Source organism: Centruroides vittatus, unplaced genomic scaffold (genome assembly GCF_030686945.1).
Source record: "Centruroides vittatus isolate TY-2023 unplaced genomic scaffold, ASM3068694v2 contig_747, whole genome shotgun sequence".
Taxonomy (NCBI): domain Eukaryota; kingdom Metazoa; phylum Arthropoda; class Arachnida; order Scorpiones; family Buthidae; genus Centruroides; species Centruroides vittatus.
This window is the reverse complement of record NW_027122483.1, coordinates 581771-645043: the sequence shown is the minus strand read 5'-3', so window position 1 is coordinate 645043 and position 63273 is coordinate 581771. Positions and strand designations below refer to the sequence as shown.

The window sequence follows — 63273 nt, the reverse complement described above, 5'->3', positions numbered from 1 at the left end:
AGTTACCATACTTTTTTAATGCTCTCATGCAGACGGCACCGTAATTGCTAGTACTGCCATCTTGCGGTAAAGTCTGCAAACCGTGACGTCGGACTACGGTCATCTCCCGGAGCGTTAAACAAGCGATACGAGAGCGGAGAGAGCGACGCGACTTCCGATCATCGTGCGATCGCCATTTCGGTTAAGGTTACTTATGACAGCGAACATGGCGGCCCGAGTGACCTCTCGTATCGGAGCCACCACACGCCGCCATGTGCTAAACTAGTGATCGATTCACGGTAGTACTTGAACAAAGTAAAAAAAGGGGGGAAACGTTTACTAAAGGCAATTTTAACGGGCAAGCACGCGACTCCCAATCGCGATAGCGAGGCCGACTTAGCAAAGAGCGAGGCGACTCCCGATCATCGCGCGATCGCCGGAAAAAACTATGATAACTTTTTTATTTTTCGTCTCCGGTCCAAAAGTAGAGAGTATCGTTGAACTCATCTCGGTCCCCTGAGTTCAGATATATACCCAAACACACGAAATTCCATAGGGAGTAATCTATGGTATACTCGTTTTTTGTTTTAAATTTTATTTGTATTAAATTCATTTATATATTTTATTTAATATGTGTTCATTTTAAAGTATCATTAAATTGAAATTTTTATTTTATTACAGAAAGTTTTAAAATTATAACAGTTTTTTTGGAATTTCCTCTGTCCTTTTAAATGAGAGATTTAAACGTTACTGGTCAAACTAGTCATGACGTAGGGGAAGTCCTGTTCACGTGACTGGGTTGGCGTCGTGTTACGTTCACGTCGTTATAAAGATATTATATTCTTTCATAAATGTTTCAAACGATTTATTTCTTAACAAACAAATAAGTTATTATATGTTTGTATATCAAAAACGCTTTGATTTATTTTACTTTCGATAAAAATGTTGTTTTTAATATAAATACTTTAATTATTTTAACATGAAATTAGCTCTATAATTATGATAATTAGGTTTTATTCATATTTTGTAAGAATGTAAGCAAATTTCTTATTAAATATATCTTTTATTTGCGATTTTCCGAAATACGTTTAAATAATTTAAAATATTTGCGATAGATGGCGGGTTATTATTCTTATGCAAGATCGTTGCTGATAAACCCATGCAAAAAATCTTCACTTTTAGACAAATTTCTTTAACTGAAAACTTTAATACAATGTCCAAATTTTTCTCTCTCACCGATTCACGTCAAATTACTTTTTAGAAATAAAAAACAATTTATTAATCTTATATATAAAATTCTCGTGTCACAATGTTAGTTACCTTACTCCTCCGAAACGGCTTTACCGATTTTTACCAAATTTCATATGCATATTCAGTAGGTCTGAGAATCGGCTACTATCTATTTTTCATACCCCTACACCATTTCCCCCCTTTCAAAAATATATTTATATATGGATTAAGGCTTTTATGTACAACAGATGGCGCTACCTTCCGACGACCTAAGTTTGCTTTTCTGTGAGGCAGTATGCTTTTCTGTGAGGCAGTATGCTTTTCTGTGAGAATGGACTGAAGCAGATCATTTTCTATCTATCTATATAAATAAAATATAACGTTCGTTTGTTCCTACCGATTCCTTTGAAATTTTGACACAACGTTGCATTCGAATATGCACGTGTTTCTATATAATATACATGTCGAAATTCTCCATACTGGGGGAGATGGACGGGATTAAGGCTTACCGTGAAGATCTCGGCTTCTATTATACTATTTTACATGCGGTTTTTTGCGTTTTTAATCGCGTCAACAGAATATACACTAAAAAGGAATTTTTCGATATTCCCCAGCGGGAAAAGTGACGGGATTAAGGCTTACTGTGAAGAACTCGGCTTTTATTATACTATTTTAGATGCGTTTTTGATGGCGTTTTAATAGGGTACGTCAAGAGAATGTACACTAAGAAGGGATTTTTTGAAATTTCCCCCACGGGGGAAGTATCATATATTTATAATAGATACATTTTGAGCCACAACAACGTGTGGCCGGGTCAGCTAGTGTTTATGTAAAATAAGCTATTTCTGTGGTGTAAAAACATATTTTTATTGCCTTTTACACAATATTCATTGCCTTTTATCTTAATTAATCACTAATAAGTGTTGTCTACAAACATGTTGACACAATGTCTGGGACTGTGAGTCATTTTCTTCACTGCGTTTTTTTTCATACTTTGTAGATAAATCAACAAAATTGAATAACAATTCAGAAAATTACAGACAGTGATGAATAGTAACTATAACTTTAATTTGTACGAAAAAAACACAAAATATATCCGAAAAAAATTTACTTTATTAACAAAATATATAATAATAATAATTCTTAATTGTTTGTACCTTAGTTCATTACAAAGGGATTACATAGCGTGAGGTCAGTGCAACAAAATAAGTTAATATAATAAATTAATACAAGATATTACAAAATGAAACACAAAGTGATATACACAAAACTGAAGTTAGTACAATTTAACAAATTAATGTAATAACCTAGTACAAGATAATATAAAATAACTATACAATAATAATTGTTTTCAGAAAAACAGGATACACTGATTATATGTTTTCAAAATTTAAATCTTATCAAATACTTTTTCTACTTGCTTCAAAATTTTGTACTGTACCTGTAGAGCCCCACAGACCGGAACATTCACAGTACTTTCCTAATTGGTCTAAAACGATACTCGAAAGTGAAAAGTGCAAAAGTACATTTCTTCCTTTTTGAGATTTTGTGTAATCTTTGTCTAACAAGTAAATATTTTGTGACAACATGCAGAACGTTTTCTCAAAATATGTATTGTCTAACTTTGTTTTCACAGTTATTCTTAAAATAAATGAAGATGTTTGTTTGTTTGATCACTTGTTTGCTATATACTGCTAAGCCTTTCGACCGATCGCTACGAAACTCGGTAGTTACGTTAAAATGCTAATAAGTTAGATCATGTCGTACATCCCACCCCAAAATACTGATCGCGTTTCTATAAATCAATTAATTTTTATATACTGTTGACTTTCTGAGTTACACGTAGAACTATCTGTTAGCAAAAAAGTTAACAAAATAATTAACTAAATTTAATTCTTACAAAAACATATATATAGGCTCTATATAATTTTAAAAAATATATATTATATTCACTGAATAATCACTGAGAGAATGGTATAGCGCGAAATAGATGCGTCATTACGCCATTACTGACATAGGTAGCACATAGCACTTGCCTGCGTGGAGTGTAATAGTGTTTTGACCCTGTACATCATAATTTTTCCGTTAGCAATAGAGTCTTGCTGATTGTGTACTTTACATAAATGTATGCTTTTAAAAAGTTCAAAATACGAAAATCAAATTTTAATAACAAATACAGCATTTTTGTAATTATATATATTATCGCAAGTAAAAAAAAATTATACTCCCACAAAATAAAAATAAATTCAGTGGGATATTTATCATCGCCTTCCTTTTACAGTATTGTCAATATCTGCTTTTATGGTACTACTCATTAAAAAATCTCCAGAAGGCATTCCCTAGGCCAGGGATGTCCGACCCATGGGCCACTTAATATTTTTTTGCTGCCCACGGCCTACTGCACCCTACACATTTTAAAGATACATTTTCCTTTATTTTGGTAAAGTATGTCGTAAAAATTATTCTTATTTCTCTGGATACACTTTGATGTCGTAATGATGTAATTGTTTCTAGAAAACTGTTTTATCTAGAAAAGTGTTATACATGTGGGGTAGTACATACTGTTGTGAGCATGGGCAATTTACATTAGGCTTAACGTTATTTCTTGGTTTCTGCACTTTTAGGTCGGACTTGTCTGTTCTAAAATCGGAAATGCTGAGTAAAATATTAATTATTCGACGTCGACAGAGAATTTATTACTGTTGATAAGGAAAATATCAAAACGTTGATGGTGGATCAGCGCTATTCATAATGAGAGAAAAACACAATAGGATTTCCATGCTCTCTTCCGGGAATTACGTTTAAAAGATATCATAGAATTTTTAAAATTACTTTCCTATATATACAAATACTTTTGACCATTTATATAGCTTTCTTGGGTCAATGTTTTCGATACACGAGATTAGCAGTTCCTCCACCTTTCCGAAAGAATTTTATAAAGTTCACGTTGATTGGACTAGTGCAAGGATCGGAAAGTGCGGCTCACGAGCTGCATGCGGCTCTTTGCATAGACGTTTACAGCTCTTCGGGCATAAACTCCAATTTCACCTCATCTCAAGCAGCCTTATAACTTCAGTTTATGAGATAAAGCCGCCGAACAAACTTCGACTCGTACGGCATACTCTCTACCACTCTTTAGCCCGTCCGCACATGACACTCGCGTTAATCAATATGAATCGCATGCGAGTGGTAGCATTTGAAGCATATCTATATATATAACCCATTGAACGCGCGTCCGTCCGTCCGACGTCTGTCTATGTAACATTATGCCAAAAAGGCCACTAGAGGAGCCCCTGTCGTATGTCGTATTTCGCACGTTTATATTAACAATATAAATTATTATTTACATTAACGCTATAAATTATTATTATTCATTTGGTCAATATCCAATAAAAATATAAATAATTCGGTATATTTGTAATAGGAATTTATTATTGTCACGGAATGCCTGTGACGCTCACTAGGGGACGTCTTTTAACACAGTTAGTCGGTGGTCGGTCAAGCATTTAAGCCTCGATGCGGCTCTCTGGTACTTTTGTTATCCTGTTTCCATGCCAATTTGGCTCTTGTCACTTGACAAACTGCCGAACCTTTAACTAGTGTGAACGGTTTACAAAGAAAGATGATCGATATTAACACAGGTTTTTGTCGTCGTCGGCAGGGTAGACTGATTTTATTCAGTATCATATATTTTATACATCAGTTTATCAACAAGGGTTTCTGTCTTTCATTGGCATCATTTTTATCGATTTTTTACATTGGAACTGATTTTCAGTTTGCCAATATCATTTGCAGCACCCATTTATTTTAATAACATATATTTTAATACGAAATTTAGTTTATATTGATAATCATATTATTTCGGCACCGATCAAGACATTAATTTTCTTCGTGTGTTTGTTTAGAATGGCGTTAAACGCTATATTTACTTGTATTGTCGAAAGACAGGTAAACTAAATATTAGCGTTTAGAATAAGTTGTTTGTTAATTCATTTAAATCGAATTTCAGTTGTCGAATTTTAACTCAAGTTTAACGTTTCTCTTATGTCTATACTCTGTTTTTTCTTTTTGTTCTTGCAATAACCTTCTACATTCAAATAATTTAAAAATTAAGTTTTTAAATTATTTAATGCATTTTTAAATTTCACTGACGATTTGGAAAACCTGTTAGAGAAAACATGTAACACACACATTAGCTCCAATCAATCCAAGCAGAAAACACTTTTCTCACACACATAAACAACTAAAATTCGAGTTTCGCTCTAATCTGTGATTTAATAACATGCGCAAGTTTACAAGACGAAATATTCGATAATATAGTTCAACTTCATCTCGTATTTAATAGAGTTTCTGTTATAAAAAACGTTTTTAGAGTTTTATTGTGTCTGAGAGAAGAGAACAAGTCGAGGAAATTTTGTATGGAAATTGAAATTTTAATCACAGTAACAACAATGCTTGTCCTTAAAGTAATTTCTGGAAAGAACTGCAAATAAATTTGAAAATAAGGAAAACTGATAGACTTTTTCCTTGAAATCTGCTCAAGCGATTCTCGTTTTCTTTTAATGTAAAAATTTCATAAATTTCAATATACACACGCTATTGCGTAAATATTATTAATAACAGAAAGTACTTTATTTTTAGTTTGAAAATAAAATAAATAATAGTTATAACAAGTAATATAAAAAAAAAATTTTTAAAGTCAATTCCTACTTAGGTCAACAAAGAAAAATTTTATTTTAGTTGCTTGTTCTAACACTTGTTCTAACGTCCGTCTCCTGTCGTTGTTGGTCGGAAAAGTGATGAGTACTTCAAACTTCTCATTTTTCTTTTTTCCTCGCGCCCTCTATCGATCGATATCGGCATAATGCTGACGGGCGCCACAGTTTAAATTTAATTAATTAATGAATTAATATTTGAAAAAACGGTCAATCGGTCAAAAATTTGTAAACTCTTTCTCTTGTGGTCAGGCACTGTAATTTATATATAAAGTTAGCGCCTTGCTAAGCGTCTTAACTATGTACAGAATTGCACAAATTGCATATAAATAAAAAAGTATTCTTAATTGTTAAACTCGTAGTGGAGTGCATTCACTTTTTTCTCCATTTCGAGCCGAAGCGCCTAGAACGCTTCGGCTCACAAATTTATGTTTTTCAGAAATTACTTAAAAGATAATTTTCGTTATTTATGTGACTTAAGTTTTAATTTCCATACGAAATTTCCTTTAATGTGATTCCAATCGAATTTAGAAAGAATATAGAAAGTTAAGCAATTCCTTTTTAAAAATCAGAATTGCTAAAAATGTGCAATGCATTTATACTAATTTACGTCATGTTATATAAATATCATCAAATTGTTTTTACTTAAATAGGAAGTTAGGTCAATCAAATTTGATTACTGCACCTTTCACTGTATTAAGCATTATATTAGTCAACTTAAGGAAAATTAACTTTATTATCAGCTAAAACGTATAATAATTAAATATTTCAAAAATATCTTTCAAGTTCTGAAAGTGTGCCAAAAACGTTATCAGGTTTCTGATTTTTTAACATAAAAAGTAAAAAAACAAGTATTTGTTTAAAAACAGCTGTATAACCTCACGTGTTTTCCACACACAATATAAACGAAGTATTCCAATTTGTAGGGTTCTAATTCAATCTCGCAACGTTAATTTCTGTTTTGATATTCATTGTTCACTTTTCTTTTCGGCGTTAGGTCCGTTTATTTTTTAAAATCTCTTCTTCTGCATCTCATAACATCAACTGGGAAAGACAATTATCATACATGTCTATGATAAAAGTCTTACAAAACAGTGGTAAGTGTTATTAACATGCTATTTTTACCGGATATGCCACGCAGTTTGCCGCTGTCCACAGACGATATTTAAGATTTATCTGTTGATAAATGAAAATTCATTATATCGTAGACGTAATATTATTACAGGCAATTTCGCCTATGCACCCAATAACAGTTATGCATATTTATTACACGAATATGTCAATTAAATATTTAATCTATGTTAATTCGCAATAATAATAAAACCTTTTAGAAATATTCTGTAAGAAAAAAATATAAAATTTATTCTAACTTGGTGAATATTGATATTTTAAATAACAACGTTTTTCCTTATTCAAAATATATAAGAAATTGTTAACAAACAAAAAAAGGGCTCTTTACTTGGTAATCGACTTTAATACAACTAGATACATAAAACAATGTCATAGTTTTCTTTTTCAAATTAACAGTTTATTGTCAGTGGATATATATGGCTGTGTTATACAGCTGTATTAAATATAGCTCTATTACAGTACAGCAAACGACCAGGCTAAAAGTAAATTTAAAAAATTATTTGATTAATTTACAATAAATTATAGAAGTTTTAATATATATTTATTTTAGTAGAACTATATTAAATAAACTATTTTTCAAAACTTGCATTTGTTTTAAAATTATCCGCTTCTTTCTGTTAAAAATAAGAATAAAAAATTGATTTAAAATTAGTTTTTTACTCTTGCAAAACGAATTTCCTTCAATTGTTAAGATATTTATCAGACAGGCCTATTTATCATCATTTATGTAACAATGCGAAATTATATGAAATGGGAAAACAATAGGTATAAGCACTTCTAATTATTTAGAAGATCTATGCGTCGAGTGTTTTTGACCTAAAAGTGGCATCTGAAAAATAAATAAAATGGAGCTGCATATTAATGGATAGTATGACCAAGGACAAATCTAAGTATTTCGGGACTTATGGTTTGTTATTGAAGTCCAATAGAGCCTCATTTTTTTGTTAATACAAATAATACTGGAAATTATCATTATTATTATTATATTATTAATATTAACTATTATTTACTATACGATAAATGTTGATTGTTAATGAAAACGTATTAAAAATTTATGATAATACAATTTTTGTGAGCCCTTGACACTTGGGGGCCCAGGACTTAAGCTGTGTTGATCCCTAAGTAGATTTCTCCGTGAGTATGACACTTGTTATTAATTGCTAGCAATTTAGAAGTTATGCTGGTTTCCTCCTACGAGTGACAGTACTTTAATCTTAACCATGTTTACGAACAGAAACATGGTCTTAGTGGTCTTTTTCTTTACAAAATCTATAGAACAGATGATGTTGCTTCCCTCGAGCATTTGAGCAATTAACAGCTGAACAATAACTCCTACAGTCTTCCAAGATCTTGAATTTATTAATTTAATTACACGTATTAACAGCATAAACAAAGTTAAATTGAAGTAGTTTTCACTCGGCGGTCACACACTGGCATTAGTAGCAAGTACCTGAGTATACGTCAATGCTGCGCAGAACATGTTCGCCCATAAAACTTGCCAGTCTTTCTAGTTTCTCTAGGTAATCAGTCTATGCTTGTGTGACGTTGGCAGAACTGCGTGGATGCAGAAATAATTCAAAGGTATTCTAAGATTTAATATCATTATTTATTGTAAATGACGAATACATTCTTCGTTTCTTTGATTATATTATTTTTATTGGCTTTTGTCTTTAGCATTTTAGTTTAACATTATTATTGTGAGATCGTAATCGAGGTTATAGAGATAGGAAATTATTTTCATTACCGCTTACACGAACTTGTTTGTAAGAACAGTTCTCCGATTTGTCATACCCAATTTAGGCGATGGTTACCTGACGGTTCCAAGTGGTAGGAGGGACTAAAAGATAAAAGATCGAAGATCGATGATCGAAAATCAACGTTTTCCCTAACGTCAGGATTCCCGACACCAGTTATTCGGTTTTATTATACGCGGAATAACACGCGTAAATAGTAATTTAAATAGGGCTGCGGTATTTGCGTAAGAGAGTGCGATATAAATGGATTCTTCTAAGTCCAATTCAAATAAAACAAAAATTATATTTATTGGAACTTATCTGAAATGATTACAAAATATATACAAGGTAACCTAAAACAATGAATTTCAAATAATGTTGGAGAATAAAATACATGAGATTAACTAATAACTAACAATCTAAAAATAACCTATTTCGCGCTATATCTAACACTAATGCGCGGATGAGAGAGAGTTTACAATAATCTAACAATTATAATACCTCAAAGGTTTCTTCTTGTATGGTAAGTATGGCGAATTCAGATCAGTTGTATCTTTATTTATGTAGTCAGTTCGGATTATGGATTGATCTCCGTTGAACTGCCTAACTATACACAGGTATGGCTTTTCTTACGCTGAACTGCGCCTAATTTCAGTATGGCTTTTCCTATCTTCTGGACTGCGCACTTTTGGCGGGAAACCGTCCCTTTTTATAGAGACGAGCGGCCGACCGACGGCCTAGTCCCGTTCTATGATTCAGATCCAGTCATCTTTTAGCACAGGCATGTCAAACACGCGGCCCGCCAACACATGGGTTGCGGCCCACCGAGACTTTTTAAAATTTTTAAATATCAAGCTCTGACGCTTGAAGTTGGAAAGTTTGAACTTTTTTGAACTGTACGATTCCCGCCCTTTTTGTGTTTGTTCGTTCCGTATTTCGTCCAACCAATTCAAATTGGTCGACGCTACGAAAGACAGTTGGATAACGGTCGCGGCTTTGAATGTACGAACGATGATTGGCCGGCGAACATCGTACGAGAGCGGACGTCGTGGAAGACTGCTACGCGCTTATTGGTCCATCAGCGATTGCTACAATCCGTATAAAAGGAAAGGTTTTGGCGCGAAAGTCAAGTTTTTGCTGGAACTTCAAGGCGGACGTTTGTGTGCTCTACCGTAAGGTGTTTCGTCTACTATCGCCGTGACGAGTGACGGGAGGAGTGTTCCGAGTAACTGTATCCGAAGTATACGTCGCAAGGTGTCTTTTCGACGGATCTGTTCAGGAATAGTGACTTTTGGAACTTTGATTGTTTGTGTGAATCTACTTTGTAAACGTCGTAATTTTTGTGATTTGTAAATCTCGTAAACCTTGTAAGTTCATGTAACGTCAAATAGTTTTCATAAACGTTTTGTTTAATTTGAAAAGAGGTATTTCAAATTTGACTAACTTCAAGAACAATGAGTAAGAAAAGCTCAATTGAAGAGGAACATCGTAATTTTCAAGAAAAATGGGAATTGCAATATTTTTGTCAAAAACAAGAATAAAATATTATGCTTGATCTGTAAAAACTGTATTTCAGTTCCTAAGGAATATAATCTTAAAAGGCACTATGACAGAAATCATAAAAGAAACTATGACCGATACGTTGCAAAACTTCGTGAAGACAAATTGTCGGAATTGAAATCACTCCTTCAAAAACAACAAAGTGTATTTACTAAATCTGTTGAAGACAATACAGCTGCTGTAAAAGTTAGTTATATATTATCACATTCAATCGCGAGCAGATCGAAACCATTTACCGAAGGGGAATTTATTAGTGAATGCTTAGTTAAAGCGGCGGAAGTATTATGTCCAGCACAAAAAAAAAAAAAACATTTAAAATTTAAGTCGAAATACTGTAGCTAGCAGAGTTGATGAAATAGCCGATAATTTGAGAAATCGGCACAATTCAACAATATCAACATTTCAAGCCTACTCTATTGCAATTGATGAAAGTACAGATATTCGAAATATCGCTCAGCTGGCCGTTTTTATTCGCGGATGCGATGTTAATTTAAAAAAAGTGAAGAACTTTTGGAAATCATTCCTATGCGTAATACAACCACTGGAGCCGATATTTTTGATGCACTTATGGAAGTTTTGAAGAAGTATAAGTTACCGTTGGAAAAGCTGGTTTGTCTCGCAACTAATGGTGCACCTACCATGACCTGTATTACTAAAGGAGTTGTTGCAAGATTAAAAGAAACATGCAAACAGCATGGTAATAATAATTTTGAACATTTTCATTGTATTCACCAGCAAGTACTGCGCTCCAAAGTTTTAAGTATCGGACATGTTTTAAAAATAGTCACCAAAATTGTAAATTATATTCGAGCACGTGGACTTAATAATCGTCAATTTGCTTCATTTCTGGAAGATATTTAATGTGAATACACCGATCTATTATATTATACGTTAGTTCGTTGGCTTTCGAGTCATAAAGTGTTAAAACGATTCTTCACATTGCTGGACGAAATCATAATTTTCTTGCAAACAAAAAATTATGAATGCGCTGAATTAAAAGATGGACAATGGATAAAGGACCTGGCTTTCTCAGTTGACATTACGAGTCATCTTAATCGACTTAATCTTAAGCTTCGAGACAAAAATCATGTTGTTACAACGCTAATTGATAATATTAACGCTTTCAAACAAAAATTATCACTTTAGCGAAAACAAATAGATAAAGAAAACTTGTCTCACTTTGAAAGCTGTCAATATCTATTGCTTAAATCACCTAAATTAAAATTTACAGAATACGCTCACCAAATTAAATTGTTAGAAACGGTATTCGATCGAAGATTTTCTGATTTTAAAAGCTGTGAATTACAATTTCGTCTTTTTACTTCGCCTCTATCTACCGATATTGAAACTGTTGATGAAAACTTACAAATGGAATTAATTGAAATCCAATGTGATAATTTGCTGAAGCAAAAATATATGGATGTTGGAATTCCAGATTTTTATACATATTTATCTGTAGATCGGTTTCCTAAAATGTTATCGTTTGTTACCCGTAAACTGGCTATGTTCGGAAGCACTTACTTATGCCAGCAACTATTTTCTTTAATGAAAAATAATAAAAATTCAGAAAGGTCAAGGTTAACCGATCAACATTTATCATCAAGTTTAAAAATTGCATCGGCTGAATATATTCAACCAAATTTTGATGACTCGCTTTGTGAAAACCTCAAATATCTTCTAAAAAGTAATATTAAACTGTGATTTTGTTTATTTTTTATTATAACTTTTATTTTTGTTTTTTATAAAACATATAAAATATTTATAGTTTAAGTTTAAAAAATAACATGAAATATAAAATGTCTATGTACATATAATATACAATACATTGAGTCTAATAAATACATAATATAATCATTCTAAAAACCGTGTTTTATTAATTTTTTGAACATTGAAAACATGCAGCCCCTGACTTATACAAAATAGATCATGTGGTCCACAATATCATATGGGTTTGACATGCCTGTTTTAGGAAGAAGTTGATTTCTTTTCAGTCTTAAAAATAAAACTATTTGTTTCCGTTGATTTTTACAAAATATCTATTCTATAAAACAACCTTTTACAGTAGAGCATCGTTTAACCGACCCCCGATCAACCGTCACATCGGTTAATCGACCGCGTTCTAGTCGGCAAATTCGAATGTCTTCTAGTGATGTGGCGCTACAATATTTGGCTATGTCTTGGCTACTTTAATATTATTTCTGTTAATTTTTTTCGTGTTTTAGCGGGCAACACTGGCTCGACCATGAAAGGGAGACCAGTATTTAAACGAGGCTTAACTTTATTTAACGACGATATCCAATTGCTCTTTTTAAAATGTGTGCGAGATTTAGCAGCAAAAAACGAGTGTCAGCTGTGAAGCAAAAGAAAATTTTGGACTTCTTTTTCTAATGTATACGCCTACTTTATGTAAAATATGTAACCCGAATATATTTTTCAATATACAGTACAGTACTGTATTTATTTTGTGCAAAATAAAGAAATAATTTTTAACGATACAAATAGCGATGATTATTATTTTTAAAAAATTTTGTTAGACTTAACATCGATGAAAATTCAACGCGAAGTAGGCTAATAGCGATATACTAATATACTATACTAATAATATATTTTTTCATACCTTTCGGTTATCCGTTTTTTTCAGTTATCCGACCAATTCCAGTCTTCAATTGAGTCGGATAAACAATGCTCTACTGTATATTTAAATTTTAAATTATTAATCCAAATAATTCCATAAATGATCGACCGCTCCTTCTTGGATCTCACATCATTATGTTGGGTGTAGCGGGTTATACTCGGTTGACACCGGTGGCTGTGTACTATGCCGGACCAGAGTCAAGGCATAGCAACCAAAACAAAACTAAAATTAATTAAGTGTTGATTTGGTAATTGTCTCTTTAATCCGAAAAAATTGACGGTAGACTGCCTCACGGCTTTACAGGTTTCAAAAAACTCCTTTATTGCCTTTTTACAAATGCATTTCGGATCAGTATTATTTTTTCTGACCCCTCTTCAGTGCTTAAGTTCTTCATATACTCCTTAACACCTATACAGTACTTTCGAGTTATGTTTACATTGCCATCTAAAAATACGGTTATTTTCCCTTGCAACAGTGCACTACAGCAATAAATGTGTCAGTGTCAGTATTCAAGAATTTCGTAACAATGTGGCATGTATTCAAATAATGCCTTCTGTAGTGTGATGTATGTATTTCTATTCAATTGTAATGTTCCCAGGCTTTTATGTAGTGTGTGTGGTACATCACATCTGTAGAGTAGAGAACAACAGGTACAATTAGCACCCTATCCATCCTCCACAGATGCCTTATTTTTTGAGCGAGTTCTGTGTACTTGCTGATTTTTCCAGTGAATGTGTTTTGTACATTGTGAGTGTTTGAAATGGATATGTCTATAGTGTAAGTGATTTTATTGTGTTTGTCAATGAGTGTGATGTCTGGTCTGTTGTGGTAAATTGTTTTATCTGTGATTATGGCTATGTCGTAGTACATTTTGTGTGTTGTTTTCCAATATTATTATTATTATTATTATTGTTAAAGACATTTTTTTATTGAATACATTTAACAGTGTGAGAAAACTTTTGATTTAAATTTTCGTCGATATTCAATTATATTTTACTTAAAATAAGAAACTGCGCCATTACTATTTTAATGTCAATATAATTATATATCATTATTACGTTATTTTATTTTTACTTTTCCTGGTGATATATAACAAAGGAAAAGTTTTACGATTTGGTCAAAAATGATCCGCCTACATTTTACATTTTTGGACTCAGGACCATGAAAATACAAAAAACTTGCGGTTTTATTTTTTTAATGTATGAATTCTAGTGTGCGTTGAGGCATAAATTTTTCACCTGCTTTGAATCTTAATAATTGCATAGCATAAATTCAAAAATTTCTGAAAGTTTTAAAAAAGTTTGTGTATAGGGAAAAATATACAGTAGAGCATCGTTATCCGACCTCCGATTAACCGACTTATCGGTTAACCGACCGCGTTCTAGTCGGCAAATTCAAATGTCCGCTAGTGATGTGGCGCTACAATATTTGGTTATGTCTTGGCTACTTTAATATTATTTTTGTTAGATTTTTGCATGTTTTAGCTGGCAACACAGGCTCGACCATGAAAGGGAGGCTAGTATTTAAATCACGCCTAATACACTATACTAATAATGTATTTTTTCATAGTTTTCGGTTATCCGACCAACCCCAGTCCCCAATTAAGTCGGATAACGATGCTCTACTGTATTTTGAAACTTTTAGAAAAATTAGGATAATTGATTCGAGAGATAGTAAGAAGAGACTTATTCCGAATCTGTGTATATAATTAAGATGGGTTGATGATGATGATGATGATGATAATAATAATAATAATAATAATAAGCGAAGAGCCCAAACGGTTATAAGTTGAAAGTTGAAATTTGGAATACAGTTAGCGTATGTCACAAGAACGAACACTAATAAGAAATTTTTCGAAATCCCCCGGAGGGATAGGGACAAAATAAATGCTTATCGTGACGAACTCTGCTTCTATTATACTACTTTAGATACGGTTTCTTTAGTTTTTGATTGCGTTTTAATACGGTAAGTACACTAAGAAGGGATTTTACGAAATTCCCCCGCGAGGAAGTGTTAACAATGGAAGTGTTTAGTAACAATAGAAGTGTTACGAGAAAGCGACGTGCAAGGTTTACGGCAAGATTAAAGCCTGGACTCCACATTACCGGAATCCGCGACGTAATCGTAAAACTGAAAGCCAAACTGACGAAACTTTCAGTTTTGGAACGTTCAGTTGGACAGAAACAAGACTGAAAGCAGAGTTAAAAATTATTTAACTTTTCCGTTTTCGTTCCGCGCTTCTGTCGTACTGCAACCAATAAAAACGCAAGGATTTGTGACGCGTAGTCACGTGTACTTCTGATTGTAGTAATGGCGGAAAGTGTAGCGAAAAGGACGAGGAAACAAATAGATTTGGAATTATTCATTGAAGAAGTTAGAAAATACGACAAAAAATGTAAATAATTGAAAGATTATTAACAATTTCATTGTTAATAAATGCAGAGAAAGCAAGGCAAAATCCGTAGCGTCGTCCATCTTTGACTCTACGACAATTGCAAAACTGATCAACAGATGGCGCAGTTCCACGTAAAGTGCTAGTGGAGTCAAGTTAGAACGAAAACAAAACTGAAACGAAAACTCTGTATGTTTGAATTCTGCTTCTGAGTTTCTGTTTCAGGTAATGTGGAGTCCAGGCTTAACACTAAAAAGAGATTTTTCGAAATTTCCCCTTGTCAGGAGAGAGACAGGATTAAGGCTTATCGTGAAGAACTTGCCTTCTATTATTCAAGTTTAGATGCGGTTTTCTGCATTTTTGATTCGTTTTAATAGGGTACGTCACGAGAATGTACACTAAGAAGGAATTTTCCGAAATTTTCCCCTTTGGGAGAAGTTAATACCCCCATTGTCAACACTTCCTCTTGCGGAGGAAGTGTTAACAATGAAAGTGTCAACAACGGAGGTGTTAAGAGAAAGCGACGTGCAAGATTTACAGGCGCAGATGCGATCTTTTTGCGTTTTTGCAGAAAATCGAACATATTTTTAGACCCATCTAAAAATTCTCTAATTAGTCTGGAAACAAGGAAACCTAGTTAGTGCATTCTGTGAAAACGAGTAAAATTGGCTATTCGGATATGTAATAACGTTAATCTTCGCTATCGTTACTTTTTGCCCGAGCAACGCCGGGCTTATCTGCTAGTAGATATTTAAACAACAGGAGTACTCCACGTGGTAGCCTTTTCATGAACACATAATCCGCGAGATGTGTTAGTGTTTTTTTTTATTCAGCCACTGAACAAATCAGAAATACAGGTTTAAGTTTAATTATTGTTATTCTAGCTTCTTCCATTTAAATTTTAGTTACAAAAAATTAAAGTTTACAGTATCGCTTTATAAAGACTTCTCATACAGGAATGAATATAGACTTTATTGATATCAATTATCAAGCAATGAATTTCGGCTGTCATACCATTCATCAGTTCTTATTTCCTTAGTAATATCTGTATTTACTGTAGACGTTCTTTAGTTTTATTATTTCTAACACAATGAGGTTTACCTTAAACCTATAGTAACAAACCGCTAAAAGTCACATTTAACACGTTCTTTGTTTTCTCATCTATTTATGGTTTACTTCTTTACAAATTTTTTCATTGAAGCAGGATGGAGAAAACAGTAAGTGTTCAACAATAACAATTGATTTATTGTTTTATTACATTGCAATTTCATTCCATATTTTTACAAAATTGTTCATGTTATTATTACAATATAGAAAAGCGTTTTAAAAAGCATTAAATTAATTGTAAAATTTACTTTGTAAGTTTTTAATCTTTATTTAGTACTTTATAGGTCATCTATAAAAAATCAAGTATGAAGGTTGATTGCGTAAGAAATATTTTGATACACGTTTTCGAAAAACTGGGAGAAAAAGTTGCCAGATATCCTTTATATTTTGTGTTACTTCCTATATTAATTACGGCTTCTGTTGCTTTTGGTATTTCAAAATTGTTGTTAAAGGAAAATATTGGAGAATTAGTTGTAGCAGATAGAGGAAGTGTGTACAACAGCAAGTTATTTGTTGAGAAGATGTTTCCATTTAACACTTCTGTACATTTCGATACTTTGAGGAATCCTACTCCACCTAAAGGTCTCGTAATGTACATCGTTAAAAAAGATTTTGGTAACGTGCTCAACGATGAGGTAATGAGAGAAATTAAAAAATTAAATGATATCGTGAAAAATACTCCCGTAACAGCGAAAGAAGACACAATCAAGTACTCTGATGTTTGTGGAATAGTTCGAGAGAAATGCTTCGAAAATCCAATTTTCTTATTGATTATGAAGAATGTAACCGCCAAAAAGTGGAAGATTAAATATCCTGTAGATATTGATTTGATGACTTTATCTTATAATATATATGGAATTAATTTAGGAGGTGTTCACACTGATAAAGAGGGGTTCGTTAAAGCAGCTCATGCAATAAGATTGCTTTATCCGTTAGATATTAGCAGGAAATGGAAACAATATTGGATGATTCTATGGCAGCGACAAATACAAAAGGAGATAGAAAAATTGCATTTTGTACATATTAGAATATTTCAGGATCCATTTAAATCGATTGAAGATAATGCCAAAGTACTATATATAACTTTAAAACCGATGATAGGGGCGGTTGTCGGTTTCGTTTCCATCTTCTCAATGATAAGTTGTCTGAGTTTAAATTTCGTGAGAAGCAAACCCTGGCTTGGTGTGGCAAATGTGGTATCGGCCGGATTGGCGATAACAACAGCGTTTAGTTTAATGGGATTATGCAAAATACAATGGACTTATTTCAATATCTGCATTCCGTTTTTTGTCATAGGTAAGTATTTCTATTATCGTGAGCATAGTGAAATGATACGTATATTGTAATTACAGTTTATTTGATATCCAGTTACAGAGTTAGACGACGCCTTCGTGTTGATTGCGTGTTGGAGAATGACAGATCGCTCGACAAATGTGGAAAGACGAATGAAAGACACTTATCGAAAAGCAGGAATTTCCATTACACTGACTTCGCTTACGAATTTTCTTGCATATAGTATTGGAATGACGACCGAGTTTCCTCTTGTGAGAATGTTTTCTTACTATTCTGCTACTTCTATATTTTTCACGTATGCTTACCAGATAACGTTTTTCGGTGGTTGTATGGCATTAAGTGGATATAGAGAAGAGAAAGGACTCAATCCAATTACATTTCGGCATCCAGGTAAAAAAGACTCCAACTTGACCTTTTTATCTATATTAGCATCTAAAATTGATGATAGTATAAATATCATTTTTAAATATGGAGCGTTGTATGATATTTGAAACGAAAAGTATTAGAATACATTTAACTAAGATGTCTATATCCAATATAGCTTTTGTTTACGTTTGTTTATACGAATTGTTTTAAACTAATTTAAACTAAGAACCAAGACATATTAAATAATTTTTATGAGCATGTAAGCCGCAGACTAAAAACATTATTTATCTACAGGCTACTACAGAATAATTCATTTAAATTTTACATTTATTTCTTCTTTGATGAGTTTACAAAAAACAGAAATTAAAATGTTAATATTTTTTGCTCTAACTTGGCAACTTTTGAATTTCTTGCGATAGTGAGGTTTTTATAATAGATGCTATATGAGCATTTCTTTATCTCGACTTGTGTGAACTCCTGTTAATCTTTACAATGGAAAAAAAAAAATATTCACTAATAGAAGCAGAAAGAGTTTAAAATAAAAACAAAATCGTATCAGCCATACTATTTCACGTGCTGCTTCAGTTGCAGCCGCCACTTCTGCTTCTGTAGTAGATATTGCAACTGAATTTTGTCTTTCACTAAGCCAGGTGATTGCTCCGCTGAAATAAATACAAACAACTCCGGAAGTAGAATGTCCAGTGACCAAATCTTCACCGTGATTAGCTTCACTGTATTTTCCTCAAAAATGCTCATCTTGTATCCTTTCTTATAGAGTATTCCATAATCAAGTGTACCCTTTTGTAGCAGAAGATCCTTTTAACATTTATCCAGTTCTAATTAGTATAAATTTCAAGTGACCTTGAAGCAACTCCTACTGCATAACCAATGTTAAAGTCACCCTCCTTTTTTAACCCCCTAATTATTTAAAATTTTAAGTTCAATTTATTATCTTTAAATTCATTTATTTCATTTGTAAATTATGTTAAATTTAGAGGGAAATTCAGGCGACAACGCACTGAAAACAGATGTCGACTAAACTTTCGTTTTTCCTTCTCTTGACGTCATCTAGACGTCAATCCTTTGTTTTATGGTTAGAAAGATCTAGAATTGAAAACATCTGTATGTTAAGGGATAGATTAATTTGATTGTTATATTTAATTTACTTAATGATGGACCTAAACCTTTTAAAATTCTATAGTTAAAAAAAGGGACTTTTTCCCCCCCTTTCCACTGAAAAGGAAGTTCATTTCCTATTTCAACGTTCTTATCGATGTTTTAATCGTCGAGTCGTTTACAGATTAACCCCGTTTCATGATGTAATTTTGTAATGATTTGATTGGGTAAACTCTAAGAATATTATCTAATTTCGCGCCTAAATCGAGGAGTTCACCTTAAAGATTCCTTGTGAGAAGAAGTGAACAAAGGGCCTCCATATGTCTGCCTATATAAATTAGAAGACTAAAGATTTGTACATATGTGCCTATAGAAGCAAAGATATGAACTTTTAAATAGAAGACATCTAAAGACACCGAATCTGTTAATTTGATGAGATATTATGTACTACGAGATTATTTTGTAAGATCTCTCTCGCGGGTTAGGCTCAGATTTAAGATCGTTCAATTTGTAATTCATTTATTTTGTGTTTCACTGATTTAATCGATTCCATTAAACTTTTTATTGTTATTGTTAAAATGGAGTATTGCTTAACTCACCCACCAACTTTCCACCTTCCAACTTACTCGCGATCCCTCTCACTCGTTATTCCGCGAGACGATTGATTACGCATAGTAATCCGCGTTCACAATACTGATTAGCTGGTGTCAGGAAAACAACTCACAGGGGATCCTTATAGACCTTTCTTTACTATTAATCAACGGAAGCCATCGGTTATGACAAACGAGAGCCGGCTAAGAAGCTAGTTTACCGATTAAGTGATGGAACGATAGCGACGATATCATTCACGCACGGTTGTGATCTCACACCAATATCAGGGCGTGTACCAACTAACAAGTACTCAAGAACACCTACTGCTTGACGATATGGTTTATTCTATTGTGTTCTTTATTATTCTCTCAGGAACCTACTTTCTCTTGATTTATTGCTTTCATTAATTGTTAGCGTTGAACAAGTCTGCAATCTTGCATGCCAAAACGCTCAATAATATTTTTAGTATAGTACTTTTGATTTACAAAAATCGATCCATCACTTTGTGATTTTCTAAATCTAAGAAATAGGTAGCAGATCTAGAGACAATGTAAAATACATGTGATAACTTCTGTATAAACTTTGCTCATTCCTGAGGATCTGTTGCCGCCTTCAAACCATCATCTACATACAAGGTTAGCAAAAGTTTATTTGGACCTCTTTTTTTTATGAACTATTACTCTTTTGGAAACCCAATTTTAAAAGGTAGTCTCCAAATCTCTTGTTCCAACATCCTGCGGCTTGTTTTGAGTCTATAAAGACTTCGTCTTAACGTACAGATTCTGTTTGGACAATCACTAAATTTCTCTGGCTGTTCCGTGCAAGTGTTCTCGTCTATTGTACCATATAGGAAAGCTGTTGAGACATCAAATTGTGTCAGAGACATATTTTCATTTGCTGCAACACTAAAAAGTGCTATAGTTGTTCCTAACTTGGCAACAGGGCCAAATGTTTGATCAAAATCTTTTCCTTTTCTTTGAGAGAGTTCCTTTGCTACCAGTCTTGATTTAAACTTTTCTATCGAACCATCTGGATTGGTCTTTGTTTTAAATACCCATCTGCATGGAATTGCTTTTTATCCGTCTGATAACTCTTCAAGAGTCTATATCTGGTTTTCTTTTAAGGATTTTATTTTACAATTCATAGCACTTAACAATTTCTCTCGGTTCTGACAACTAATTTCCTCTGTTTAAGTACTCGGATCTTCAAAGGCATTTGAGATTGCCGATATAACATAGTCATCAAATATGGGACTCATAAGCTCTGAACGATCCCGTAGAGTCATTTGTTGTGTTGCCTCTTTGCTCTCAACTTCATCTGAAAACTCAAATCTTTTTCAGCGTTCAGATAACTATCATCTTCTTGTAAACTGTCAGACTTCATGATTATTTCAGGATAAGGTGTATTCAAGTTATCATTTTTAACTATCAAGGATTCTTCTTGATAAAGCGACATCTCTCGAACGAATGAGCTTGTTATTTTTTTGTTCCATATGCGATACCCATCATCATTATCATATCCTATTAAAATACCTTTCTCTGCTTTCTTCTTCCACTTTTTCCTTATTTGCTTGGGTACATGAGCAAAGCAATACTCCCAATGATACTCAAGTATTTAGTATTTGGTATTTTATTATCCATAGTTCAAATGGCGATTTACCTTCAATAATTGATGGACTTGTTTTATTTAGGATATAGGTTGCAGTATTTACTAACTCTGCCCATAGCTTTTGAGTGAAATTTTTATTATTATACATTAAGGACTTTGCTACCTCAACTATTGTTCTATTTTCACGTTCACAGTAACCATTCTGTTCTGGAATATATGGCATAGTCAATCGTTGTCTTATTCCATTTTTCTAACAATAGCGTTATCAAATTCTCTGCCATTGTCATACAGAATTTCTTTGACCGTATGTCTAGTAACTTTAACTTCAGCGATCATTTATTTTAGCTTTTCAGACACTTCAGACTTTTTCTTAATAAACAGGTAAATTGAAATCTTGAAAAGTCATTTTTAAATAAAACAAAGTACAGTGGGTGATGGGTTAACGAACATAATCCGTTCCAAGACTTTGTTCGTTATCTGAATTGTTCATTAACCGATTGTGGATTTACCATAGGTTTTTATGGGAATTTAATTAATTCGTTTTGGAGACCCTAAAATATAAAAAAAAATACAGCATATACTTTCTTATTACGTTTATTTATATGTAATAATAAAAATACACATATACACAGTCTTGCATTTTTATTAGTCAACTTTTTTGTTTGTTTGTTTGTTTGTTTGTGGAGGTTAATTAAAGAATCTGTATAATGTCGATTGCTTTTCTCTCTTTTTCAGGATTTTCAGAAGTAATTAATAGCAATGTAATTGTAGAGATCTCCAAGCCTATTAACCTGAACCTGGTTTGTATGCCATTTTAAGACCGTTGATTTGACATCCCCCACTTCTTCAAAAGATGTTCAATTAATAACAGATATCGGCATTAATCCTTTTTTTCAGAAGAAAACATATCTCGCCGAGTTTTTTGGTGTTTGTTCTCCGTTCAAGAGTTCTTGGCTTTCTTCTGTTGTCAGATCCATTTAGGTTCCATTATGGGCTCTTCAATGTTCTTTATTTCTCAGATGTGATTTTTGTTATTCCTTCAGCTGCTTGAGTATTCTTGATTATACTGTATCTTTCTTAGATAAGAGTGAACTGCGCCCTATTGTAGATTTGTTCAAGCCGTACTGCCCAGCGACATCAGACGTCTTCTGCCCACTCTTTACCTTTGCTATTATACTCTCATCTTTCGAAAATAAAAACCCACGCAAAAATTAACGAGTGCCCGCCCGACAGTCTCGCGAATACTATAAAAGAATTGTTTCTGTCAGAAAAATAAACGGCTGGAATTACAAGGGAGTATTTCAAAGTTCGAGGAATACTATCTGATCAGTATATATCGGATTGAGCGTCGATGTCGACGTTTCCCGCGCTCCGAAAAGTTTCGAATTGTTGCCTGAAGACAAGGGAAAATCAATCGGCATTTACTATTTCCGTTGCTTCTTTTTATGTTTGTGCAGTGAAGTATTCTTTGTCCGATCATAAAAAATCTTTCGTGAAACTGTTCGTTATCCGATTTGTTTCTTAACCAATCGCCCACTGTATCTATAACCAGACATAGATTGTTCAAACGGTCCACATGTATCCGTATGTATCAGTTCACTCAGTTTTGTAGCACGTGGACACGTTCCAAACTTTAATCAATGAAACACATCTGTGATATAGCCGAACTTTCTATATCAAAATTCGGCTTTAATATTGTACAAGTTACGAAACAATTGTTGTTCGTAGCTAGTTGAGAAAGTCTCCTGTTACACTTTCTCGAATGCGAGACGACGCTTTCTCGTGATCCATTAACCTCTGCACGGCCGATTTCGTCTGTGGATATCGCTAATGACGGCCGGAAAAAAGGTAGTCGGCGCCAATCTTTCCGATCAAGAAGGATCGAATGAAATAATATTTTTTATTTAGTTCACCTGTAGGTGAACTAAATAAAAAATATTATTTCTGATCTGTAAGACTAAATATCTGCATCCATAATTTTCCAGTACAATAACTTTTGTTAATTGATAAATGTACTAGTATACAAAGATAAATATAATTTCCGTAGTTGTTTTATGAGGCGTAGTTAAATAATTTTGTAACAAGTACAGTACGTTAATGCATTACTGTATTAAGTGTGTTTCTTGACATAGAAAGCAATAACGCTGTTGTGTGTTATAAATGCCGGTAAAGCAATAATGAACCATGTTCAGAAAAAGAAACAATAACAATAGTAAACAGGTTATTTTTTTTTCCTCCTCTTTATACTTTTTCCAATTTATAAGCTTAACGTATACTCATTTTATATAGATGTTACAATCGAAACCCGTTTATAGTTAGAACGCGTTTTAACTAGTTGAAACTAGTTTATACTAGATGTCTTCGTTAAAACCCGTTTCGTCTAGTTAAAACTAGTTTTAACTCAAATTCATTTTTGACTAGCTGTAAATTCTAGTTTTAACTAGACAAAATGGGTTTTGTCTAGTTAATTTACTGCTGTACATGTTTTGATGTTAGATAAAAGTAGTTTTAACTTTTAACATTATTTAAAACTAATTTTAGCTACATAAATATGTTTGGGGGAAATAAATAAAGTTATGTATAGTGATTCGGGGGAAGATGCCTAACATTTTGCTCATGAAGGAAATTATAGCGATAATTTGGGTTTTGGAAGCCTCTAACGAAAATATCATATTCTTGAGCATGTTTTTCAAACAAAACTTTGGAGTACATGAAAAATAATTGTATATTGTGTTTGCAATGACGACTATTTTACTGTCTGGCATTTTAGGCATCTCACCCCAAGTATCCGGATGAGATGCCAAATGCCATTAGGGTAAGATAACAAATATAATTGCATAAAATTAATTTTTGAATATCTTAACCAAATTTAATTTATTGCATATGTATCAATAGTATAAAGAACTTCATAGTAATTATAACAGCGCAGTATAAGTATTGTTAAGTTTCCGCCCGTTCTAACGTGCTCTATAGCTAGCTGAAAGCTTTTTTAGTCCAAAACCTTTTTGAGAAGTCCTTATATAATTTCTATGCATATCCTGCAATAAAACGAAAAAACAAAAATTTATTTAAAATAGGCATATTGGAATTCAATTAACAAAAAATAGACATGTTACCCCAAGAAAAATGTGGCATCTTTCCCATTTGTCGGAGTAAGATGCCTAGTGGGGTCACGTGTCCTAGCATGTCCGATCGGGATCGGCGATAGCTCACAATGGAAACTTTAAAATCTTGACTACATCACACATTAATTGGTTTACGCAATTTTTAATAAATTCTATTTTAACTTTTAGTTTTAAAATGATTCTAGAAGCATTTCGCAACAAAAACTTCGTTCTTATCTTGCTTTTATTCTTCTCAGATGTAGAAAATGAGATAATAGTAGTCAACTACAGGTTTCCGCACTCAATACTGGCCCAACGATTCATCATATAAACACATGACAATATCTGACGTCACCGTTTGAACATATCAAAAAGTAGGCAACTTCCTCCCCTTACCATCTTACCCCGAATCATTCTATATGTTGCAGTCAAAACCATTTTTTAGTTAGGATGCGTTTTAACTAGTTGAAACTAGTTTATACTGGATGTCTTTGTTAAAACCCGTTTTGTCCAGTTAAAACTAGAATTTACTGCTAGTCAGAAATGAATTTGAGTTAAAACAGGTATTAACAAAGACATCCAGTATAAACTAGTTAAAACGCATTCTAACTAAAAACGGGTTTTGACTGTAACACAGACATAAATATCAGAAATCCGTTATACCCAACATTTCTATGAGATGCGAAATGCTGTGAGTCTATGGAAGCATTTTAGTACGACATTTTAGTACGACATGTAGGTACCGTACCGTACATTTTAACTACAATATTCAATTTTTCTGAAAACAGTTCTTATATATCATAACTGAAATAATTGAAGTATTTTACATTATATATTTGTTTGAAGTGAAATCAGTTTCAATTTCAGTTTTAAATATGAAATTACATTTTAAATAAAAATGTTATTATTAAAGTCAGATTAAAAAATTTTAAATTTAATGTCGGTTTGTACTAAGTTTTTAAAGTTAAAAAGAAAAATGTTATTCGCTTGTTCCAACGATAGATCTGACACCTAGCGGTATTAGCGCGAACTACATAATGGCGGCTGCTATGGGTATAAAGTAGTTTGTTAGAATAGAAAGTGTTCACCCTATCTAATATAGGCCATCGTCAGGTTTAATATTATAAATGTTCCAAAATGGAACGTACCGTTTTCGAATATTTTACATATTTAAAATTTAAAAAATAATTTAACTTTAAAATAAATTGAAAGAAGTGTGTACATTAAATAAATAAACAAACAAATAAAACATAGAAAACAAAGGTAAGTAGAAAGAAATGATTTCAGGGTTTTTAAATGCTATTCCTTTTTCTATTATATATTTCTACGCTGTTGGAAGCGCATTAGCATCCATAGCATTTATGCAACGGTTTTTCATTTTACTTTTATAAATTTCCACCTTTTCCATCTCCAACGCAATGGATGGAGAGTGCACCGTTTAAATAACTTTAGCCTCTTCCCATTTTACAATCGTTCCTTCAGTCTGTGCTATAATTGATAATATTGTGTTGTGTCGTTTGTCAAAGTTGTATCAAATGCTCTTTTTTTAATAAAAATCGAGAATGATCTATAAAAGAGCACCTAATATCTGTAGCTTGCTACGGAACGATAAAGACAGCGTAAAAAAGGAAGGTAAAGCTGGGGTATATAAAATTCCATTTGAAAATCAACAGTTAGGAATCGAAAAAGATTATGTGGGTGTGACTAGAAGAAACCTGGCGGTACGTCTGCGAGAACATACATACAATTTTGACAAAGGACACAACACTATTAGCAATTATGGCACAGACTGAAGGAGCGATTGTAAAATGGGAAGAGGCTAAAGTCATTTAATTAAACGGTGCACTCTCCATCCATTGCGTTGGAGATGGAAAAGGTGGAAATTTATAAAAGTAAAATGAAAAACCTTTGCATAAATGCTATGGATGCTAATGCGCTTCCAACAGCGTAGAAATATATAATAGAAAAAGGAATGGCATTTAAAAACCCTGAAATCATTTCTTTCTACTTACCTTTGTTTTCTATGTTTTATTTGTTTGTTTATTTATTTAATGTACACACTTCTTTCAATTTATTTTAAAGTTAAATTATTTTTTAAATTTTAAATATGTAAAATATTCGAAAACGGTACGTGGCATTTTCGAACATTTATAATATTAAACCTGACGATGGCCTATATTAGATAGGGTGAAAACATTTGTATAAAAGAATTTTAAGCTCAGAAAAATTAGCTGTGAAACTGAAGTGAATTGTTTGCTAAGAAAGAGCTGGATAGATGTGAAATTATCAGTTTTAGTATTTCCTCTCCTTCTGTAAGACATCTTTTTCGATCAGCCACATATTCTAGAATGTCACAAAGTGTAATCATCGTGACTTAAACAACTACGAAATCAACTAGGATTAATGTCGGATACAAATGCGAATAAAACGTTTTGACTACAGAGAGAAAAGTTATTAAAAAGACAACACGCAAGTAACTCTCGTACGTTGCCAAGCACGTTATACCCTTTGCGGCAGCCACTTTGGTCGACTCGTACGCCACCTATATTTGCTGGCACAAGCGAATTTAATTTAAATAAACTTAAGTATTGACTGTATCTCATACACCGCTTTATAAAACAATATGTATTGATATTCTTGCGATATGTAATATTATTTATTCATTTCGTAATTAAAACATGTAATGCTATTATTATGGAAATTGTTCTTTGTGCGTTTTTCTTGTTTGGAAAATTTTTTAGACGTGAGAAATTTTCCGAGTTTAAAATTTTCTCGTGCCCAGCTATGACAGTTGGGTTTCATCTATGTGTTGGGTTTTTTCTGAGTAGGTACTGCACAAACACGTATAAATGACATTCGTGTACATTTCATCCATGCAGCGTGTGGTGACGTACTTTTAATGAAAGTGAATAATTGTGGGAGTAAATATAATGTTCTTTTCAAGTAAATCCAAAAATCTGCTTACGAAAGTGCTTTGAGACTTATAAAAATTATCATAAATATTAATATATATCCTTTAATTTGTTCATTATTTTATCTTTGTCAGGAAAGGTTATAGTAACTTTATTTATTCAAATTTTATTTTATTTTTAGATTCTAAAACATTCGCGTCTCAACTAAAACATCAACAAGACGAAGAATTCTTCATGAAGATATTCCGAAAGTATTTTGGAAAACTTTTTTCTTATTCACATGTAAAAATTGCCATTATGTTTGTTTACTTTATTAATTTGGGTGTAAGCGTATGGGGAATACTATCGATTAGACAAGGAATCGATTTGCATAAACTTTATCCAAATGATTCTACGATTTCAGAAGGCACTCGAATCATGTATAAATATTTCGGTGAATATGCTTTTCCTTTTCATATAATTATTAACCAAACAATCGATTATTCCGATAAGAATGTACAGCAGAAAATTGATACCATGATGAGAAATTTCGAATCTCATCCTCAAATCTGCGATTCACGTACGACTGTTTCTTGGTTGAAATATTACAAAGAATTTCAGGAACATCCTGTTTCGAAATATTCGTTAGGGGGATATAACATGTCTAATAAAGAGGATTTCTTAGAAGGACTTGGAAATATTTTTCTGAGATTAAAAGGTGCCGATGAATTTTCGAATGATATAGTTTTTAATGAAGACCGATCTGATATATTATTAAGTCGATTTTTCGTCATGGCTAAAAATGTGATGGATAGAGAATCCGAGATGAAATTACTAAATGATGTGATGAATATTGCGGACAAGGCACCATTCCAAGTTTTGATACACTCTCCGTTCTCACATTTAATTGAACAGGGAATTATTATTGAAGCTATTGTTATTCAGTTACTTTGGGTGACAATGTTGTTAATTCTTATAATATTTTTTTTGTTCGTTCCAAATATACTTTGCGCCGTGTTGGTAGCAATATCTGTCGTTTCCACTATAATCGAGACTGTGGGATTTATGAGTTTATGGGAAGTAAATCTCGATATATTTTTTATGATGAGCTTGATTTTGTGCGTTGGATTTTGCGTGAATTTCCCTGCACATATAACGCATGCTTTTGTAATGTCGTCACCCGAGGATTCGAGTGAAAAGCTGAAAGATGCCTTATATGAAATAGGTTATCCAATTCTTCAAGGATCGTTGTCAAGTATATTCGGAATATTGTTTCTTTATAGAAAGTTTTATATGTTCGTAGTTTTTATAAAAATAGTATTTTTAATTACTGTCCTAACCGTTTTCCACGCCTTGCTATTCATTCCTACTGTGCTTTCGTTGATGACATTTAGTTGTCATGACAAAAAATCACGTTTGCGAAATATTCAAATAGTTGAAGGGGGAGAAACAGCATTGTAATATTAGTGAGGTTTCCCACTGATCGGCACTACGTTTTATTCAATTTTTTATTTTATAAGTTTTATTATTCTTCCTTATAGACACTTAGATATTTTAACCATAACTACTGTAGGTTCATTCAAGTTTAGAAAAGGGTGTGTAGTTGATGAGAACAGATCATTTCTCTTTTTTATGTTTTTTGATACCTTTCTTTTAATTTTTCACATAGAGAAAAAACCTTTTGTGAAATATAGTGAAAAAATCATAGTGAAAAAATCTTTCGTTTCAAGATTGTAGGTTTTCTGAAAAATAATCCAGATACGATTGTAGGTAAGTAGAATGTAATCACACTGGTCGAGTTAAGAACATTAAACGAATCTCCCATTTGGATGTCAGTAATCTTTTATGCGTATTCTTCTTACACCATTAGTCTTTGTCATAAAAACGTGAAATATTTTTATCTTAATTGCATTCATTGTACTTTTATATGGAGTAGAAAACATCCTCTTCTATGACATATAATGCGACATACAGTCTATTTCCTATCCAGTTTAATGTATAATCTAGAAATCTTCGGACATTTTTAAACTGCAATTTACTCGTATTTTTAAGAACTATGCTGAATACTGTAAAATAAGAAGAGTTCATAATTATCAAACTTACATCACATAATTATATTAAATTATTTTATAATAATATAGCTTTATTCCTGGTATATGACACTTCAAAGGCAGGATCCGTAGTAATTGAGTAGACATTTTCCAGGAAAATAAAACAGAGCTCTCATACGCAATAACAGATAATATAATAATAATATACTTGTCATACGCTAGTTATTGAGTTATATCAGCAATACGCAACACAGTTTCTATCAAGTTACTGTGTGTTATTGCGTATAACTCAAAGCTTGTATTACTATCATTCGTAGTAATATGTAAGCAATTAACAAATGCGCTTAAATGTTTGCATGAAACGATGAATAAATGTGGCTGTTCTCCTACGGAAGCAAACAAAATAGTGATAATTAGTTATATGAAATTATTAGAAACATCAATTTTCATTCAGAATGTTTATTCGCGAATGTTATTTCTTTGAACAATACAGTGCACTAGCAATATCTCAATCTTTCTCATCTTGCAAATCCTTCGTTCTCTAAGAAAATGTGTATTGTGGTATGCACATAAGTTTAACATTTATCTTATTATTTATTCACAGATGTTTGTCTTTCTGCTTCGCGTGTTACAAATAGTTCAAAAATATATTTTTTTTCTATTTATGGAATATTTCAGTTTTTTGCAGTAATAAATATTCGAGTAAACTTACTTATAAATTCTCGGTAAAATGTTCCCAAAACCTACCAAAATTTTCGGCTTTGGACATTATTTCTCTCGATTCCAAACTTCCCTTTAAAATGCTTAGTGTTGCAATAACATACACAATTAATGCATACCAGTTACAATCATAAAATAATTTAATTTGTCTTCTACGACTTAAATAATTTTTTTGATTTACGAATAATTCTATTGGACGAAATTCAGCATAAAAGGTGAAAGGTCACCTTTCAACGCGCTCTTGTTTTGGAGATCTTACTTGGTGCTCAACGCTTTAGCCAACCCTCTTATCCCCCTGCTTGTCTCCAGGAATTCTCAACTGTCCAAGACGAACATGAAAATATTATAGGTAATAAAATTATATTATATAAACTTTCTTTCGTCAGGATAGATTTATTGAATTGGTTTCTGAAGTCTTTTAATACTTAAATATCGAAACCTCGTTGTTTTTGTTATCGTTTATTCTGTGTCGCATTTAAATGTTTATATATACAATAAATATAGTTTTTATATGAAAAATATATTTAGTTATGCTTTTAATTAGTCGCTTAATTGATATATGTCTAACTCATCGATGCCCCACGTTTAAAGACAACCCTCCAAATTTCCAGTTGATCTTTTGAAAATATTTTATTACAGTCAAATGATAAGTTAATAGCGAAAAGAGTTATCGCAACTGTTGTCAGGATAGATAAAGAAAGAATTTATTCGATCTTTCCCCTTCATTTAATTTCTATCCTGTATGTAGAACGGAGTTAATTCGAACCCCGCATCTCACACAATGTTAGATAAAATTGAAATGTATCGAAAGATTAATCGCATCGAAACTTATATTGTATCTTTATAATTTGATTGTTCTAATTAATTGAAAACGCACCATCACCTGTATATAAATATTAGTGAGAGATTACAGATAATCCGAACTAGACTGACTTCAAACGGGATTAACAATAAATGGAATAATGAAGCATTGAGAAGCAATAATCATGAGCAGTACATATCTTGTACATATTATCAGTAGATTGTATACTACATCGAACCTAGAATTTCATCCCACATTTGAAGCCATGGGCAAAATTTAATAATTAAAAACGAAACTGTATTCGCTTGTTTTGCAATGTGTATTAATGATTATTCTTTATATTATTAAAACATTTATTTTAGTAATATACCAACATCTACCGAATTATATCGGGCTATTATATCACGATTATTGAAAATTAATTACTAAATAATTTGCCGCTAGAGAAAGGTGTTAGGATCCACCTTGTTGATATATTCAATAATTATAATTAAATTAAATAATTTACTTATAATTATTATTGCGGGATATATTTTATTAATGTTTATCCATTATCGTGGTTTTCCTTGTAGGTGTCGTTTACGTGATATTCTTTCCTCTACACTCCTTGTTGTAATGTAAAGTCTGTAAGACTATTGCATAAAAACAAATACAAGGTATTAAATAGAACAATAAACTACAAAATGTTATAAATGCACGAATTTCAGTCGTTTTTTTACTTGTAATATTTAACAGTAATTCGTTCGGGGATACTATACATTGCAGCCTACGGAATTTTGAGAATTTGAGTATAAATTTGAACTCAGGGGACTAAGATGACTTCAAAGATACCCTACTTTTGGACCCGGAGGCGAAAATTAAGAAAGTTATCATACTTTTTTCCGGCGATCACGCAATTACGCAACACCATCCATGCTCATAGTTTATGCAAGCTCGTAACTTGCCGCCATAGCGTTGGTCCGATAAAAAAAAAAATCTGTTGCAGAAGGGAATCGAAGTGAATTCGACCAAAAGTAGTGGTTGACCTCTTCCTGGATTAGAGGCTGGTCAACGACGACTAATTAATACCGGTTTACAGTATTTGAAAAGTGAACCGTGTTGGATGAGTTGTGACAGCCCTGCTCTAAGAAAAAATTGATGCGCTCAGTTAGAAAAAATTGAGCCCACCAGTAGCCTAGCTGTTTATTTTCGTTGAACACTGGGAGTTAGGTCATGGGTTTGCGCCTTGCCAGGACGGGCTGGCCACGTGGAGTATTTCGGGTTTTCTCCACATCTGTAACGCCTGAATAGGGACAGTTACTGTTGAAAGGATCTTCCGAAAGGCATTTGGATGTCCAACCTGCGGCCCCTTAATATTTTCTTGCGGTTCACAGCCTACTGTATCTTACACATTTAAAATACATTTCCATTTATTTTGATAAAGTATGTCGTTACAATTATTTCATTTCACTGGATACACTTTTATGTCGTAACGATGTAATTGGTTTAAGAAACTGTTTTATCTAGAAAAGTGTTGTACATGTGGGGTAGTACATACTGTTGTGAATAATTGTTTTCGAATAAATGAAAAACATCAGAATTGCTAAAAGAAATAAGTTGAGTGCATTCCCATTTAAGTAACATTCTTAGAATTGAAAGAGTAAAAAAAAACCATAAAAACAGATATTGACAATACTATGAAAGGAAGGCAATGACAAAAATCCCATTTAATTTATTATTATTTTGTGGAAGTAAAATGTTTTTTACTGACAATAATATATATAATTACAAAAATACTGTATTTGTTATAAAAATTTGATATTCATATTTTGAACTTTTTAAAAGAATATATTTATGTAAAGTATCCATGTGGCCCTCTGAATATACGCAAATTTCTAATTTGGCCCATTAGGAAGAAAGGTTGGACAACCCTCCTCTAGGAAGATTATCCAGGTGTAGCGTTTCCGTAACTTAACAAAACAAACAAACAAAACAACTGAAAAAAATTGTAGGCCTATAAATTTCCACTGTCGTCCCTATCTCACTGTCCTCCTTAATCTTGAAAAAGCAGTTAGATAAATGAAAATCGAGACCAGATGAAGAAATCGTGGGGCAGGAGGCCCAAATTAACTATATACGAACTTCCTGTTTAGAACGAAAGTAACGTTATTTTGATTCAAAACTCTTCTGCAAATGGAGTCAGATATATGACCGACACTTTATTGCTAACAAAAAAAGTTATGATGTACAAATCAAACACTCCATGCAGGCAAGTGCTATGTGCTACCTGTCGCAGTAATGGCGTAATAACGCTCCTATTTCGCGCTGCATCATTCTCGCAGTAATTATTTACTGAATATAATTTATATTTTTAAAAATTATATCTTTTTTGTAAGAATTATATTTAGTTAATTATTTTGTTAACTTTTTTGCTAATAGAGAGCGCTACGTCTAACTCAGAATATCAACTAACAGTAAACAAAAATTAACTGATTTATAAAAATGCAATTGGTATTTTGGGGTGAAGTGTACGACACGATCAATTAGTAGCGAATGATCGTGTCGTGGCAATTGGTCGAAGGGCCTAGAATGTATACCAAACAAACAAACATCCTCATTTATATATATAAATGAACATTTATTTATTACAAAAATAACTGTGAAAATATAAAATTAGATAGTACATATCTTGACAATACGTTCTGCATGTTGTCACTAAACGTTCACTTGTTAGACAAAGAGTACCCAAAATCTAAGAAAATAACAAATGTACTTCTGCAGTTTTCATTCTCCTCTGTCTTATTTAACCAATTAGGAAAATACTGTTAATGTTTAAATTGAGGGTTCGGCTGCTTGACCGGCGTGGAAAGGAAAAAGAGTCCTACCTGAATTTCCGTAAATGTCGTCTGGGCTTCGGGCTTCGGGCTTGGGAATATTCGGTGTTGCTCTCACGTTGTCGGATCGCGTTTGGGTCACCAGTGAGGGGACCGTTAAGGGTACCTCTCTATGATCGAAGTTGGCTAGATCGGTCAATCCGATCGCATCCACGAACAGGGTCGTCGTGGCGTCGAGTGGTGTATCCTCGAATCGAAGAAAAAGTCTATTGCCGTTATTACGTGTTTATTTACAGCTAAGTACAATTATATATACAGAAAGTATAACAATGTCGATCGTGGAGACAATGGTCGGAGCGCACGAGGTGGACGTCCGAACCGAAGCACGTCGAGCCCAAAAGTGGTTAGCCTCGACACTCACGTCACGCCGGTTGGGGACGGTGGTCAGTCGCAGTGTTGCCGACGGCCGCAAGGTTTACAGATACATGTCGAATTTTCAAAAGTGGTGGGAATCGGTAGACTTTTAAACAAATATTTAGTGATACAGGGTTATTAATCATTCGAGTAAACAATTATTCGAAACTATTATACGAGATCGATCTTATTAACAGCTTTATGTAATTTCTTATACATTTTAAGGTTTTTTAATTGAAAACTGTTTCATGATAAGTCCTTAAAATTTATAAGAAATTACATAAAGCTACTAAAAAGATTTATTACAATACAACACAAAAAGTAAATATTTATAATATTCTAAGACACGATTAAGGTTCTTATATGCTTAGTTCAATTGATTCATATATAATTAGTGTATGAATTAATTGAAAATATAAAACTTTCGTTCTTTCCTGTAACCTACACTCGATAATCCTACTCGTTTTGCGATGTACGTTTTCGTACGAAAACATAATCAAAATTTTCATTTCGATTAGCCAACGGCATCAACGAAAGAACCACCGGAGTGAACACCATGGCATGGAATGCCGTTTCCAACGTCATTAAAATTACAATCTTTATGAGAACCAGAAAGAAGTACATTTCCTTGTATAGAAATAATATTCCAAAACTAGTCGATAAAGTACCTTGCAATATAGGATAACCTAAATGGTAAAGCGAATCTCTCAACTTCTCGTTTGGATCTTTCAAACTCGACCGAACAAATGCGTAAGAGATATGGGCGGGATAATTTATGCAAAATCCTACGCACAGAATCAAACTCATCATGGAAACGACGTCTACGTTCACATCCCATAAACTCATCAATCCCAGAGTTTCCGTTATGGTGGAGACGACAGAAATCGCCACTAGAAACGCGCAGATCACATTTGGTATAAACAGGAAAAACACAACAAGTATTAGTACCGATGTAACCCAAAACATCTGCATTACAATGTCCATGATAATTATTCCCTGTTCTATTAAAATCGATACCGGACTATGCACTAAAACAGTGAATGGTGCCTCTTCTGCAATCTTCCACATGTCATCAAGAAATTTTATTTCCATTTCTCTGCCAGATAAATCTTTTGCTGTAACAAATAATCGGCTGCATATTATGTCAGACTTATCTTCATTGAAGACGATATCCGAAGAGAATTCGTCGGCGCCTTTAAATTTGAAGAATACTTTACGCAATCCTTCCAAAAAATCTTGTTTGGCCGACATGTTGTAACCTGCCAACGAATATTTAGCAACGGGATGTTCCTGAAATTCTTTGTAATATTTCAACCAAGAAACGGTTAAACGTTCATCGGAGATATGAGGATGGGATTCAAACTTCTTGATAAGTATTTCTATATTTTGCTGTACAGTGATGTCAGAGTAATCCAAAGTTTCATTAATAATTATATTCAAAGCAAATGCGTATTCATCAAAATAATTATACAGAACTTTAGTGGCTTGTGTGATGGGAGAATCTTCAGGAAATAAATTCTGCCAATCTATTCCTTGTCTAATTGAATAACAACCGTAAATTCCAAGACCCAAATTTGCAAAATATAAAATTATGACAATGACTTTTGTAATTGGAAAGGAAAGAATATTTCCGAATTGATTCTTGAATATTTTCATAAAAATTTCTTCCTGCGATTCACTCGATTCCAAAGAATTATGTTCAGGTTCTGCAAAAGAGAAAAATTCATACTTTTAACTTATTAAATATTAAATATTTCCTTAGTATAAACATCTTTTCAAACATTGTAATGCTGAAGACGTAATTCTCAACGATAAAATTCGGAAATTATATTAATGAATGCATTGTGAATATTTCTTCAGTTTCGGTGTCTAAATTGGTTCCAATTATGTCCACTTGATTTAACTCTATAAAGAAATCTATCACAGCAAATAACATGGAGAAGTTCGTTGTCGAGATGGCCTGAAAACAATTATGGACAGCACAGAACATTTCTTAGGAAATCATTCTTATTTTTTATAGCATAGAATATTTTAACACAGCCAATAACGTTTGGATATCTTTGTAAATCCGTTACTTCTCGTAACTCCATAGCGAAAATCGCCGCGTCTGGAATCCTCGGTGGCCATTAATTATGAAAGTGTCGGCTTATCAGTCGATTCTTTCCAAACGAAGACAGTAACAATTGTCTCACAGAAGAAGCAACATGGAGTGGTGTCGATCCTACATGAATGTCACAATATCCAACGCTTTTCTTTCTCCAAGATAGCATAACAGTTGATCTGTGATAGTGTCAGTTATAAAAGAAGACACCTCCGTGATGTCCACGGAGGTGTCTTTCTTTTTGTAACAAATGATGAAGCGTCACCAGATGGACATAATTCGAACTAATTTTGAAACTTTTGGATACCTTGCGATTCTGTGCACGTCCATGTTAATTTTGTTAACATGAGTCAAAACTCGATTTTTTAAATGTTTACTGATTTTTAGAACACCCTATATAACATTCACAGTTTAGATTTTATATACTCTGTATAACAAAAATGTATAATACATAAAAACCCAATAAAAATGTATTAAATTTAGTACATTTCATATTCATTTAGAAAAATATTACCTATCCTTACCAAATAATCGAATTGTAATCGGATGAAGGCCTTTCTGTTCTCGATATCCACTAATCGCCATGCAACCACCGAAAAATGTTATCTGAAAAACATAAGTGAAGAATATACAAGTCGCTGAATAATAACAGAATATTCTCACAAGGGGAAACGAAGTCGTCATTCCTATGCAATACGCCAGAAAATTGGTGAGTGACGTCAGAGTGATGGAAACTGCTGCTTCTCTGTACGTATTACGTAGACGATTTACCACGTTATCGTTGGGATCGGTAATTCTCCAACAGGCGATCAGAACAAATGCATCATCGATCTCCGTTACTGTGAAACAAAAACAATTATAACGAATGCCAATGTGTATTTATAAACTACTTACAAATAAAGAATACCTACCAATTACTAAGAACGGAATACAAATATTCCAATACGTGTTTTTCGTGCCGCAGAATCCCATTAATCCAAAGGATGCACTTATTGCCAGGCCAGCTGATACGACACTCGCAACACCTAACCAAGGTTTGCTTCTTACTAACTTTACACTCATGTATGTGATCATGGAGAAAACGGAGATAAAAATGACCACTGCAGCAATCATTGGTCGTAGATTTGAAAATAACATTTTAGCATACTCTTCAATAGACCAAAAAGGATTAATGAAGACATTAATGTTCTGAAAGCGACTATTTCCTATTTCGCCATAAACTGTTTTAGTCCATTGTTCGATCCATTTCTGCTTCCATTTCATTGTGATATCTAATGGATAGAATAATCTGATGGCTTTTACACTTTCGACATATCCTTGTCGATCAGTTTTCACACCTCCCAAATTTAACGAATAAGCATTGTAAGATAAAGTCAACCTGTCTATCTCTATAGGATATTTAATTTTCTTTTTGTTTGTTAATAAATCATTTATATTCCACATTACACTCGAAATAGGATTCTCGTAGCAGTTTCCGCGAACTATTCCACAAACATTGCGATATTCAATTGAAACGTCATCAACTACAACAGTGAGATTTTTAATGATTTCATCTACTTTCTTAATTTCTTCGAGTACTTCCTTTACTAGCATGTCTCGCGTGTCTTTACTTATAATATAAATTATAGCACACTGGGGAAGATCGGCATATCTTAACATATCATAGAATACAGAAGAGTTAAAGGGAAACATTTTTTCCACGAAGAGTTTCGTGCGAAGAGCTATTCCTCTATCAGCAACAACAAAATTATTGATATCTTCGATTGGTGATAATCTGAGGATCCCAATTGAAAGAGAAAACGAAAGCAATAAAGGTAAAACTATAAAGTAAACTGGTCGACGTGCAATAATTTCTGCTAGGTTCTGGAAAATCCGGGTTAATATACATTTAATACAATCGACTTTCATGCTTGAAAGATGTTCTGTTCCACTGAAAAAAAGCGTAATTATATTGAATATAGTGACTCATAGAGTTACTTTGTAACCTACAGTCAAACCTGTTTTTGTGCAGTGGATAGGAACCGCATAAAAGAAAACACACAAAAAAAATCGCACGAAATTTCACGAGTAGCTATAAAAAATAATTTTCGCAACACAATTAAAAAAATATTTTTTTATGCGGTGAATAGGGACCGCATAAAAAAAGTCTCACGTAGAAAATAACTCAAAACCGTACGAAATAACTAGGAATTGCTTTTTTAACTCTTTGGGCCTTTTTCTGCAATACCTAATGGAAAAAAAATGTTCTAAGAATTTTATTTTTATATTAATTAATTATTTCCACTTAAATACGTATCTAACATTAAAAAGTAAAAAAAACTAATCGTTAAAAAATGATTTTCATTTGATAAATATAGCTGCAGGAAGTGTTATTTCATTTAACAAGGCGTGAAATTTCACACCTGCAGTCTAAAGCTAAAGGGGAGCTAACTTACCAAATCTGCTCAAATATAACATAATATTTATGATTTTTATGCTATTAGAAATAAGAGGGGACCGAAAAAGAACTTATGAGAAAAAATTTTACTGAATAAAAAATGAAAAAACCTGCTGATGTCATAGAAAACATCCAATAGAGTTTTAAAAAATTTTACAGGAGTCAATTATGTCCAAATTTGATTGAAATTTTCATATACCGCACAAATAAAAAATCGCACAGAAAAAGACCGCACAAAAACAGGTTTGACTGTATTTAAGTTTTTATGAACATAAAAACGCTATTACACGGTACTGCTACATTAAATTTACGTTTCGAAGTTAATTATATAAAAAAGTATTCTTAAACCAGTATATTAAGTAACTATTTAAAATTTTATTTGTGTTCGAAAGAGTTTTTTGATGATATTGTTCGCTTGTTCCATTACCAAGTTAAAAACAAAACTTACATTTCACCAATTTCCAATAGAATAAAATTATAATAATCCATATTAGATTACTGTATTTCGATACACTTTGCATTTTAGACACATTAATATATAACTGAAGGAAATATAATATCTAAACTTTCCAAACTCCTTAAAGAAATTAATTATTTACTATATGTAACGTGTACCGAAGCAAAAGAAATAAATCATTTTAGTTTATGTCAATAGAGTGATGTTCAGATTTTTGAAGCGTGTCTTTACTACCGATGTTTATCTGACTTGTGCATTTAAATAGAAGAGGTTTCGTTAAAAGCTTTTCAAAACAGCTTACGTTGATAGACAAGAGCATTGGAAAATAACTAATACCGTAAATAGGAATCAAGCAACTTGATGGAGTGTTACGATTTGAAAATAAAGAAAATTCAAATTTTTCTTTTGAAACAAAATTCTTTTAATCGTTAAATGAGAGACTTGTTAATTACGAATTCATTAAACAGGGATATATACAGTAATAATTGAAATTTATTAAAAATTTTGTTTATACGCCTTCTGTGCTCTCATTTGTCATTTCTATTATGACTGATGGGATATCAGGCAATGACTTTTTTTTTAGTACACTAACTCATCTCCACCCCTTCCAGTGGTCACGCTAATAAAACTTCCTCCATTAGGCACGCGGGGTGCAGGTGCACCCCATGCATTTTGCTGTGTTTTTTTTATGAAAAATTTTTTTCGCTGGAATTTTTAAATTTTTTGGTGCGATCTTCAGTACTTTGAAGGAAGGTACTGAGGGCATCATTTTTAAGCATTCATCACATGAAAAAATACACGCGTTTAAAAGTATTTGGGGTGCACCTGCACCCGTGCGCCTAACGCAGGGTGTAAAGTCAAATTTATTTTTGCAGTTTTTAAGAAAGAAATTATTGAAGCGCAGCGAACAAAGGAATCAAGCTTTGTTGGCAGTGGCTCAAACTGACAAATTATTGAAAGGCATTTTGCGAAGTAGGGAGACCGGGTTGAGTTGTCACAAGAGGCATGTTGTCACAGCGCAAATATCGCCTATTTAATCAAAACTGAACAGTCACGTCATCTAGGAGTGGATTCGTTTACTGCTCGCCTACCTCATCACAAAATTTGAACAATATCTGTTGCATTGTTTTTCGTTAATAAGCGGTTAAAAGATTTACCGCAAGTCACCTAACTTTTGATGTGTCATGGTTTGTGCCGTTTATAAACTTGCAATTGGTTTAAGGTGAGTAACAACTATATTTCCTATTAGGTGGGTCCTTAATGTATACGTACATTATCGGCAATCGAATTTTCTATTTTAAAATTAGAAACTATGAACTTATTTGTACCCTGCGTTAGGCGCACGGGGTGCAGGTGCACTCCAAACACATTTAAACGCTTGTATTTTTTCATGTAATGAATGCTCAAAAATGATGCCCTCAGTACTTTCCTTTAAAGTACTGAAGATCGCACTGAAAATGTTAAAAATTCCAGGGAAAAAAACTTTTTACAAAAAAAACACAGCAAAATGGATGGGGTGCACCTGCACCCCCCGCGCTTAACGGAGGAAGATTTTTAGCACGACCACTGGAGGGGGTGGACTCGAGTTAGTGTACTGAAAAAACGGTTATTGCCTGATATCAAATCAGTCATAATACAAATGACGAATAAGAGCATAGAAGGCGTATAAATAAGAATTTTAAGGCAAATAAACGGAAAAAGCTGTCCCGTAGACTTAGCATTAAAAGTTTTAAAAGTGGCGTTTTTGGAAATATTTATTGCTAAATTGTCTCGATAACATGTTTATTTGTCTAAATAACGTCAAACAATTTCTCGTTACCAAATTACAAGTAAAAAAAAAAAACGATTAAAACAAGCGATTTTATAGCGACTGTTTACATAAGTCAAAGTGGTAGTCTGCGGTGGCGTGGCATTTCACGGGAATTTTACAGACAATTGTTTTTACTGGTGGATCTAATAACAGACAAAGAAAGTAATCAATTACAGTGTAAAAAAGTTAACTATCAATGTTATCTGGCAATAATTCGCCTTTTTATCTCTAGTCGCTGTAGATTTTTGGGGGGTGTACTTTTGGAAATACTGAAATATTTTTGGCCCGGGGTTTGTGACAAAGCATTTAATGATTGGAACAGTTAAAAAACACATACGGGAATACGATTCAATAATTAGATAGCAACAGACTTGTTTACAGTTTGAAAAATAGACTTTTGAAGTTGACGATTTTTTTCCTTGAAAAATTCGCGAAACGTAATACTTTTTTGTTTTTGTTATAAATAAACAAAAATGATATATGTTAAGTAGTATTGTTGATTAATACATCAAAAACACAATCCCACTAACGTCAAAAACGAAAAAATCGCGAAAAAATTTTGATTTCTTCAGTAACAAGTTTAGGCGCGAGGGGTGCAGGTGCACTCCTTGCGCCCAAACGTGTTTAACCCCTTGCATGCTTAACGCAGGGTTAAGAAAGTTCATTTGGGGCAAATTGTCACACATCGAACGGGGCAACTTGTCACTGTGACAACTTACCCCGTTTTGTGTACAATCTTTTTATTAAAAGAAAAGGAAAGCGGTTGACGATTTTTTATCACCATACATTATAGTTTTAAAATTAGAAAGAAAAACATTACTCCGATTAGTTTGTTCTTTTCTTTATCCAAATGGTACGAAATTATAAAAGGAAAACTGGTAGAAATTCCCCACCTGAAGACGTTTTACTAAGAGTTGCCAAAGCAGTTAAAAATGATGTTCAGCTAATTTCCATTAGGAACGCTGCAGAGGAATACAATATTCATTACAGAACTTTAGCAAGAAAATAACTGACGAAAAACTTGATTCTGGAAGCTCTACGGTTCAAGTGGGTTATAAAAAGAGCAGACAAGTCTTTACCAGTGATGAGGAGTTGGAGTTGGAAAAAGCTTCCGATATTTATTTTCGGTTAACGCCAAAACAAGTACGTAAATTAGCATATGACTATGCAACAGCGCATAACAAACCGTTTCCTCAAATCTGGAGTGATACCCTAACGGCAGGCCCTGATTGGTTTACAGGATTCCTAAATAGGCATCCAAGACTATCGATACGAACATTCCAAGCCACCAATCTATCCAGAGCCACAAGTTTCAATAAGACAAATGTGGATGCCTTTTTCACCAATTTAAAAAATTTATTTGAGCGTTACCAATTCCGCTGCAATGACATTTACAAAGTGGATGAAACTGGAATAACTACAGAGCAACGTCCTGATTGTGTTGTTGCTAGAAAAGGATTTCGTCAAATTGGTTCTATCACCTCAGCTGAAAGGGGCAAACTAGTAACTGTAGCTCTTGCAATATCTGCTTCTGGAAACAGCATTCTGCCGTTATTTGTGTTTTCTCGAGTACACTTTAGAGATTACTTTCTGCAAAATTCTCCTCCAGGTTCTATTGGAACAGCAAACTCATCCGGCTGGATGAAAGAGGAGCAATTTCTAATATGTTGTAGCATCTCGTTGAAACTACTAAATGTACAAAAGAAAGGCCTATGCTGCCTTCGACCATAGTTCTGGTCTATCTGGTACTCCACCAAGTGCGAAAACCTAAGTAGCTGCTAAGCCCCAGTCATGTTCAGTAATTTCTCCGGAGGTTATTCGGCCACTACCAAAGGCAGGAGGAAGAAAGAGTAACCGTTGAAACAGAAGAAAATACAAAATTCTTGAAAATGCAAAAGTCTGCTGTATTGACAGACACCCCTGAGAAAGACAAGTTGGAGGCACGAAAAATTCTAAAACCGCAGAGGTTAGAAGAAAAGCGTCTTCAAGACAAGGCTGCCTCTAGGAAAATAAAGAAAAGACTGATTCATCAGAAAAGGAAGAAGAGACCTTTTGTTTGGTTTGTGGTAAGAGCCGATCCAAGGAAAAATGGATTCAGTAAATAAATAATAATATATACAAGAATAAATAATAATAAATCAGTAGTCTATTTTCTTTATAGAATTGATACAAGAAAATGTCATATTAAGCATAATTTAACATAATAAACTCAGGAAATGTGAGACTTAGGGTACCTGTGACAACATACCTCTACAATGGGTATGTTGTCCCAAGGTAAAGGGTATGTTGTCACATGGCAACAGTGTTATAAAAAAATTAATAACTATGACAAAAAATATTTAATATTCATATAGTTATTATAAACCAAATTAAAAGATATGTAGGTGTATACATTTTCACTTAAACCTAAATAGATTGATATTACAGACCCTAAAACTAGAAATGACTAAAAACTCTGACAATTCGCCCCAATCTCCCCTAATTACTCATCCGATTCGAACGAACTTTTTCGTATTAACAAAAGTAATATAATGGCTTGTCGTAACAGAAGCTGAATTTTTTTAATTCTACTTAGAACGGGAGATATCAGGGGGGAGGGTCAAATATTAAGTCACAGGGAAAATTTTGTTCTTCTTTAAGATCATCTTTTTGGTTTAATATTTGGGACTTTTCATATTCCATTGATAAAAATCTGAAATTCTTAAACATATTACAGTAAAACTTCAATTTAGTAAGCACGTGTATTGTCTGAAATTTGTCCAGGAATTTTTATTCTATATCTATATAATGTTTCTAAAAGAAACGAAGTCGCGGGCTTTAAAAATGCTTCGAACGTCCCTGATTACAGATGTTCATATTAAAGGTAGTATTTCAGAAAGCTTTTATAATATAATGTTATGTTTATCTTACATAATAAAACAATTAAATATAAATGTAGAACTTCTTTTTGTTTTCTGTCTTTTTTGCGCCTTTTTTTAATTGCCTTCTTCTCTCTACCCGACTCCCTCTACCGGCCTGTTTCATTTCCTCTCGTCAGCAGATGGCGCCCCATGAGATTCCACTCTCCACAGCTCGGCCATCCTGCAGTTCACTCTGTCCTCGAAGAGATTACTGGAAAACTAAAAACACTTGTACGAAAGAAAACATAAAAACAAGAACAAAAACATGGTTAGAAATCTTCTGGAAAAGTTCTCGATGTCAGTCAAAGTTAATGAGCCACGACTTCACGTGGTCAGCTGCAGTAAGTCACATCGGGTCTTTCATAATGACTAATTTTGTAAACTGCATATCTGTCCCTAGACATCATTGACATTATCTTGTAAGGTCCAAAAAACTTAGGTTTTAGTTTGAGTCCTATCTCATATTGAGTTCTCTGAATGGCAACTAGGTTGTTGACCTGATATTTGGGAGCTGGTTTTCTTTTTCAATTGTAGGAGTTACGATTTTTCTTATTGATACCGCCTTTGACACTACTCTAATTGAATTCTGTGTTGCTTCGAAGAAAACATGCCTACAATGAAAGACGCTATGGTAAAAGTGTCAGGGTGGACGGCGTCCCATGGAACCTCTCTGAATTCCTTTATCTTCATAGTGCGGTTCTTGTAACACACCCTCAAAATTATTAGGATCCGTCATTTTTCGTGGAGAATTTTGAAGACCCCTGTAATAACGACGAACGAATGGGCATCTCGGTCGTCTAGGTGATGGACGAACATCCCTTTCATTATCCTCTTCTGGTGCAACTTCGTTATAGTCTTCTTAATCGTGTTTCAACTGTCAATATTGTTGCCTACGTCGTCGAGGATAATAGCAACCTCTAAAATTGTGTAGTCTCTCTGCTGCATATGGACTCCCTATAACGTGAGATCCATTAGGTCTAGTTACATTTGCAGCTTCATTTCCTTTCTCTTCAATAACGACATCAAATTCTACGATTTCTCTGCCACCCACACTTATAACGTCTTTACAAGGATTATTTTTTGTTGTGGCTGTCTGATGTACAAATATGTCTTCTTTTGTGTCATTCTTGTTAATAAATCCATAGCCATTTTTCACATTAAAACCCTGGGTCAGGCGCGCGAGGTTTTCAGGCATAGTTGGGCGCATGGGGTACTATTGTACCCCATTTTCAAAAATCAATTCTGTAAAAATCATAACTTTTTCGTGGTTTTTACATTTTGGACGTTTGTGTGAATGTGTTTTGATGTATCAATCAAGAAAACTACTCAAAATATATCATTTTTATTTATTTGTAACGAAAACAAAAAAGTATTACGTTTCAGAAAATTTTTGCGAAAAAATCATCAACTTTAGACGCGTTTTTTACAAACTATAAACAAGTCTGCTGCTATGTAAGCTCTGATTCGCTTTCTTGTATGTGTCTTTTAACTGTTTCACCCAATAAATGCTTTGTGACAAACCCCGGGTCAAAAATTTTTCAGTATTTTCAAAAATACACCCTCTAAAATTCTACAGCAACTAGAGGTAAAAAGGCAGATTATTGGCAGATAACAATAGTAAACTTTTTTTACACTGTAATTGGTTCTTTTTTTGTCTGTTATTAGATCCACCAGTAAAAACAATTGTCAGGAAAAATTTCTGCAAAATGCTACGCCCCTGCAGACTACCACTTCGATTTATGGGTTAATGTTACCTATGGTAGCCAAGATGGCGACGGGGAAATTCTGGAGGCCGACGGGGAAATTCTAGACCGCTGTGGGGAAATTTTTTCAATCTCCGTTCGAGATTGCGACCGGGATTACGTCATGATTTCGTCATCAACTGAACATGTCCGAAGAGGGCGCTTTGATTCTTCGAATTGCGTGTTATCGGAATTATGCAAATTTTTCCTCCGAGTATGAGTGGGCGTCTTGTCGTGCCGAGAGATTTCGTTGGTTTTTTCTTACTTCTGGAATTTTTCTATTACGAGGTAATTTGTAATGTTCTTAATTTTATTTGCGAATTTAGGCTGTTGGAAAAGTTGTTTATATTGAAAAGTAGGCTAAGCGTTTTCTGTGATTTTTGGAATAGATATTTCGCAACCGAGTCATGGCGGATTGTGATTTAGAATCGGACGGATTTTGGAAACAGTGTACTGGACGACGTTTTTATCAGTTAATCGAAGCGGAGTATTCCGAGTTGGGATTAGACGAAAGAATTGATGGCGGACTGAAATTCGCCGTGAAATTAGGCCTCCAACACGCCGAGGAAGTTTGCGAGGAATGCGGGCAAACATGCAAATTGATTTATCGCAGCGACCGGAATTCTTGCGCGATGCGTTGCCGAAAATGCAGGCGGAATAGTTCGGCTTTCGATGGAACGTTCAAAGGGAAATGCGGCAATGTTTCGTGGGCCAATCTGTTGGCATTCATATGGCACTATATTGGTTTAGAGTGCACGACGAGTAATTCGGCAATTTCCTCGGGCGTTTCTAAAAAGGCAGGAATAGACTGGGCTAACCACGTACGTTTCGTTATGTTAGTGTCCTTACACAATCTGACATCGTTTAAAATAGGAGGCGTCGGCAAAACAGTGGAAATAGACGAAACAGTGATATGTAAACGAAAATACGAGAAAGGAAGAAAGATGAAAAGCACTAAATGGGTCGTCGGAGGTTTGTGCCGGGAGGACAAGACTTGTTTTATATGCCAGGTTAATGACAGATCTGAAATAACTCTCAATTGGATCATTTCGAAATACGTTAACTCCGGCAGCTCAGTGTTCACAGACGAATGGAAGGGATATAACCACATCGACGATTTAGAAGGTATAGAAATTTCTCATAAAACAGTAAACCACTCTGAAAATTTTGTCAACCCGATTACAGGCGTTCATACTCAGAATATCGAAAGATTGTGGGGTCACTTAAAAAACAAGAAGAATTTGCCGAAACATTACACAGAAGATTTGTCGGATTCGTACGTGTACGCATTCATGTATAAGAAGTATCACAATTGGACGGCAAAAAATCCCGGCGAAAAATTCCACACCTTTATCAAACACGTCAGAATGATATTTCCCGGTCGCGGAAAAGTACCTAGTTGGAAAGAACCGGAGACCATTCCGGCCGCTCCCGCACCTATTGCCAAGAAGAAAAAGGTGGAAAAAAACGAGAACATTGTTAAAAGAAAAGCGCAAAAGAGATCCTCTTCTCATGCCGGAGAATCAAATTCAGTCGACGGGAAACGAAGAAAAAGAGGAAAGGCTCAGTAACAAAGTAAGTGCTCTTGTTTTTTCGTTCGTGTTTTTTAGTATTCTTAATATAGACCGTCGGGTAGAAATAACCTTCACGTCGCCGTTTAAATGTACGGTAGAAAGAAAAAATTTCGCGGTCGCCGCGTGCAATATACGGGCGGGGGAAAAATCCCTGCCGCCGTCTAGATTGTAGGGTAGAAAAATTTCCCCGTCGCCATCTTGGATACCATAGGTAACATTAACCGATTTATGTAAACAGTCGCTATAAAATCGCTATGAAGTCGTTTGTTTTGATCGTTTTTTCACTTCTGATTTGCTAACGAGAAGTTGTTTGACGTTATTTAGACGAATAAACATGTTTTCAAGACAATTTAGCAATAAATATTCCCAGGAAAACTCCATCTTTGAAACTTTCAATGCTATGTCTATGGGACACCTTCTTGCCATTAGTTGGCCTTAAAAATCTTATTTATTTCTTTTATGCTCTCATTCGTCATTTGTATTATGACTGATTTGATATCAGGCAATGACTGTTTTTTCAGTACCCTTACCTGGTTCCACCCCTCCGTTGGTCGCGCTAATAAAACTTCCTCCGTCAGGAGCGCGGGGTACAGATGTACCCCATCAACTTGGGTGTGGCTTCCTGTGAAAATTCTTTTTTCGTACGAGTTTGAAATTTTTTCAGTGCTATCTTTAGTACTTTGAAGGAAGGTATTGAGGGCACCGTTTTTACGCATTCATTACATGAAAAAATACACGCGTTTAAACGTGTTTGGGGTACAGTTATACCCCATGTGCCTGACCCTGAGCGCCCACAAAGTTATTAGACAGAAAAGTTGGTTATTTTAGATTTCTTAAAGATCCAATAAGAAAAAGTAAATGGATTCATAATTGTAAAAGAAAAGACAAATTCAATCCCTATTTTGTCATTTCGCTCTGATCAGAGAAAATAATTTTGTGAGAAATTTAAAAGCTGAATTATTAGGTTTATTGGCAAAATCTAAACCGAAGAAAACTTTACTACTGACAGTAAATTTAGGAAATATAAAAAATGAAAACATTAATCAGTCAAATCAAAGAAAGAATCGTTTATTAAAAAGAAATATAAAAAAAACGAACTTTTAGATGTAAATAAATGGGATAAATCAGAAGAATCTCCTAAATGTAATAATTGTAAAACTTTGAATCTTAATTTTAAATTAAAATGAAATTTCTATTTTCATTTTAATTTAAAACTGTAATAACAATAGAAAATTTTCAAAAGTTTATAGCTGATTTCTTTCAATTCTGTTTCTATGTAACACTTAATTTGTATATATTGATATTAAAAGTATGTTTATAACACAAAAAATTATTCTTTTGACAGTTATTTTTGTATACTTATGAGTAAATAATATTGTTTTGAGAGACATGAATATTAAAAATTAAAAAAAATAAACAATATGACTTTTGGTTTTGAGAAAGAAGTTGTTTGACGATATAAATTAAATTAATTTATTTATATATAAATTACCTACTTAAAACTTACCAAAATTAATCTTTTATGAAACTGTTGTGAGAACTGAGGGGGTTAATATTCATACATACTGAAAGAAACCCGAAATTTTATCTGTTTCTCGATGTTTCAATGTGTCCCAAATCCAAAAATGTAACAATCTTTGGCGGTGATTTTTTGACAGATCGCTAACTTTTCCTTTGTTATAATACTTATAACCGGAACGATAATTTTGAAAAGCTATTAGAAACAATAAGTTAATTAGATAACAGCGGTTATATGAAATTAATAAATTTGTGATAGCAAAATTAGTCTTAAACAAAAAAAAAATACTTGTTTATATTTTTAATTAACCAAAAGGAAAATTTTCACCTGTATATTTAAGAGTAGGGCTTATATAATTAATGTGAAATAAAACATTAATTATATGAACTCAACTTTAAAACGTAATGCTGCAAACTTTTCCTCTTGGGTAATTAAAAATATAAACGAGTGTTTTTCCTTGTTTAAGAGTAATTAGTCAAATAGCAATTTGGAAGAAATTCAATTCGTTTCTGATTTGTTTACACGAATGTCTTTAGAACTGATTATAATTATTGTTACAATTTTTTTTGTAATGGTGTGTGTATTTATTCACTAGCATTTAAGCCTGGCGTTATCCGGTAGAAAATAGAAACAAACATTGACTTTATTAGATTATTTCGTAATACTAATTAGCCCTTTTATTATAATATATTATAGTATTTGATTTATATTACCACAAAGTTCATCTTACGTAAGGGTTTATCACAGCAATGGAAAATACGATACATTACATTTTTAAGATATTGTATTGTTTTCCAATGTCAGTTTTAATAAACTGTTTCATTCACAGACGAATAGCAAATGATAATCCACCACCCAATCAAATTTTGCGAAAAATAATGCAAATATTAAACTCGGCACCCTGGATAACTATTTAATTAAAACATATTGTATTACCGGTAATCTCGTATTATGCAATTTTCATATTTGAATGCCACCACACAGCTGATCCGATAGGAAAAAATACTGTTGCAGTAGGGAGTGAAAGATAATTTGATCGCCTACCGAAAGACAAGATGCTCAACTATTGATATTTGAAATGTTGTCCGTGTTAGATAGGTTGTGTTGAAAGTTGCTAATCTTAACGGCCGGAAACTTCATACACTTGACATTGTTCCAAACAAATTTTTTCACGTACATTAATTTGGCTGAACGTTAGAACATCGTTAAGCAATGCCAATGAAGGAAGTTTGAAGCAATAAGTTTATCAGTTAAAATAAGGAAAAATTAAATTAGGGGAGGGGCGGGATGTCCAGTTTCGTGGTAGTTAAATATGCGACACGTGAGCGATCTGCCAAGGAGGATGCACCTCGGAAAGACTTATGTGAAGCTGACCCATATTTAGATGTTACTGACAAGAAGAAAACCTAGAAAACTGCCCGAGGCCAGTCCGTTGGCCGTCAGCAAACCGAAGACCGACTACTGGTGTTCGGTGATTTTATCTAGTCGGTTACTGGAAAGTACTTATTGAGGTGCGATTTAAAAAACGTAATAACCTATGAATTCCCTGTCGTCACTTTGTTGTCTATCCCTAATCTCGAGAACGGAGTTAGATAGATTACCGGCACGATTCTATTGCTAAGAGGAGAACTACGAAGTACAGGAGCGCGACACCGCTAAAGGAATTGAGAAAGTATAGACGAAAAGTTGCAACCCGGCTTTGCGATGATGTCACAATAGATAATTTCTCCGCACATTGCTACGTAACTCGGCATGTACTGTACGTTTACGTACTTCAATCTTAAATTATGTAGTACATAACACCCCGAAATATTTATTGAATTTTTCTGAATCAATAAATAATCCCTCTATTGGCAAAACATTTAATAAAATCATAAACCAAATAAAATTCTTACAAAATAAGATATAATTTTATGTATATTACATTTACTCGATTACTGCGACAGGTAGCATATAGCACTCCGATTTTTTTTTTTCGAACGATGCTTTCTTAATAAGTGCCATCCGGTAGCCAAATGGATAAAACCACCGAACACCTGTAGTTAGTTTATCCTGGGTTTGCGTACAACTAACAATTGGCCACGTGCAGTTTTTTTCATGTTAGTAACACTTAAATACGGGCCAGCATTACATAAGTCTTCCCGGAATGTAGGCGTTATACACTTGATAAGAACAGCTTATCAAATGTATAATGACTACAGGTACTTATTTATCATGGCGCCCGCGAGTGTAAACTCTCTCTCTCTCTCTCTCGCTCTTAATCTCATATATCCAAATAATTATATAAATAAACGTGTATTATTCTTTTGTAATTGAGTTGTAGTGTGCAATTCTTTTGGGTGCAGTCTCTCGGACCGTCTCCATCTTGAATTGACCGCCTGCACACGCGACCGCTCGCGAAAAACGAACTTAAACGTCATCTATAGGGTTTTCAGGGTTTTCTTAAATTAAAAAATGAAAAATATATTTTTTTAATTAAATAATTATAAAGTAAATTAAAAATGATAAATCTCTAAAAAAAATAAAGTAATATTAAATATTATAATGACTAATATTAAATTACTACAATAAATTTGTTACTTACAAAAATGGCTCTTTTACTGTGTGTGGAATTAAAACCAAATCAAGACGTGTTCTAATCTCAACTCAGAAAATCATAGAATACATTTGAAGTATTTCTGCATCTGCGCATTTCTGCTAACGTCTACTCAAATTGCAAAACAAGTTCTTGCAGTTTTTTTTTTGTGTGTGTAATAGCTTTTGTAGCTACTTATTGAAATCTGCTTCTCATTAATTTATATTTTGTTTGGGAAACATAAAAGTTTTCGGGAAAAAATAAAAAACTGAGGGTATAGAGCAACGCCATGCGCCTATAAAAAAGTCCCTGACACTGAACAAAAAATACAGATACAGATTTTCGGGGGTTGATTTCTCCATTCTCCGAACGCCTATTGTAATTTTAAAAATCTCGTTCGAAAGACGATTGTGTTCGCGAATGGGATGCAAAGTTTCAGATTTTTTCTTAAAGAGTTTGATGAAATATAAGCAATCGAAATGTGTAAAATCGGCAAAACACTGCATTTCCGTCGTCTTTTTTCATGCGCCACAAAAGACATTCTTAAAAAACTTATTGGTCTAGAAAGCTCAAATTTTAAACTTGAATCTTCCTCCTTATCATTAGCGAGGTTGAGGCCGAAGTTTTCAACGCGAAAACGTGCACGTCCGACGTTCGGCGCCGCTTTCCTGTAAGCCTAGAAGTTTGGCAATGGCCTGTGGAATGTCGAGCATAATTCCATTGACTTTCCAAACGCTACTGCCAAACTTCTACACTTACAGGAAAGCGGCGCCGAACGTTCGACGTACACGTTTTCGCGTTGAAAACGTCGGCAGTAACCTCGCTATTGTCATAGTGCCGTACTTGATTGTAAAAAATTATCATTAAAGATTTTGTAATATAACCTGCTCACCGATGTGATAAGTTCTCCTGTATATAGACTACGTGTATAATTAATACAGTTTTTAAATAAATGACTTTTTTTTATTAATAATATTTATGTAGTAGCGCATGTATGAAATTATTAAATTTCTACATTAAAAAAAACGAGAATCACCTGATCACAACTCAAGGAGGGAAGTCTATCAATTTTTCTTATCTCGAAAGAAATCAAATTTATTGGGAGTTTTTTCTACAAATTGCTTTAAGGATAATTTTCATTATTATTATGACCTATAGTTTAATTTCCATACAAAATTTCCTCGATTTGTTAACTTATCTCAGACTCAACATAGCTCTAAACGCGTTTTTTTTGTAACAGAAACTCTATTAAATATGAAATAAAGTTGAACCTATATTATCGAATATTTCGTCCTCTGAATTTGCGCATGTTATTAAATCATCGATTAAAGCGGAACATGAATTTTTGACGTTTATGTGATAGAAGAGTTTTCTGCTTGAATAGAATTGAACCTAACGTGTATATTACATGTTTTCTCTAACAGATTTTCCAAATCGTCAGTTCAATTTGATTACTACACCTATCACTAACATTAAGCATTACATTAGTCAACTTAAGGAAAATTAACTTTATTATCAGCTACTCGTAAAACGTATAATAATTAAATATGTCATAAATTTCTCTTAAGTTCTGCCAAAAATGTTATCAGATTTCTGAATTTTTAACGAGTATTTGTTTAAAAATCGCTGTCTAACCTCGTGTGTTTTTCACTCACAATTTAAATAAAGTATTCGAATTTGATGGGTTCTAATTCAATCTCGCAACGTTATTTTTTGTTTTGATATTCATGGTTCACTTCCCTGTTTTGGCGTTGGGTTCATTTACTGTTTTTAAATCTCCATCCCACAACATCAGCTGAGGAGGACAATTATTGTACTTGTCTTAATAGAGGTAAATGTGTTATTAACATGCTATTGCGACTAGACACGCTTCGCAGTTTACCTCCGGGCACAAACGATTTTTAGGATTAACTTTGGACAGATGAATATACATTATATCGTAGTTGTAGTAAATACAGTAGCCTCTAGTTATATCGCACTTGTTGGGAGAAAAAGAAAAAGCGCGATATACGGAGTAATAAAAATTCTCGGCTTATACTTAACAGATGATCGGCTATTAAAAATTGTATTACTTACGTTATAAATAATAGTTATGCATATTTTTATATATTGTACGAATAACTTGACTTAAAATTCGTTTTATCCTATTCTTGCAAAACCAGTTTTCTTCAATTATTAAGCTATTTGTCAGATATTAATTACCATTTCTGTAATAATGCCAAAATTTCAAAATAATAGTTTGCTCGGTCAGGGTGATTTGTACGTTCCTACATGTGTCTGCTCATGTTTCCTCCATAATTTGGTTTTCTACATGTCAATGATTATAGTAAGCAAAGGCGAAAGTGTCCTCATTTTAGATACTTTATAGGGTATTACGATAATTAATTTCTTTTGCGAAGGAAAATAATAAACAAAGAAAATCATTATTATTTTATTTTCGATACAAAAGCATTAAAAACATATTCTTAGGTGTCAGAACACCACCAAACATTGATGGTTGAAATGGTGTTATCCTGAATTAGTGTATTAGAAACAAAAACTTTCTCTCTTTTGTGCTTTGTATGCATGATCTTCTCAAAAGGAGTTTTTTGCTATTATGTATGTTAAATATTTTCTTTTAATAATAATGAAATGAAAAACACCACAAAATCACAATCTCAATGAAGTCGGTTTATGTGATTTTTTTATGTTTTAATTTAATTTATCTTCTGTCATCACAGTTAACGTGTTCTTATTAACCATTTAGGAGTCATTTAGTGCCAAAACTGGTAGGTCCCAAACTTGCTGGTTGAAGGTCATTGAGGTAAATCTACTAATATTATTTAAAAAATTCATATAAAATCAAATTCTTATAACAGAAGTATGAAAAAATAATGCTAATATGCAAGAACTTTTGTTTGGTATATTTTTTACCTGCTTGTATTTTGTATTTTTTTTTTAAAAAATAACCATGTTTTCTTGCTTACATTAATGTAAATTTACTGCAATTCGATCTAATTTAATTCAATTTTAGTCTAATTAATGTACTGTCTGATAGTATACTATTTATTCCGTTTTATATAAAAATATTAGCATATTGCATTTATCGTAAATTATTTTTATTTTTATTTTAATTAATTTTTTTAACTGTCCTTTGTCATCAAACTATCAAATTGACAGTGCTGCCACTTCTCATATGTTTTACATTCATGTAAATTCTTTCATATACGTTAGGTTTATTATAATATATAATTATTTTATTTAATTAATCGATAGATATTAATAATATATAAATGCAGATTTTTAGCAATATTATAAGTTTTTTTTTTAAATTTTATTAGAATGAAAATCATTCGTATAATTTATTTAATATGTTTTCATTGTACAGTATCATTAAATTAATTTTTTTATTTAATTTCTAAATGTTTTAAAATTTTGAACGTTAGAAATATTTTCCTTTGTTACTTTAAAGGAGAGATTTAAACATTTGTTCTCAGGCTAGTCGTAAGAGACTGGCGGCTAATTACAGAACGATTTCGTAGCCGTAGTTATGGTTTTTACCACGAGATGCCGCTAAGATCGTGATGTTCAGGTCAAGGTCTGTATAAGAAGGTCATGACACGTTCCCGTGATTCTAGGCGGCGGCATCCATTTTGGGTCTTATCGATAGAACTCACCACACGTGGTTCCTGCGGGAATCAACTATTATTACGTATATACGTACTCAAAACGTTAAACAATGGGATTACAGGATTTACAGTTTTCTGTGTGTTTACAGAGAAAGAAGTTATGTCTCAGATAAGCTCTGTTAGAAATATCATTAAATTGTGTTTAATATTATCGTTTTTGATAAATTTTATGTAATTAGGAAAGTATGACGTTTAAGCCATTGTAAAGCCAAAAATATTCATTAATTAAACGTTAGTCCAGTATTTATTATTATTTTTTTAATGCATTAATATTGTGTTGGTAAATGCTTTAAAATAAAATTTTGGATAACTTCATTGTATAAACTTTAAATTTTCTTTGATGTTATTTCATATTGTATTTAATCATATTGTATGTAATTGTATCAGTTTTAGCACCTATCTAATTAGTTTCAATCAAGACAGCAAATAATACGAATGATTGTTTCTTTTAAACTATTTGATCGAAAGTTTACATAAAATTGGGGTTTCATAATCATCCGAAATTATTATTACATTTTTGACTGGAATCACTGGATTTATGCAATTTTAGTTTAATTAACGTCGTATAAAACTGACTGCTCGTACAAGTTTACTTAAAACATGCGACTCAAAAAACCCCAAAATGGCGGCTCAAGAAGTAGGTCACGCGTGTCCTGACCTTCTTATATAAACCTTGGTTCAGGTAGCACTGTACTGTGTGCGCTTTTGTCGATATTTTAGCTTTAAAACCATACTTTATCATTCATAATTGGTTTTGAAGTATTCCTGTTACGTTGCTAAGAAATCGTTATGAAGAATATTGCATTGCATGATATATCAGAAAATACTGTAAGATTAGTACGTAAACAAGTCTTGGTGGAGGAAAAGACTATATCCTGACGTGATATTTCTTGTTTTAAAAGATTTTCTACTTCCCTTCAATTACGAGAATATTTGCAGTTGGTCCTCAATCCAACTAAAGTTAACTGTGTCGTACTGTCTAAAAAATCATGGAATTTATAAATTGTACTCGTGCGGCTCTGGTACATGGGATCACGACTACACTCAATTTACAAATGTACCTACAAAAACAAAACATTCAATCACAGATTGTGTATATAAAAATCTTGCAAATGTATTATTTTCAATAAATCTTTTTCATAAAACATCTTTTTTTATCAATAGCTTGTTTTTTCTTAAGTAACATTTAAATAAATCATTGCATTAAATGAGACTAATAATATTTTACTGACGATGATAATTTGTTAATAGATTTAAATTACCAATTCAAAAGACTTTACTGATTCTATTCTGTTCAATAGCATTAGTATGAAAGAATAATAAAATTTTTGGATTTGTAATAATGTTAATCGATAGCATCAAAATAACTTTGAAACTCAAAGTAAAAAGAAATATGGACATTTATTAAATTATTTTACATATACATATTTGTTTACTTTTCTATATATATATATAATATAGACCTGACCAGCGCGAATATCAAGAGTTAAGTGTATCTTGTGTAACTCAAAGCTTGAATGTGTTTGTTAACCATTAAATTTTATATATAAAACTGTGAAAACCAAATAAGGATGCCAATGGGGGAAATCGAGTTTGGTTTTACTAAACATTTCAAAGATAAACATTAATTATAAAAATAAAATATTGCAAATTTTCTAATATATAATTCTTATAATATAAACTTTTAAAATATACTGTATAATTTTCAATATTTTGATAAAATATAACGAACAATATTCATCTGTTTAAGCTACAACATAAACATCGAATATTAGACAAAAGACAAGTTTGCCTTTCAAGAAGCGAACAGTAGCAAATTTTGTTTGTAATAAATTAACTCTGTGTTTGTAATAAATTAACTCCTGTTTCACTTATATTTTTTTAATTCGACAATGATAAAACAAAATGACCACAATATATCACGCCCCTGTTCACTTTCCACGTAAGCGTTCACTGTTCCTGTAAATTCTAATAACAAGTAAAATCTTCATTAAGTCTGACCCCTCTCGTAAGATGCCACATGGCTTCTTCTCTCTCTTCACTGCTCAATACCTAACCATCGAAATTTTAAATAGTCATTTCCCCTAAAAACAAACCACTCGCCAAAAATTCACAAATTTTGATTTAATCTAGTTTGTAATATTACATACCGTATTTTACGGACTATAAGACGCACCTGAATTTTGGAGGCAATTTTTCGAAGAAAAAATTTCGTCTTATAGTCCGTAAAATACGGTAAATTATTAAGCCCCAAAGTGGTTGAGTTAAATAGTATCCAAAATATGCATCCAATTTCTTTCTATTAAACTCCAATTTTCAATTCATTGTCGTTTATTGATTTCAAAACGGGACGTATAGTGTTTTGAACGGCAATTCACTATAGATGTAGATTTCAAGAAAACTTTTAAAATCCTTAGACATTTCTTTATAAATACGATAGAATGTTTTATCGCAGTGCCAAGAAAACATAACAGTCATATTTCTTCAAAAGGAAAAGGACTCCCGATGACGGACGAAGTCTTTTTAATCGATCTGTCTTCTTTTATTTCGGGTCTTCCTCTTTAATCTCAACGCCCTTATTAGGAAATGTTGATTGTTTAAACCAATAACGATTTTTTGATGTTATGTTCCCGATACAGTCAAAAGTGACACATTCAAAAGCTGTGTCGTCTCTAGACAAGAAAGCGAGTCCGTGTGAAAAAGGATCACTTCCCGCTAACGTTATTGAAAGGAACAACTTTGTATACGGGAATATTTGAATTTATTTCCTTTTGTTTCTTTCGAGCACTCACAGTCTGCTTAACGAGAATTGCAAGAAAACTTTGGTACGTATAAATGAGGTTAAGAATGAAAGAAAAAAATTTACGGAAAAGAAAGGTCGAAATATCATTCCCGGGTGGTAATTTACGATTTTTTCAAAGAATTACGAAGCAGAATAATGGCGATTTATTAGTTATCTTGAATAACAGTACAGCATTCTTTAATGTTGACCGCAATCTGTCTCTTGAAATATTTCACATGGATTCAAATAAGATGCGGGTGCATTGTAGACAGCTGAGAAGTGGCTGCTGGTGATTTTTTTTTATTACAAAAATGATTATCAGACAACTGTTTAAAACAATTTGCTACCTGTGGAGACTTTATTCTGGATTTGCATAACACTTTATTCGAGACACTAACGCTATTGGAGTGCTGAAAACACGGTACTGTCTGTGCTCGATGAAAATTAATGACGTCACGACTCACTCGTGGAGCTGTCGATAGTATACCGATTATGAGAATGTTCTTAGTCTATCATAATTAATAGATTGTGATTTATAAAAATATGTTTCTCGTGGCTTTCGGTATGCCCTACGTATAAGCAAAACGTGAAGGTATGGATATTTATTAGACTTGTAAACAGTGCATCTATTTTGTATTCGAAGAAAAGAAAGACGTTTTACAAATTTTATGAATTCATTATTCATTATAAATATCAACGTAAGTAGTTCACCATTATTTAAACGTGGTTATATTGAGATGATAACAATAAATATAAAAATGCAGTGTAATAGAAATAATCATTTCAATTATGATCATACTAATTAATTAAGTTGGTCAAACGTCAATTCGAACGTCTGCTGTGGTGTTTGATGGCAAAAATATTTGAGAAGGCTTCCGATAACTATTGGCAGAAGTTATGAAGGAAGCGGAGATACCAGTATGTCCTTGCTAAAAGGATATACTTTCATATGGTTCACGGCAGAGTGTAGAATCAGTCAGTCAGTCAGTCAGTCAGTCAGTCTATAGCATCAGTCAGAAATAATTTGGACCTTAAACGACTTCCCACTAATTGAATGACTGCTTACAAACCTGTACTTACTTGATACGTGATGAGTGTGTAAGTGAAACCAACACTAACAATTGTTATTAGAACACTATTGTCCATAGGTAATATTTTCCAAGCGTGGAAACCCGGCAAATCTTGTAAACATTTCATGGAAAAACGAAAACATTTTGTTTCAATAATTGAATCTTCTTGTGAAATCGATAATTTGTAAAACATCCTTCCCAATTCTGTTGCAGTCTCTGTGATACGAGAAGCAGAATAACAAATTTCAAATAATAAATAAACTAAAAAACAGGTGATAGTCACGAAAAAGGAGAAATCCCCTATTCTGAATGGTGTGGAAGTAAAAATACTGAGATCAATTAAAACATTTCCTCCTATTAAAATTAACCAGAGAAACATGATTGGAGAATATATATCTTGAATACTGTTTGTTAAATCTATTATTTCCGCATATGATTTCATAATCTTAGAGAGATCCTTCAGTACTAAATCTGAAATCTTTACCTGATTGCATAAAGTTCGAATAGCATAATCGATTTCTTTACACAAACACACAAAAAACAGTAATTGAAAATTTTTAGGAGAAACTACAACGAACGAGTATACAATGTGAAAGATGCAGCAGATGGTCCTTGCAGCACTTTCTGAAATCCCAAACTGTTCGTGTTTCTCCAATGGCCACAGAATTGGAATCTTATCGAAATCGCAACTCAAGTATAAAATAAACGGTATAAAATAAAACAAAAAGGAATTAAACCAGATAAAGATAACCCTGAGCCATAATGTAAATAAAAAATTTCTACCATTTGAAACGTAAAATATTCGACTGACATATTTGAATATTTCAGCTTTTTTAACGTAAAAATGAATGAACATAATTAGAGAAATGATTTCTCCAATTGTCGAATAAAGTATTACTGCAGTTCTCATCCTTTTAGCCGAATTCCGTATAAGGAATATTAGTTGGCAGATGTCATAAACAACATAGAAGCTCGCACTAATTAACACAATTATAGTAATCGGTAGAGTTTTCTTTTCGAAGTCCAGACCACAGAAGTACAAACTGTTAAGTAAAGGTTTCCAATGTTCTTCTATTTTCTTTCGAACGGATTCTTGACGTCCAGTTTCTCGTACGTTCCAATCCATTTTTAATTTAGCTATAAATATTATTCTTTGTATTATATAAATTATCTGCAAAATAAAAAAATATATATGCACAAATTAGTACAAGAATACCTAGTGTATAAGGAGTTACGTATACGTAGATTTTTGCAATATTCACTCCTCAATTGATTTTATTCCAAGTGCCAAGTTCCAACTTAATGTACATAAAATTAACACTAATGCAAGTTAATATACGCCTTAAATTTACAGTAAAACTTATTTGTAGAGATATACAACATATTAAATGGACGGGTGGTTAAAATCACCGAACACTGATAGTTGGTCACGGGTTTACGGGTTCTTCACGTTAGTAATACCTAAATACGGGCCAGCTTCACATTAAAGGCCTCCTCCGACTGATTGCCATGTACCACGTTAACGTATACGAATAAAACCAAATAACAAATTAAATTGATACCTGCTCAAATCAATAGCGGAGCATATTTTATGAGTAATGCGATTGTGCTGCTCCAGTACTGTATTTTTGTGCGGTATATCTGCTTATGAGAGACAAGCCGGAAATAGTTCGTATAGGACTGGTTAAATGCCTATTTTTAAATATCAGTTATGAATGTTACGCCTCATAGATATGAGATATAGAAGGAGGCAGATGAGGAAGATTATGTAAAGGTCGTATTTTCCTTCCTGAAATTCTCCCAAGCTTTTATCTCGCGCATAATTATGCATTAATATGAAAATATATAAAACATTACGCTTGAATATAGGCTTGATCTCTAAACATATTATCAATAAACAGTTATAGAAAACAATATATTAATAACATTAACCTTTAATAAGGGAGATGCGTATTAATACCATAATAAAGTATTTTATGCATTTATTTTAACACATGTTTATATGTAACTGTGTTACCTATCAATGATAAATATTATTTTAATAAATATACAAATAAGGGCGTATCAATGTAACTAATGCAGATACATTTTCTTGTAATTATATTAATGCCCTATCTCCCGTTGTTGTTCATTAATATTAAATGATTTTTAATTAAGAGGTAATTAAATAAATAACGTAAATATAAAATTAATTAGGAACGGGGAGCAATATGACATTAATTTCATTACACTAAAACATTCTTGTACATTAAATTGTGCTCTTATTCTATATTTATATTAATGTCAAGCAAGCTGAATTACTTTTTTAAATAATATAAAATATTTATCCTTTCCAAAATAGTGTTTATTTATATAAACATTTCTAAAATGTCCATTAAAAATAATTTAATTATAATATGAGGTTCTTGAGAAGCCCTTACTTTCATTAGATTTTTAATTTATTTCTTATATATCTAATTAACATAAATAAAAGCAAAGCATCTGTATATGTTCAATTATTATGCCTTTGTGTCCTTTATCATAGCTTAAATATGCCTTTAATCATAAATATGGCTAATAAGATCAAAGAGAATATTAAATTTGAATTAGAGAAAGAAAAACAGAACAGTATAAATTATTTAGATGAAACTATAGAAAGAAAAAATGATAGATTAGTTCAAAAGAAATATGTTAAACCTATACAAATACCCAAAATAATTAATTATAAATCTGTTATATCTGAAAATGAATAAAATAAGACAAAGAACAAGTGAAATAGAAACACAAAAACAAGAGGAAAAGAAACATTGTAATAAGGAAGGTTGTGAAATTGATTTAAATACTGTTAAAATAAGGAAAAAAGAAGAAAATAATTATAAACGTCAGTTATATGAACATATAAATATAATCAGACAAACAGAAAGAATAAATAACAATACCGGAAGGGAAATCCACCAATCCTGGAAAAGCATTATAGAAGGGGGAGGGAAGGGAAAGCATAAAAGGAGAGATTTGGAATGAATTGTAAATAAAGATTAAGTAAAAAAGAATAATCAAAAATGTAAGTAGTTAATGTAGAAATTTTAGATGAAATTACGATTATAAATTTAATAAGATTAATTATGATGTATAAAAAATAGGTATACGGTTCGAATTATATGGTTAATGTGGATTACAAGTATATTTGAATCTTTAAAGAAGTTCGGAATTACAGAAACTGTAAGAATTTTATTATTTTATTGTCGGGAAATTAGTGTGTTTATTTTAATTTTTAATTATAATTGTAACAAAAAAACATTTTTAATTGTTAATTGTAGAAAGTGCCTTTTTAAATGCCTGCTGAGGAGGGACAAACAAGTCCGAAACACGAGCTTAAAGTGTATGTGTTCAGGTGAACTAAATAAAAAATATTATTTCTGATCTGTAAGACTAAATATCTGCATCGATAATTTTCCAGTATAATAAGTCCTGTTAATTGATAAATGTACTAGTATACAAAGATAAATTTAAGGTCATCTATATATGTTAATTGTTTATTATTATATTTAAAGTCAATACAACAAAAAATAAATAAATAAATAAATAAAAATAAAATGCTAATTTTAGAAAAAAGGTTACTTATGTATAAAAATTGCAATATAATTATCTTTTTCATAAGTTATCGAATTAATTATATGTATAATATATAAAAAATAAAAACTAAATAACATAAATATACTAATATACATCTCGGTGTGAAGACAATATACGTACAGACACCTTACCTGACGTACGAAACCTATAGTTTGAGAGCAACAAGTCTGACGACGATCGATCGGATGTCCTAAATGAAAAGGGAAAGTAAACATTTACCAACCGTTAAATTTTATATTATTAAAAAACTAAATTAATGTACAGTACATGTACATTTGGAAGGCGTAGTGTAAAATAACATTTGCCTACTTTGTGTACATACATACATGAAAGACACGTGTTTAGCCGGCGGAAAAGTGGGTAAGGGAAAGGGGAGGGGAAGAAGGAGGGAGAGGAGATACACAGTAGAGAAAGGTAGGATCCCTCTGAACGGCGTATGTATGGCTAATGTACCTCTACGTTTGATGTTGGCGTGCAGTTTTTAGGCTGCAATGCTGTAGTCCCCCAAAGGATCTAAAAGAAAAGCTGAGTGTAGCGAACACCAATAATTGAGTGCCGCCATGAATAGCTAAGTGTAGAAGTTAGTGCAAGTGGCTGCTAGTAGGAAGACTTAATACTAATAAAACTGAACACGACCGCGAATTTTAATACTAATTAACTATACAGACAGCGCGAAAAACAAACTAACACAACGAAAAAATAGACCATACGATTGACCAACAGAGAAACACGAGCGAGACCCCAAATTTTTTTTTGTTTTATTTATTTATTAATT

General features: G+C 32.8%; 3 protein-coding genes across 3 annotated transcripts; 1 reads left to right on the top strand and 2 right to left on the bottom strand.

Annotated features, from left to right (window-relative positions):
• Window positions 1-16787: 16787 nt before the first annotated feature.
• On the top strand, window positions 16788-29000 carry LOC136981191 (patched domain-containing protein 3-like). Its single transcript, XM_067277472.1, has 4 exons — window positions 16788-17778; window positions 17851-18165; window positions 27654-28706; window positions 28993-29000. The coding sequence occupies exons 1-4, from the start codon at window positions 16788-16790 to the stop codon at window positions 28998-29000; spliced, it is 2367 nt and encodes a 788-aa protein (XP_067133573.1).
• A 4835-nt stretch (window positions 29001-33835) lies between these two features.
• Window positions 33836-36699, bottom strand: LOC136981190 (patched domain-containing protein 3-like). The gene is made up of 3 exons (XM_067277471.1): window positions 36660-36699; window positions 34738-35957; window positions 33836-34084 (listed from the first exon to the last, which is right to left on the bottom strand). The coding sequence occupies exons 1-3, from the start codon at window positions 36697-36699 to the stop codon at window positions 33836-33838; spliced, it is 1509 nt and encodes a 502-aa protein (XP_067133572.1).
• Window positions 36700-44596: 7897 nt separating this feature from the next.
• LOC136981188 (Y-box factor homolog) lies at window positions 44597-45151 on the bottom strand. Its single transcript, XM_067277470.1, has 2 exons — window positions 44851-45151; window positions 44597-44799 (listed from the first exon to the last, which is right to left on the bottom strand). Exons 1-2 carry the CDS (start codon window positions 45149-45151, stop codon window positions 44597-44599), a joined length of 504 nt encoding a protein of 167 aa, XP_067133571.1.
• Between the last annotated feature and the right edge of the window lie 18122 nt (window positions 45152-63273).

What these genes read in the sequence shown, in the direction of transcription:
- LOC136981188 (XM_067277470.1), bottom strand. Translation starts at nt 45,151, where the DNA reads ATGCCTGAAAACCTCGCGCGCCTGACCCAGGGTTTTAATGTGAAAAAT. An exon ending in TTGCTATTATCCTCGACGAC is followed by an intron (nt 44,800 to 44,850) that starts GTAGGCAACAAT and finishes ACTATAACGAAG; the next exon opens with TTGCACCAGAAGAGGATAAT.
- LOC136981190 (XM_067277471.1), bottom strand. Translation starts at nt 36,699, where the DNA reads ATGTTAACAAAATTAACATGGACGTGCACAGAATCGCAAG. An exon ending in GACGTGCACAGAATCGCAAG is followed by an intron (nt 35,958 to 36,659) that starts GTATCCAAAAGT and finishes TCTCTTTTGCAG; the next exon opens with AACCTGAACATAATTCTTTG. An exon ending in AAAATTTTGATTATGTTTTC is followed by an intron (nt 34,085 to 34,737) that starts GTACGAAAACGT and finishes CTTCGATTCGAG; the next exon opens with GATACACCACTCGACGCCAC.
- LOC136981191 (XM_067277472.1), top strand. Translation starts at nt 16,788, where the DNA reads ATGAAGGTTGATTGCGTAAGAAATATTTTGATACACGTTTTCGAAAAA. An exon ending in CATTCCGTTTTTTGTCATAG is followed by an intron (nt 17,779 to 17,850) that starts GTAAGTATTTCT and finishes TTTGATATCCAG; the next exon opens with TTACAGAGTTAGACGACGCC. An exon ending in AATTACATTTCGGCATCCAG is followed by an intron (nt 18,166 to 27,653) that starts GTAAAAAAGACT and finishes TTTTATTTTTAG; the next exon opens with ATTCTAAAACATTCGCGTCT.